This window comes from Bidens hawaiensis, unplaced genomic scaffold, assembly GCF_021521415.1.
Source record: "Bidens hawaiensis isolate Kalapana, Puna unplaced genomic scaffold, B.hawaiensis_p1.1 tig00008407_1, whole genome shotgun sequence".
Lineage (NCBI taxonomy): Eukaryota > Viridiplantae > Streptophyta > Magnoliopsida > Asterales > Asteraceae > Bidens > Bidens hawaiensis.
The window spans coordinates 465,615-532,644 of record NW_027491597.1 but is presented as its reverse complement, the minus strand read 5'-3'; the positions used below and the strand labels follow the sequence as shown (position 1 = coordinate 532,644).

Here is a 67,030-nt window from a genome sequence, read left to right as displayed (position 1 = left end):
CTTTTTTTTTAATGATTTTTAAGTTATGAAATTAGTAATCTTAACATTGATTATAATAGTATATTTATATGTTATGGAATTTTATATGAATGAGAGAAGATTATTAACTTTTCTAAAAAATGATTGATTTTACGTCAAATATAGTTAAAATATTTAATCATTGACCAACATTTTAATATGTAAATCTAAGACTTATAAATCAAGCATACCATCACTGTATGGGTATCTTTTTAGTAAAGCGAATAACTTTATTATTAAAAGGAAAAATGTCATAAAAAACCAACTTACTTTTTGTATTTACTTATAAAAGTTCCTCTACATTTTTTTTTGCATATTAAAGTCTCTATACTTGATATTTTTAAACAAAAATGTAAAATGACCTGCAATAGCCTGTTAATAATATATTTATATTAAAAGAAATTTATCTCTATCTCTGGTCATCCCCATCATACCTCAAGTCTCTCTACCTCACCACCGTACCCATTTCTCTAGTCATAGTGTTCTAGCCTTCCCTTTTGTCTTCAAATTGTCATTTTTTATAATTAATAGCAGAATCATTTGCTTGCCATTTTTATGTTTATATTTGATTCTTCGTTGGTGTGACTCAAATCACTGAAATAGGGTAAGTGTGAAGATTATGTTGATGCTATTTGGCAAAAGGATTCAAAGAATATATTTCTCTGGAAATTGAATGCATAAATAGCCAACTGTTTATACATATTAACTAGGGTTCTGAGTTGAATATGGTTGTTTGTGAAAAATTGGGGCTATTTAAAGAAAGTAAGAACAAATTAGGGAAAAAATGGTTTTCTTCGATTTGCAATCGTCAATCGTTGGGATTTCTGCAGGAGCTAGGCATCGACAACGAACGTTTTGGAAACCTAAACAGGTTTCACCGGAAATTTCACTTACGCCGGACGCGGCGGCTGACAGCGGAGGTGTTCAACCGTTGAAGAATCATAGAAACAAATTCTGTTTTTTGTCTATTGATGACGGAGGAATACGTATTTCTGACTATGCCTATAATTCCATTGTTGTTCAACCTCTTTACCCAACTCTTCCCACCCCTCTACCACTCAAATACATTTTTAGATTCCTTTATTCTCTATAATATAGAGCATTTAAATGTACAGAGATCTGGCATTCTAGTCAAGACTTTACATTCATTCCATTACTAACCTATCAAACGGAGCATCGTGGTTCATGGTGATGTGGTGTAGTTTACCGGAGATAGAGAGATAAATTAAAACCATAAATTTCTTTTAATATAAATATTATTAATAGGCTATGCATGTCATTTTACATTTTTATTCAAAAATATCAAGTATAGGGACTTTAATATGAAAAAAAATGTATAGGGACTTTTATGAGCAAATACAAAAAGTAGATTGGTTTTTTATGGTATTTGACTATTTTTCCTTATAAAAATTGTTAAAAAAATTATAGTTTGTAGTACAATCTACATAAAAAAAGTAATAACATCTAGAAAATAATAATTAATAATTAATCCATGTGGTGGATTTTATTCATGGATGGAAACACATGAGTGTGGTGAGTCGCCGGTTGTTGAGGAAGGAGAAGCACAAGCGTTTGATAGTTTGACTTTTCTCACCGTCGTCCACTTTTTGTATTTTATACCACCTTATAACTTATACCCCAATAATTGGTTATTTATATAACATTTTAGTTGTATACAAATTTGTTGTCTAAATTATATACAAACTATATACGCATTTAGAGTCAGGATGTCTTGACCTCGGATAAAGAAACACGATTATAAAATTGACGGAAAATAAAACTATAGTATTCTAAACAAATTTATAGTATTCTAAAAACCTGTATCGAACAAATAAAACTATAAAATTGACGGAATATGGAAAATTAAAGGGGGTAAAAATAATTGTAAGCTTATATTTATGTGTTTTGCCTATATATTTATATATTTGTTCATATATAATTATATATAAAATAAATTAAAAATATTCGAGCCGAACCGAACCGAGCATACCTTTGCTCGTTGCTTGGCTCATTTACAAACCGAACCGAGCAGAGCGGCTCGTTTTCAATGGAGCGAAAAACAAGCGAGCATTTTTCGAGCAATTTCCGAGCGAGCGACGAACGAGTTCGAGCGTCGAGCAGGTTGGACAGCCTAGGCTCAATCCATAATATGATTGGTTGGATAATGGTCGGAAATGGTACCTTGTGTTGAAAGATACACAAGTACTTCTCTGTGCTAGAGTACACACCATACTTCATGTATAAACCCGTAACTACAACTATTTAGACATATATATCTCATAATTTTTAAGGCCAGGCATGGCTCATTTAGTGACTAGCGTTCTAGTAACTACCTTGTAATCGTATCTGATCAGTTACCCAAGCAACATTTAGTTTTTGAAACAACAATGTGATTATAGATGAAACGTAATGAGTTTCTTTGAATAAAATCAAAGTTGACTTTGAAATGCCACCCCATTGTCATGTGAGATCATCAATGGGAAAAAAAAATAGTATTTTGCTAAATTGACTCATAAGATTCCTTTACACATGCAACTGGCACTCCATCATCCACATTGATAAGCTTTCATTTATTAACATTCATAACATATGATTCTCATATATATTTCTTTTTCACGTTGAGGGAAGTTTGGATCTACTTTTAGCATGAAACCCAATATTTAGGGGGTGTTTGGGATTTCTTATTTTTACCTCCTTGTCCCTTATACTTATTATCTTTTATAAGTTAAAAAAGTGTTTAGGTAATGTGATTTTTAAAACCTTTTAAAGAAAAAAAAAGGAGTTTTGATAAGTTAGGAGGTAATGACTTGCAAATAAGGAATCCCAACATGACCTTAAAGTTATGAAACTGATTTTTTTTCCCTAATATTTTGAGTGTTTTTTAATTAAAAAAATGTTATGAAAATAAAGGTTTAGGGATGTTCGTCAATCTTGTCTGACTGATTTAAAGGTAGACTCTGAGTATATTTATAAAATTTACTAGACTCCATGAACCATTAAAAGATGTTTTTTTAGTGAACAAATATCACATTTTACTTTTATTTTTCTCGGCAACTTTATTAGAAAATGTAAAAAAGTCGATAAAAATTGAGTAACACCCACCTGGCCCAAAGATTCCTAAAGCCAATTACAAGCTCTAGAGTCCAGCCTATAACTTAAAACGGGCCCATTTGTGACTTATATTTGTGACCCATTTGAGATGAAAACCCAAGACAATCATATACAGGCCTTCACGCCTCACGGCTTCACATATGGGCTATGGCTCAATTGAGATCAAAACCCAAAACAATCACATTCTATAATTCAAAGAATACAACACATTGCTTCTATTTATATAACACTCAAGTTGATCATCAATTATTTAATCAAGAAGATGGTCCATGATGATACCCATCCTTGAAACCAAAAAGGCAGTCTAATTGTTAATTAACTAATGGTTTGATTATTTACTTTTAAAAGTTAACACACCTTGAAAACTAACGGAGTTTACTAAATAGTTGGTCAATTATAAAATGGTGAAGACACAAGAAAAGATTCAACTTAAAATGACCATAAGTTGCTTTCATGGACGTCAAACCTAAACTCCATCTTCATCCATGATTTTGACTTCAAAATTGTTTTTTTTTCTTTTGGTATTTTGTTTCTTACTAATGAATACATGAGCTGCGGTTGTCATCAATTCACCATATCGTGTGTCATTGTGGTGCTAGCACACTTGGTAAAATCACATGTCTCAACTAAACTTGAACATGATAAGAGTATTTAAAACATATGACATTAGTTAACTTTGTATTAAGTTTTAGTAAAACAGCTACTATATCTTTCTTATATTAAAAAAAAAACACAAAGAAAGTGAAAATGTAACTAATTCAAACAAACCTTCCGTAGTTCCGTGGGCCAATATGTGTATTTAGTTAACTTATTTTTCTATCGAAGATGGGACCCAAAATTCATCAAAACAACCATTATTGTAGGGCCATCCAAACCGCTCGCCGCTCGCTCGGAAATTGCTCGAAAAATGCTCGCTCATTTTTACGCTCGATTGAAAATGAGCCGCTCTGCTCGGTTCGGTTTGTAAACGAGCCAAGCAACGAGCAAAGGTCTGCTCGGTTCGGTTCGGCTCGAATATTTTTAATATATTTTTTATATAACTATATATGAACAAATATATAAATATATAGACAAAACACATAAATATAAGCTTACAATTATTTTTACCCCCTTAAAATTTTTCACATTCTGTCAATTTTATAGTTTTATTTGTTCGATTCAAGTTTTTGGAATACTAGAAGTATGTTTAAATGATCATTATATCTCACTTCAAACTTATTTTTTAATAAAATTTAACAATATATTACATGTTTGTCTAGAAACTACTAATTTATTTATAAAATATATTATTTACAACATTCAAGTTTGTTTTTTATTGAAAATTTTAAAGTGAAAAAGAAATAAATAATGCTTGAAATCGCTCGACGTTTGTTCGAAAAATGCTCGATTCGATTTTGGCTCGTTTCGGTTTTCGCTCGGTTCGAATTTCAGCCGTTCGGTTCGGTTGTAAACGAGCCAAGCAACGAGCAATCCTTTGCTCGGTTTGGCTCGGCTCGTAAACAGCCCTACATGAATGATGATTGATGAGTGCTTGTAAACAATTTAAAAACGTAACCATATAATATTTATATAAAGATGAGTGTCAGATCGGTTATTTATATTAATAATAGACTCAAGCAGTTGCTAATGTTTTAATTATAATAAATTTGCTTACATGGCTTTCTTAAGTATTAATGTTCTATATGAACTTATCCCTAACCCGAATGTTCTACTTCTATCCATGTATTATTCTTTTTGATTTCTTGCTCTTTTTAATGTAAATCCACATAATACCTTATTGTATGGATCTATAATATAGTTGTATTAACTATACTTATAAGGATTATGCTAAACGTATGTTACTCTTAACTCATCTCTGATACATAATAGATGATGTAAGTGAATTAGTATGAGGAAAGAAGTATATCAACTATCTATCCTATATAATAAAGAAATCTATATTTTGTCATGTGTTAATATAATATTCCTTCATTTTTATTTGTTCTCACCCATAATAAAAGGTTAAAAACCTTTTACTTTAGGTTTTTAACCTAGTGTTCAATAAAAACAATACAAGACGGGGCACGCTTAAGCCAACCATATTTATAATTAGTTTCGTTAGTTATTATCTTGTCTACAAAGAGGGTGACAAACTTTAGTTCTTGTTTCTTTAAACCTTAATTTATAATATTCTAGTTACTTTTGTGTATCTCAATTCTTTCCAAAATATTCTATGAATCATTGAATCAGAGTGCCTGTATAGTTCCTTTCCCTCGATTCCTTTTGCATATTCCTATTCATCTTTTCCTTTTGTAGCTTTTATTTTGTTATTATAGTAACAGTTGTTTCTACTTATGCTATACTGTTACTAATATTATTATTATAACTACTATTTTAGTATACTAGCTAATTATTGTTGCTGTTCCTCCTCAAACAGCAATACTGTAGAGTGTAGACAACAATTCAGGAAATCAAATAACTCGTTTTGATCTTAGGAAAGTCGAAGGACTGAATTTGTCAATAGTGCAATGATATTTTCGGAAAGTCAAACGAATATGCGATAATGTGATCTGAATTTAGTAATATTCCCTTAGTAGTTGGTACCTTATAGTATATTAAAGTAGGGGCATCATTTTTACCTCAAACTCAACCAGAAAAAACCTGTATTCGAACTCGAACTAACCCAACCCGACAACCCGATCATGAGGAAAGACAAACCCGAACCAAAGTAATTCGGATTGGTTCTTGAGTCCAAATTCTGGGTTTCGTGTCAATCCAAAAAGGCCGAATAAACTTTTAGTTCTAAAACAAAATGATAATATGCCTATGTCCAATTGTCATTTCAACTATTATGGACAGACTGTTTTTTATCTATTAATGTTTTTGATTTATGAATAAAAGCAATCATAATCGAACACCCTAATCATGACATATTGAAGAATGAAGACGATTATATTAGTTTTGTTTATTGTGGATAGACTTTGTAAAATTTTACTCTTTTTTAGATTGTTTTACCATGTTACTTTTGTTTTGTTATTGGTTATTTATGTTACGAGTGAAAAAGAACATGTTATCTTTTGTTTTAGTGTTGTAGTTTTTTTAATCGTTGTTTGTTTTTTAAGATGCTCGAAACCCGATTAACCCATCCCGGAAAAACCCAAATCCGAACAACCCGAACCCGAAAAAACCGTGAGAGATCTGTGTTGGGTTACGGGTCTACAATCTGAACTTTGAAACCCGAATAACCTGACCCAAAAAACCCAAAACCCGAAAAACAAACCCTTAAAACACCCCTATATTAAAGGATGATGTCATTATGCATAATGGGAATTAATAGGGTTAAAGAAAGTCGAGGGGGGAAATATTTCAAAACTGAAAAGATCAAAATCTAGGGGATAAAATTGTCATCTTTGAGAAGATAGTCAATCAGGCCATATGGTAATCTAATCTATGATACGGTCCATACTGCGAGTTGTCAAGCACTCATAAAGACCGTTGAACTAGCCGTTGTATTACGTCCATGGTTTTGGTTATACGGACCGTATGGTATTGGTAACACGGCCTGCACAGTTGTCCGCCCAGCCCTATAAGTAGAAGGCATGGGCTCCACATTCGCTTGCTCACGCATATACGAGATATGAAACGAAATGAAGAAAAAAATAACGAGCAGAGGAATAGATACGAATTTGTTTAGAAGAAAAAGGAATCCATGTGACCTATTCCGATTTTAATCACCCTTGAATCTGTTTAAATTTCGTCTTTCATTACCTAATACCAAACAACCCTTGTAGTAATCAATAACTCTATATGTTCTGTAAATTTATTTTTGTTACTCTTTACCAAAAAAATCTAATTATATGTTTTGCCTAAAGTTCTATACACAATAGAACTATTGGGCGACATCATTGATAAACATAACAAGAACCAAGGTTATCATCAAAGATAAGTATCAACATATGCGATTTAAACCTTCAAATAAATGACAAAATATTAAAGAATAAGGTTAATTAACATCGAACTGAAATAACTTTTTCCCCCTAATATTAGGTCTCTCTATGTATCTTTTGAGTCTTAAAAAAAACATATAATGTGATAAAAAAAGTTAGCCATTCAATAATTGGCATAAGTCCTCACTTTTAAACACCTCAAAATGTTTGAAAATACATTCCAAATTCCAAATAAGTTAATAACTTATAAATGCTTCCTAATTGAAATTTTCAGTGTTTTAAAAACCGGTTCAAACCGGCCGGTTGAACCGGTTAAACCGGATTTTGCACGGCAGGCCGGTATTTTAAGTCCGGTATTTTTGACCGGTTAGCTAGAACATCGTACCGGCGGTTTTTGTCTAAAATACCGGTTTTTACCGGGAAACCGGTTTTAAATCCGAGAATTTATTGATATTTGCGGCCTACATTTTTTTAAATTACTTTTAACCCAACAACTAACATTCAAACGTGTAAACTTTATGACTATTTTTTTTTTAAAGTGAGTGCTTTTGCATTATTTTTCTTAATATGGACTAACTTTTGGATTATTTTTTGTTATCGAAATCATTTAGTTTTGGATTGTTTTTGGATTGAACTTACATTTATAGAAAATTATAAGGTAAACTATTCAATCGGTTGAACCTTCTGGTATAACCCGGTTCAACCGGTTGTACCATTTTTTTGTCTAATCCGGCACAAGTAAAATACCGGTTTTTATAACACTATAAATTTTTGTTCTCGGTAGAATGATTTGGGAAATCAAAAACTCAAATAACAGCCGACTTCTAAGAAGAGGTCATGTGACAACCAAAGTTACTTAATTTATTAGTATATGAAGATATAAGTTGTATGTATAATGCATACTAGGGCTGTTCAAAAATCTCGTGGCTCGCAACTCGCTCGAAAAAAGCTCGGCTCGAAAAATCTCGGTTCTAAATGAGCTCGACTCGACTCGGCTCGATTTCTAAACGAGCCGAGCTCGAGCCAGGGTCAGCTCGGCTCGTGGCTCGGTCTTGGCTCGACTCGTTAGCTCGGCTCGTTTAAATTAAACCCTAAATTTGATTATCTATATATAATAATATCATACCAAGAAATAAATAAATAAAAAATTGACATATATTATGTCACTCGATACCTAAAATCTTATAAAACAATAACGAAAATAAAAATATAAATTTATAAATTTTGTAGTTTATAAATTGTATATAATATGTATGCTAAAATTATATTTTTTGTATTTTATATATCAAAATTTGTAAAATATAAAATAAAAAAATAATAAACAAAAGATAAAAAAATTTAAAAAATTAAAGTAGCCCAGCTCGAGCTCGGCTCGAGTTTTATACGAGCCGAGCTCGAGCTCGATTTTCCAGCTCGATAAAGAAAACGAGCCGAGCTCAAGCCAGCTCGATTAAGTTCGAGCTCAAGCTCGAGCACACTCTGACTCGACTCGACTCGACTCGACTCGTCTCGTTTACAGCCCTAATGCACTAATGCATACCTATACGATTTTTCTTATGAAAATGGGGTCATGCCCATTCAGAAGACATGTGACATTGATGACCATATATGATGGCATTCAAAATAGCCCCTCCCTTTGTGTGTGATAAACACAGAGTTCTTTTATTTTTTTAATGCTAACACTCGTCTCAAAAGTTATTTTGGCTCGTTTAATTGTAGCTAGAAGCCTAGAATAATAACCTATTTCCCAAAACTTGGTTCACCGCACTCGATTAATATACGTACACCAGTTCTTAATATCTTTATGTTACAAAACTAAGCACAATACAACAATGGACGATGTATCCTCTTAATTAGGATTGATTGAATTTTAATTAGGTTGAATACAAAACATGTGATAATGTTGACATCCTTACCACATGTTAATAACATGTGTTGTCATGATATAATCAAAGATGAATTCAAATGTAATGTTAGATTCGAATCGGTCTTGTTCTTAAGTTAGTTTTGATCTTTTTATCGTCAATGTTGATTGTGGAGTTGCGATATTTATAGATATTTTTTCTCAGTATTTCACTTCTAATAAGTTCAACTTGACTGTAAAAAGAATTATTTATATAACTGCTAGCAAGCAAATAAATACGCAATGCTAAAGGAGATGGTTTTGATAATTATGAAACGCTATAAAGGTTATGAATAAAGATAAATACATTAAAGGGCTTTTGATAACTATGTTTTTTTTTTTCTTATTTTATTTTTATTTTATCATCTATAAGATACGTGATGATATCTTTTTCATTGATTGTATTGTTCTTAAGCAGGTCCCGGATGATTGTATTGTATTGATGCGCTGATTAATCCGTTATCTAGGGAAGAAATTAAGGAGGCAGTCTTTGACTGTGGTGCGGATAAGGCTCCGGGGCCTGACGGATTCAACTTCAGGTTTATTATGCATTTCTGGAGATACCTAGAAGATGACTTTATGAAGATTTTTGAAGAATTTTTTCACTCTGGGTCGATAAGTGCAGCTTACGGTACTTCTTTTATTACTTAAAGATTATAGACCTATTAACTTAATAGGTGTGATCAGTAAAGTTATCTCTAAGGTGCTGGTAGTTAGATTGAAGAAGGTTATCGGGTTGGTGATTTCGGATTCTCAATCGGCTTTTCTGAAGGATAGGTATATCTTGGATGGGCCTTTAGTGCTAAATGAGATTGTTGGGTGGGTTAAGAGGACCAAGCAACAGGTGTTTATGTTAAAGATTGATTTCGAAAAGGCCTATGATAATGTTAGTTGGAGTTTTCTGCTCTCTATTATGTCTCAAATGGGGTTCCCGATTAGATGGTGCAATTGGGTGAAAGGGATTCTTATGTCGGCTCGTTCAGCGGTGCTAGTTAATGGCTCTCCCACTTACGAATTTAGATGTCAAAAAGGTTTAAGGCAAGGAGACCCGATCTCTCATTTTCCTTTTTCTTATTGTCATGGAGGCATTGGCTTGTATGATTGTTAGAGCCGTTGATATTGGTATGTTGGAAGGGGTGAGCGTGGCTAGTGGGGGCCCGGTTGTTTCTCATATGCCCTACGCGGATGACGCCTGATCCTTGGGAAATGGAGTAAGGAGAATGTGGAAAATACTAATCGGCTTCTTCGTGTTTTTTACTTATGCTCGGGTATGAAAATTAATATCCATAAGTCTGTTTTATATGGCTTGGGAGTGGGGGACACGGAGGTTAATAGTATGTCGAATGTGTTGGGATGTAGAGTTGGGAAACTTCCTTTTGTTTACCTTGGGATAAAGGTCGGGGCTAATATGAATAGAGTTTCTAATTGGGAACCGGTTGTAGATTCGATTAGGAATAGATTAAAGTCTTGGAAAGCTAAACTTTTATCTATGGGAGGTCGCCTTACGTTAATTAAATCGGAGCTTTCGAGTCTTCCGGTTTACTACCTATCCCTTTTTAAAGTTCCTTTGGCGGTAGTGGAGGATATGGAGAAGATGATGAGAAAATTCTTGTGGACCGGGTGTTGGGATGGTAGAGCGCTTCATTGTGTTTCTTGGGAAAAGGTTACTAGACCTAAAAAGAATGGCAGGTTGGGTGTTTCCAAGATTGTCGATGTTAATACGACTCTACTTGCTAAATGGGCTTTCCGATTCAAAAGTGGCAAGGCTGGATTGTGGCGTTTGGTTATTCAAAGTATTCATGGGGGGAAAGGACGATGGTCGTTTCTTCCTTTAAAAAATATGTACACCGGGTGTTGGAAGAATATAGTGCGTCTGTTGGATAGTTTGGTGGTTAGCGACTCGTCTTTTAAGTATTGTATCAGGGGTAACTTAGGGAATGGGGCTGGTATAAAATTCTGGAAAGACTTGTGGTTCGGCAATATTCCGCTTATGCTTCGATGGCCAACTCTTTATGCGCAGGATAAGTTTAAAAATGCTGCAGTGAACGATCGGCTTCTGCAGGTTAGAAACCAAGCTGTTATTGCTGATTCCTGGACTCTGAAGACAGATTCAGTGGCGGCGATTTCTGAATTTCAAGACGTCTTGTTTGTCATCTCCCAAGTTCAGTTCAAAGAGGCTGCACATAGTTGGAGTGGACTCCGAATAAGGATGGTTTATTCTCAGTTGCGGAAGTTAAGAAATGGCTTATTAAAGATTGTTTTCCTCCTTCGATCCAGTGTATGAAGTGGGAGAGTTGGGTCCCTTTGAAGGTTAACATTTTTACTTGGAGATTAGAGTTACATCGCATTCCGACTCGAATGGCGCTTCTGAATAGGAAAGTAAATATTCCAGATCCCTTATGCCCTTTGTGTAATGCTATAGACGAAACAGGTACCCACCTTATGATCAATTGCGGATTCTCTTTTGGAGTGTGGAATAACATATGGAATTGGTGTAAACTGTATGGGTGGTGGCCGGGTTCGATATCCGAGTTGTTGGAACTGCAAGTCGTGGTTAATAATTCTAAATGGGAAAGGAAGATATTGCGAGGCATTATTATGATTACTTGTTGGATGATATGGAGGGAGCGAAACAAAAAGGTCTTCCAAAATTCGACACCTCAAGTGATGGAGATAGTCGCTAGTGTGAAGGCTTGTTCCTTTTTTTTGGTTGAAATATCGTTCTAGACTTAAGGATGTTGATTGGATTGAATGGGTTAAATACCCTATGTACATGTTGTAATTGGTGTGGCGGGTCTTGATTAGAGGCCTTGCCGTTTGTTAATGAAATTTTATGTTCAAAAAAAAATAAAAATAAAAAATTCTTTTTCATTGATTCATCCGGGTAGATAATAGGCATGATAACTTATCACTTCTATTTAAAGTTTTATAGAATGCTAAAAATATCAAGTTTCATGGATAAGATAGGTCTATCTAAAAATGAATTTAAAAATTATTATACCTTAGGGGTGTAAACACACTAGGGGAACACGAGCTCGTCTCATCTAACTTACAAGAGCTTAAGCTCGGCTTCTTTTGATATTCTTTCTAAAACTCGATTTTAGGCTCGAGCATGAGTCATTTAATAATTATTAATTTATACATTTATGAGGTGAGATCGAGAAATAACTCATCTTAAAGAGAGAATTATAAAATCGATAATGAAATATTTTTATATTTTCTTTTTTCACATTTTTATATGTTGATATTGTTTAAAAAAAAAGAAAAAGAAAGGTCGGTGTATTGCATATACTCAATAACGTGTATTCATATATGCATAGTGTTGTATTGCATACTAGGTTAGTGTCCCGTGTAACACACCGGTGAAAAATATAGAAAACGTAAAATATACATATATGAATTATTTAATGAACATTATATTTTTATAAATTATAAGGTATTACATAATAAATATTAATGGATGAGTAATTGCATATTTCCTAAAATACGTAGATTAGTAAAATAATTTGCATTTGTATTTTAAAAGAAATCAAAATGGAATGTTGTAAATTTACACATATTAAGGAAAACAGACGTTTAGCATCAAATCATCTTAGTTAAGTTGGCAAGCCACAAACATTTTAAAAGCAATGTATTGAGCTCAATTCTCGTCGGTGATATTTGTTAAATTGGAAATCTTGCCAATTGACATCCTATGTGGAGGACCTAGTTGAATGTCGTGTGGACAATATGTCTTTTCTAATAGTATGGTTAGATAATACACCACTATTGCACATATACAATACAAAATATTACATATATGTAAATACAAATGCGACTTTTTTATTATTTATTTTTTATACTTGTATATAATATAAAACTATTACAAAATAAAATTAAATAATCCCAATGCATGTTAATTTGGTCATTTACTACCCTATATGTACTTAAACAACATGAAACACTAATCTCAATTATCAGAAAACAATTTTTCTTTACAAAAGTAAATAAATTATAAAAGTGGGTGATGATTGGATATTTAAGATAGAGGAAACGAGCGCATGCGTAAAGTTATATGATACTACTACCTGAAAACATATACTCTAAAAATCCAACTTAAACAGATGGCGACAACGTAAACTATGTGATATCCTACTTGCAAACTGGGTACCCGAGGGTGCCCCTCTTCCTCTCCCTCTCCCTCTTCATGTAGTAATAGACGAACTAAGCTATATTAAACAAAGCAATCAGAGAACAATCAAAACACGGTCGTATTGTTGATAAAATAAAAATAATAATATTATACTATATATAATTGTAAACCTAAAGCTACAGTATATGTTTCATATGTCAATTTTAGTCCTTTATTTTATATATAGCAATAATACTCTTTTGACCCTCATGTGTTTTTACCAGCCATACTACCTATTTTTATTTCATGTTATACGGATTGCATCAAAAACATGAATACATCACATATATTATTACTATTATTATTATTATTATTATTATTATTATATAATTAAGAATTTCGGCAAAGCAACAACGTGATTGGTACATGTGATCGTATGTGGTTGGTCGACTTTTCAATTTGCTTTTAATTTGTTTTTCGTTTTTAAATTTGTGTCAGTTCGCTGTCATAGAATACCGGTTAAATAACTGTTGATACCGTCAAATGATACTGGTCAAATTCGTGTCGGATCGCAACTTAAGGTTGTTTTCCCTGCGAGTTTTTTTAGTCCATCAATTATGGAAGAATTTGCGTTAGGTCACGACCACAACGCACATATATTTTTTGTTGTCGCCACGATCTTTTTTATGTAAATATGTCAATTTGTTGTATTTTGAGTGTGGACGAATTAACTTATTGCTTTAGTTTCAGTGTCGTAACCTAATACCAACCAAATTCGTATCGGTTCACCAACACAACACATGGTTTTCTGTGCACGATTTAGTTCCGACAACATCGATTCCGAATGAATTCACGTTAGTTCGCAAATGCCATGGCGGGTTTTTTTTATCACTTTTTTTATCCCTCGATTCCATAATCAACGAATTCATATCAATTTACAACTATAACACACGTGTTTATATTTCACCACGTTTTTTTTATATTTTATTTATGTTAAATTGTTATATTTGGGTGTGGACGAATTTATGGTTTGCTTTATTTTTTGCGCATAACCAGATATCAACCGAAGTGTTACTGGTTCGTAACCACAACGCATGTTTTGCTATGTTAATTTGTTGTATTTTTGTGTTAACAAAGTTTTTTTGGGGGGGAGTTTATTACTGGATTCGTAACCCGGCACCGACTGAATTCACCTCGACTCGCATACACACTCCACGATTTGATAAGTTATACACTTGTACGAGTACGGCTATCAATAACATCAACCCAGCGCAACGCGCCGGGAATTTTCCTAGTTTTATTAATGTGAATTTGAAAATGTTGAAAAACAGATTTGGGACTTGAGAGTCGAGTCATCCAAATTCCAGCTCAGCACTGACATAATGGAGATCTGAGTCCTGCCACATGTAGTAATTTTATTGGGAATATGTGCCGGCACCACCACCCTTTTTCTATTTTTAAACTTCGTTAAAACCTTTTTCTCATATATGGTAAAAGATATAATATATTTAAAAACACTAAATAAATAGTTATTGCACCTGATTAATCATAAACGTTTCTAGTTTTGTTATTAATGAACAATAACTCGACAAAAACAAATTCAAAAACGTCAATTAATATATTTTCATTAAGATTTATCATATAATTTTTAAAAATTTATATTATATTTCAATCCCTTAACCCTTTCTTTAAATAACTATCTTCATTGATCAAAGTTAAATAAAAACATAAAAACTCTATTACCAATTATATGCAATTTTAGAAAATGCATCATAGTAAAAAACATAAAATTTTATCCACAAAATTCACATAGAAACTTTTCGTCTTAGAGTTTTCACTTTTCACATAAAAATCACTATTTCTGTCTATATAGTTTAACTAAAAACAGTTATCCATAAAATTTATTCATCTTTTAAAAAACCATATACCCTATATCCTATATTTTTTTCTATTCAATTAAATAATACCTATTTATTTTCGATCTATATATTTAAATGGTATTTTAGGGAATAAGATATAAAGTGTAGAAATTGATAAAATAATTTACAATATTTCTTAATTTATACAAAACATATTTATAAAATTTTATGGTTATTAATGGGTCAGGCTAAATGTGCACAAAAACCAACTTTAATATTACCCCTTGAAATAATATAATTACCAAATTAGCACAAAAACAAGGATATCATATTTTTTTTTACAAGTTGCGTTTTTTTTTATGATTTCGAGTTTCTGGTTTTGGGTTCGGGTTTAGGGTTTAGGTTTTCGGGTTTAGGGTTTAAGGTTTAGGTTTTCGGGTTTCGGGTTTAGAGTTTAGGGTTTAGGGTTCGGGTTTAGGGTTTTAGGTTTTCGAATTTCGGGTTTATTTTGTAAAAGATAAAGATGTAAAATAAGGATATTATAAATATATATACCAGTAAAATTAAAAAATATATATTATTAATATTTATAATATTAATACTAATATTAATACTAAAAAAATACGTAATCACCAAGATGACTAAAGGGGTTTTCAAATTTATATCAAGTTAAATGTATTATGGTGGATTGGTGGGATGATTTATAAAAAGTGGTTGTAGAAGGTGAAGATAACTAATATGGTATACAAATTATAAAAAGGAAAATAAGAGGTTTGAATTGTATTTCCTAAATACTATAAGGGAGGTATGTTTAGTAAAATTAGAGAAAGGGGGGTACGTTTAGCAACACCCTTATTAATTTAATACCTTTATATATATATATATGTGTATATATATATATATAAGAACAAAGGAAAGCCTTGTTTTTTACTCAAGATATAAATCAACCTCTCTCATGTCTTCTTAAGACTATTCTGGATGTACAATTCAATTTTAGTGGTCATATTTCATTTCAGTTGGAAAATGCAGTCAGATGTTTGGGGCAGTATAAGCGATCAAGGAGTAGTAACTCATATCACGGGAGGAAACTTTGCGAAGAGTTCTATTACTATCAATGGGTGGCTCCGCGATTTCTTATGGGCACAGGCATCCCAGGTAATTCAGTCTTATGGTTCTTCATTATCCACATATGGCCTTTTTTTACTAGGTGCCTGGTCCTTTATAGATACAATAGATACAGAGAAGATATAGCATAGATATTTTGAACTCATCATTTATCACTGGGGTAGGAACTATAGTATTTTATTGCTACAAGTATGGATTATTGAAAATAATAAGACATGTATTTGGATATTTCCCTTGAACTCCGCAATATTTTTGATTTGGCATCAATAGTTGAAGGGATTTTTCTGAAGATAAAATGGATTATGGGAGTGTGTGACTTGAACTATTGATTAGTCTGTGCAGATATGTGCCTTTTTTCTATTTATTTATCTGCCACGTTTGAATTCACAACCAAATGTGTCTTTGTTCCAACCATCACGTAAGCCCATACGGAGGATAAGCTGGTTCGCTTAAAGAAAATCTTTTCTATAAATATCATACCAAATCCCATCAATCGAATCATTTTTTCGAGAAATACGAGACATCTAAGTCATACAAGTAAAGAGATCTATTCATCGATAAGAAAAAGAAAAAACATAAACGGAGACCGGATTGATGATAAAATAGAATCCTGTTTACTTAAAATTCTAGTAACACCCAATCAAGAATTGAGTGGAAAATTTGTATAAACCCAAATTTCTTGAAATCATACAAGTGGGATAAACATAAACAAAACAATAAATAAACAAATCCCATTACAATTTCAATTACAATTTGAAATTGAACCAAGTTATCGAAATCTGTTTAATCATCGAAACAGAAACAGAGTATGAGCAATTCAAGACTCTGAAGGAACAAGATCCGCTCAAGTTCAGGCTTTTCAACAAAACCCATCATCATCATCATCATCATCATCATCATCACTCTTATGATCTCAAGATTTAAACTTTCATCCATCCGATTAAACCCCTGATTTCAATTTCAAGAAACCAGGTGCTGATTTCAATTTCATATTCAATTTCAATTTTTATAGTTATAGCTCAATTAGTTTGCTGGCTGCCACCATCTGCTTCATGATTACCCCTTCTTTTTATACAATTATTATTAATACTATACCCTTGATCCTTGTGCCCAGTTTGATTATTATTAATCGTCTTTATCTCTCTGTTTTCTTCTGATGTGTCAATTGTTTGAAGATTTTGATTTGGGGGTTGATCTTTTATGAGTTTGGGGATTTATTAAGCTAATTATTGCAAAAAAAGAATGATGATCAACGTGTCGGGTGGGTCAGTTGTTACGTGCACGCCAAGTGTTTGTTGTTATGCGTCAATGAAGATCAATTCTTGAGAATTACTTCCAACCAAAGATTAATAAAGTAGAAGCTATATTTTTTTTATTATATGTATTTGTTTAATTCACTTTCTTGGATTGAATTTGTTGATTTTTGTTTGATCTAGTTATCTCGGTGATAATTGGATTGTTGGATGAGTTATAATTTAATTGTTCTTACTTGGTTGCAGGATTTGGGCTACAAATCTTTTTTGTTGAGATTATCGGGCGTGGTTAATAGTGAGCCAAATTGATGTACAATGCAGAGATCACGTAAAGCTCTTCTTTCGAGAAGAGCTTTGGGAAAGCCTAGTCTTTGGATAAATAACTTTTATAAGGTTTCTCTGTCTCTTGCGGTTTCTATTTGGGGGCTTTTGTTCCTCTTGAATTTATGGATCGGTCATGGCGATAATTATAGAGGTTAGTTACGATCATACTTTTGTTAACCGTTTTTCGTAATCTCTAGGAAAATGAATAGTAAAGCTAATTCATATGCGGGTTGTCACTTATACTCCACTATGTCCCGTGTTACCTGTTCTAGGCTTGATTATATCACCTGAGTCCTGTCTATATTGTGTTAACTGTTAAGTATATGAAGTTTGTTATGATTACATTATTGCAATTTTGACCTATTTGCTTATGGATGAGTCAGTTTTGGCCGTGTTTGATCTCAAACGGCTAAAATGGGTCAAATAAGTTAGCTAAATGTGGAACAGGTCAAACAGATTGAAAGTTACAAAAGTTTTTTATGAGTACATACAACCTTCTAGATCTTTTAAATGTAACATGGGATTTAAGATTATTTAACTGCATATAAAGTTGTTCAATGTTTCACAGAAGAATGCAAGATTTTAAGAATTAATCAAATTTATGAGATTATAGTTTCAAACATTGGAGGTTACTATGCATGTAAATCTTCTAATATGAAGCTGTTTATCCTGTTTCGTAGATGGACCTGAATATCTTCCAAAAGGATTAAGAACTTGGGATGAGTTTAAACTTGAGTCTGAAAAAGGATCTTACTGCTCATTATCTCCAAATGAGTGTCCCGTAGAGCTCGAATTCGAAGCTCTTATCAGAAGTAACTTAATTTATCAAGCTGAAAACAAGGAAGAACTCACCAGTCAACATGTTGAAGTTGACCAAAAAGAACCAAGCCCTCTTTCTGCTTCTAAACCAGAGCCAAAAGGATCTTTAAAAACTGAAAGATCAAGATCCGTGCCTTTAGGTCTTGATGAGTTCAAGAACAAAGCGTTTAATGCAAAAACCCGACTTTCGAACGGTAATGTGGGGAGTATAATTCACAGACTCGAGCCCGGCGGTGAAGATTACAATTATGCCTCTGCTGCAAAAGGTGCAAAGGTTTTAGCTTGTAATAAAGAAGCAAAAGGTGCATCAAACATATTAACCGTAGATAAAGATAAGTATCTAAGAAACCCGTGTTCAGCTGAAGAAAAGTTTGTGGTTGTAAAACTTTCAGAAGAAACCCTAGTTGATACCATAACAATTGCTAATTTTGAACACCACTCATCAAATCTCAAAGATTTTAAACTGCTTGGAAGTTTGGTTTACCCTACTGAATCTTGGGTAAATCTTGGAAATTTTACAGCTGGAAACGTTAAACACGAACAAAAATTCGTTCTTCAGGAACCCAAATGGGTGAAATACATAAAGTTGAATCTTTTAAGTCATTATGGAACTGGGTTTTATTGTACGTTAAGTTTCGTGCAAGTTCATGGGGTTGATGTTGTTGAAATGATGCTAGAGGATTTGGTCTCTGTGCAAGATAAAAAGTTTGCATCTAAAGAAGTTGAAAGTGAAACAAAACGTGATCCATTAGATCAAAGTTCTGTTGATGATGTGGAACACGAGCCGAGATTTGATGAATCTGAGGGTGTTCGTGCGGTTACAGTGACTGATGTGCCGGACCCACTTGCGGAAGTGCGCCAACAACAGGTGGGAAGGTCACCCGGTGACAGTGTCATCAAAATTTTGATGCAAAAAGTTAGGCTTTTAGATGTTAATTTATCTTTGTTGGAGAGGTATCTTGATGAGTTGAACTCTAAATATGCATACATTTTTCAAGAAATCGATTCGGAAATTGGTGAAAGGGATGTTATTATGGAGGAAGTTAGAAGAGACTTGAGAAGTTTTCATGACAGCAGTGAGGCCTTGGTATGTCTTATTATTGTATTATTATTATTATCATCTTATTTGTATTCTATTGTTGTTGTTGTTGTTAGGAGGATGGGAAGGGCTAAGACGGTTGGCCCAGACAACATACCCATCGAGGTGTGGAAGTGTCTGGGTGAGGAAGGAGTCATGTGGTTAACTACTCTGTTCAACATTATCCTCAAATCTGGTAAGATGCCAGACCAATGGAGGAGCAGCGTTGTTGTTCCTATCTATAAGAACAAAGGAGACGCCCAATGTTGTGGTAACTACCGAGGAATCAAACTTCTAAGCCATACTATGAAGCTATGGGAAAGAGTGATTGAGGTTAGACTTAGACGGGAAACTCAGGTTACGGTGAACCAATTTGGCTTCATGCCGGGGCGTTCCACCACAGAGGCAATACACCTTTTAAGAAGATCAATGGAAAAGTTTAGGGAGAAGAAGCGTGACCTGCATATGGTGTTTATTGACCTAGAAAAGGCCTATGACAGTGTGCCACGACAGGTGCTTTGGGAGTGCTTGGAGGGTAGAGGAGTACCAAGGAAATACATAGAGATAATTATGGATATGTATACAAGGAGTGCAACAAGTGTCCGTGCGCCAGTAGGGGATACTGATTTCTTCCCAGTAGAGGTAGGTCTTCACCAGGGGTCAGCGCTGAGTCCGTTTCTTTTTGCAGTAGTCTTGGATGAGTTGTCAAAGTCGATTCAGGGGACGCTTCCGTGGTGCATGATGTTCGCAGACGATATTGTGTTACTTGCTGAGAGAAAACAAGATCTAAACATGAGGCTTGAGGAGTGGCGAACAACCTTAGAGACAAAAGGTTTAAGGATTAGTCGCTCTAAGACGGAGTACCTCCACTGTGATTTCGGCGGGGGGAATGACAACGAGGATGTACAGATCACCATTGAAGGGCAGGTGGTTCCGCAGGTAACGAAGTTCAAGTATCTAAGATCATTTGTTCAGAGCGATGGGGTATTAGACAATGATGTGACCCATCGAGTTCAGGTAGAATGGTGTAAATGGAAAGCAGCCACAGGTATACTGTGCGACAAGAGTTTCCCATCTAAACTAAAGGGAAAATTTTATAAGGTTGCGGTTAGACCTGCAATGTTATATGGATCAGATTGCTGGGCTATCAAGAAGGCACAAGTGCGGAAGATGGAGGTAGCAGAAATGAGAATGCTACGTTGGATGTGTGGGCACACAAGGTTAGACCGAATAAGAAACGTTGTGTTTCGAGAGAGATTAGGGGTGGCGAACATAGCAGAAAAGATAAGAGAGGGGAGATTGAGATGGTTTGGACATGTGAAGAGAAGACAGCCGACGAATCCTGTTAGAACCGTAGAAAACATTACTATAGAAGGGAGGAGGGGTAGAGGACGACCTAAACTGACGTGGGATGAGAGGATTAAGCATGATTTGATAGACTTAAACCTTTCTGAGGACATGGTTGAGGATAGGAATTCATGGAGAAGTAGAATTAAAGTTAAGGATTTTTAGTGAGAAAGGAATTCCTTAGGGCTTCTATTTACCTTATTTTGGTCACATTTATAGTATTAGTATTAGTATTACTATTAGTATTATTCTTCCCATATACATAGTATTAGTATATTCTTTTCATATATATTATTATTAGTATTATGATTATTACTATTATTATTATTATCATTAATATTATTATTATTACTGTTAAACTTTGATTTCCTTTGTATTGCTTCATACATATGGACTTTAGAGCTGAGGGTCTTTCTGGAAGCCACCTCTTTATCCCTTTGGATAGAGGTACGGTGTGCCTACATCCCACCCTCCCCAGACCCTACCTATAGCTTTGCTGTTGGTGGGACTTCACTGGGTATGATTGATTGATTGATTGTTGTTGTTGTTGTTGTTGTTATTATTATTATTATAAAATTTGCTTGTTTATCGTTCGCCGAGGGTATTGTAGACATGCAGCTAATGTTTAAACATTTTATCAGTGAGGCCTTGGTATAAGTTATTGTTACTATTATCTTATTTTTATTTTATTTTTATAATTATTATTTTAGAATTTCAACATTCGCTTGCTTTATCGTGGGTCAAAAACATTTTAGACATTTAGCTAATGTTTAAACATTTTATCAGACAATTTGATTAATCAAATGTTACACTGTTATAGGATTGGTATTTGGTAGTTTAAGCTCTGCCTGATAACTCTTCTAGAGTAACAACTAAAGGGTTGATGATCTAGAATCCTGGAAAACATTAGTTGGTCAAGCACGTTTTGTCATTTAGCTAATATATTGCATTATTGCAGACTAAACGGGTTGATGATCTAGAGTCATGGAAAACATTCGTGACTACTCAGCTGGACGATATCACAAACAGCAATGCTTTCCTCAGGTTAGATTCCTTAATCCATCATTGTTGTTCAAGGGTATTTTTGACATTTAACCATTATAGTATTTACTTTACAAATGGTCTGTTTTTGTGTTTTAAGTATGTGTAAATGTGGATGCAGATCCGAGGTGGCAAAAGTGAGGGAGAATCAAGTACATATGGAGAATAAAGGGATTGTTATATTTCTTGTTTCGTTAAGTTTGGGATTGCTAGCGGTTGCCAGATTATTTCTGGATAAAGTTTTGTTGGTTTTATATAGTAAACATACATCAGAACAGACAAGTAAGAGCGCGGATCGTTCTTGGATTTTCCTGCTTTTAAGTTGTACGATTATCATCGTTATACTCTCATTATAAAATCATGTTCTTATGTTTCTGTTTTTTGGTAAAAAACAAGAGAAATATCTGTGTATATGAACTTTTTCGGTAATAGTGAATTTGCGTTGAGGTTTTTAAAGTGTTTTTTCGGAAAATTTGAAGTTAAAGTGTGCATTTTTATGGTTAAAGTGTGTGAATTGTTGAAGAGATTTTGGAGGTCTTTTGGTTGCATAATTATTGATGATTCGTTTGAATTTGTTTTTCCGAATCATCAGTGTATTTGTTATGCCACTAAACTTGATAAATATGGTCTAAAAACTGGAAATTTTAGTGAAACATGTATTTTTTCTTTACTTATCTGGACACAACTAATATTGTTATTTGTTACTAATAAATGCAATATCAATGCTATAGTAAAGGGGAAATGTTATCATTATTATTATTACTTGGTAGATAAATGGAATATCAATGCTATAATTAATTATTATTTGTATAAATCATCTCAAAATCTTATAATTTATCACTAGGAAAAATAAATATTAATATTATTAATACACTTTTCACAGAGTTTTAACCTTGGTAACTACTAACTTGCTAACTAGCACTTGTGGGTCAATTGTTCCACATGATTCATAGTTTCATACTTTTTAAGCTTGCTATAAGATCAACCTCAAGAACTCCCTTTTATCAATTTAACTTATATTTCATCTTCAAATTAAAATTAGTCTTGTTTAAAAGAGAATAAGTTTTATTTATATATTTAAACAAAATAGCATACTGAAACAGTCGCAGTTGGTGTAAACGAGTTGGGGTAATTAGATGAATATTACCTAATATCATATTCATCCCAAATCCAAAAATTCTTTTGACTATTTTTATACTTGAATAACTCTCCCGAATACTTCATGTTTTGACTTTCAACTCTACCCATCAAGTTACCTTTATGAGATATTAAAAACATACTCTAAAATCCGGCCCTTTTATAACAAATATATTTTTACTTATGATGTTAACACGTTGGAATATGATTGAACATTTTTATACAATTATAGAAAATATAAAATCATACATAATAAAATTGGAGTGAGAATTAAACAAAGTTGATCCCTAAAAGACTAAGCACTTTATGATACTTTTCCGTATTTTTTAGATTACTCGACCAGATTAATTGAACAGATTAACTTACGCTTTTGATGCCATAAATAATATAAAGTAAGGTTTAAATAAGAATTTGAGCCAAATTGTGGAAACCCTTACAAGCTGCCAGAAGGCTCGAGGATTCGCTTCTGCGTCATCTTTCTTCTGTGACTGTTGTGCTCTTCATCTGGTCAGATTCAGCTAAAATCCACTCGTGATTCTTCATTTATAACCGGTTAATTGGCTCCATTCGCGTGTTTTTGTATAGGTTATGCTTAATGTTGTGTGTTTTATGTTCAATTAGCGATGAAACCCTAGAAACTTGTTAATTGTGTGCATATATCGATGAACTAGGAAACTCTAATATTTAGTGCTTATGTGAAATTAGAATGGAGGATGATGTATTTGAAAATATTTTTTGATTAGGGTTAGGATATGACATATGAATTGGCGTTCATGATTCATTTTGGAAGAACTACTGTTTAGGGATTTGCTTGTTATATGAGTTATGAGAGTTAGTTACTTAGGTTTACTTGCAAGTACGGGTGTGCACGATCCGGTTCAGTTAATCTACCTTTTAACCAATCGGTTTTCCGTTAATCGGTTCGGTTAATAACCAAAACCAAACTGGGCTAAATTTTTTGGTTAGAAATACATGAAATGGCAGTATAAATACATAAGTGGAGGTATAAATATTTGAAGGCATAATTACATGAAATGGAGGTTTAAAAGCTAGAATTACATGAACATATGAATGGTTCGGTTTGGTTAGTTTCAGTTAACCGAGGGTACAAAAAAAAAACGATAACTGATTTTTGGTTAATTTTGGTTCGGTTTCAGTTATTACTCAGTACTCACCTGTAGAAACAAACAATTTGTTTTTAAAGTTCATAACTCAAAGTGTCTGTTTGGACTTTATAGTTTGCAATTACTCTCAAAACAGGGGGGGGGAGCTGTTTTCGTTGGTTTCAGATAGCTAGATTCCTCCCTCGTTTGGATTCCTTTTTCTTAATGATAGTTTATAATTATATGTGATGCTTTTTTGGGCCAATTGATGGCATTTGCCATTAAAATTTTACTTTTGATGCAACAAACTTTAAAAGTTACTGTTTAATGTATCTGATAACGTGCCGTGGATAGGTAATGATGTGACATCGGTTTTTATCTGAGTATATCCAACCTTATACGTATCCAATTTCTAGTTTTAACTTCAGATTATTTTTAATTTTAGTTACTTCAAGATAACGTATAATGCTCTTTAGTTAATAACTTTAATAGCAATATTCACTTCCTTCTCTTCAACCGCAGATCAGTAATCTATTAAAAAGTTACCTAGTTTCAGTTGAAAGTTCTTAATTCTTGATTATCTTATTGGATTATTGATGAAAACACAAAGGCTTTTGTCTGTTATTATTTATACAGGTTGCAAAGATTAGGTATGATTTTGTAGAAAGACAGGACCTCTTGTATAACCGTAAATCAGTGAATGATAGGGTTTGATATGTTATAGATTGAATTTAGAGAAGATAATAGGGATAAAAAGGAAGAACGATTATATTATTGAAAACATAAAGAAAGATTACAAGATATTCCCGGGCCTAGCCCTATCTCACCTCATAAGCAGGAGCCATGGCAATGCCATCTTAAACATAAACATACTCTCCTCTCCCTATTGGCTATTGATACCTATTTATAGAAATATAATTACACTTAACCCCCTCCAAAATAGACAAATGACAATTAGGACTAAAACTAGAATATGATTCCTATCAGTGAATAACTAAATTTTGTTAATAAAGACAAGGGAAAACTCAGAAACCATAATCCAAGCTGAATTTTGGAAGTTTTATTGAGTTCCCACCGCTGTTAGCCCGCTACTATAAATTTATGTCAGTGGGTTGATTATTTTGTCTATTTTTTAATTAAAATAATAAATAGTTTATGCATTAATCATGATTACGACAATGACATGTTAGGTTATTACAATACATTCTAAATCTTTAGAATATGACTTTCAGGAGGTTGTAATCATTAGAAAGACTTCATACAACTTTTAACCCATTTGACCCGTTATTAACTAACCACCTCTTATTGATTGCAGGTTAGTTGTTGAAATCATGGCGAAACATCATCCTGATTTGATCATGTGCAGGAAACAGCCAGGAATCGCCATTGGTCGGCTGTGTGAAAAATGTGATGGCAAATGTGTAATTTGCGACTCTTATGTGCGACCGTGCACACTCGTGCGCGTGTGTGACGAGTGCAACTATGGCTCGTTTCAGGGTCGGTGTGTGATATGTGGAGGTGTTGGTATATCCGATGCGTATTACTGCAAAGAGTGCACACAACAGGAGAAAGATCGGGATGGGTGTCCCAAGATTGTTAATCTTGGAAGTGCTAAAACAGACCTGTTTTATGAACGGAAAAAATACGGTTTCAAGAAACGATGATAAGCAACTTCTTGATTTAATGATTGTAACATCTAGGCATGAGATGAAGTATCATCTCATTTATCGAAAATAATGATATTGTATTAGAGTGCTTTTGGTTGTGTTTTGGATTCATGAGACAGATTGAGGTCATAAAACACTTTTGAGTTAGAATTTGTGGATTTGATGATGTTTTATATTTGGTTTTTCAATATCTTGTTGTCTGATTGGTTGGTTGTTATGCTATATTTTATTGTTTGGGCATAAATTTTGTACCATTTATCCGGAATAGAGGTGCGCAAAAAGGTTGGGTCCAAACCCGACCCGGAATCGGTTTCTACCTGTACCCGACTCATGGTTAAGACCAGGTATAGGATTTCTCCCCGGAGCCGTACCCGGAACTGGAACCGGAAATACCCGGTCAAAACCCGACCCTACCTGAAACCCGAAAAAAACCCGGAGGAACGGGTCAAATACCCGACTATACCCGGAACCGGTTGCTATCCGAACCCGGTTAGACTTTTGTTGACCATATTCAAAACCGGTTCTAGGTTTAAAAAATACCCGATTTGTGCACGTCTAATCCGGAACATTAAAAGAAATTATTTGGATAATATTTGAAGTAAAGGGTTTTGGGTCATATGCTTTAGATTTAAGTTACTTGGGCGATATTTTATCTTCATACTAATAAATAAAAATAAGTTTGAAGACAATGTCATTCAACAAGGCCTCATGAACTCTCATTGTTTTATTACCTTTCCTCTTTATTGCAATTTTATTCTTGATTAATTGTTTTATTGAGTAAATTACATATTTTGTTCTTTAGGTTCACCTCAAATTACATGTTAGGTCCTTTAACTTAAGTTACAAATTTTATCATTTATATGAAAGTTATAACATATTATGTCATTTTCACTATCCGTTAAATTTTTATGTAAAAATAGGTTATGGAATGACCAAATTACCCTTTATAAAAAAAGAAACAAATTATAAGTCTTACTATTGTTCTTACTTTCTCTATAGTCTCTCTTCTTTATAAACTTCTTATTCAGTACTAGTCACTACCAGACATCAATAATACTATCGTTGCCGTCATCTCCCTTCCAGCCAATCATCTCCCCCTGCTATTGTGTGCTTCTTCCATTTTTTTTTCTCAATTTTTAGTTCGTGTAATTGGTGGATTGATGGGGATTTTGTCGTTCGATTGTGGGTGCTAGAGATTTTGTCAGACCGGAAAGGGACATAAGAAATGTACGAGGCAACTCTTTTTTTTTGGGGGGGGGTGGGGGTGGGGGTTGGTTGTGGGTTAGGTGTCTTCGATGGTCGTCACTACAAAGCAGCATGTAAACGAGCAAACCAAGCATGAGTTCAACTAGGCACGGGCTCCTCTCGTTTTGACTTACGAGGGTTCGAGTTGGAGCACGGGTCGATTCGAGCTCTTTATCTAAAGCTTGAGCTCGGCTTGTGAGTTGTTTTTTTCAAGCTGGGGCTCGACTTATGAGTTGTTTTTTTCAAACTCGGGCTCGGCTCATTTATTATTTATTAATAACCTTTTATACATATTTTTTATATATTTAAAGAAAAACCTTAAACGAGCCTAAGCTCGGCTCAAGCTCGTTTAGTGTCTTTAATGAGCCAAAGCCCGGCTTGAGCTCGGTTGCGAGTGATAACTAAACACATAAAAGTCCAAAATATGTAAAAATTAAAAATACTCAAGGCTTATTAACACTCGACTAGCCTAAACAAACTTCTAATACAAGGCTTGAACTCAAAAAATCTCAAACTTATTTCGAGCTTTTTTTCAACCCGAGTTCGTTTGCACCCCTTTTACAATTTTAATAAAGTTTACTAATTTTATACATTACTCGAATCGAAATCAAAATAATAATATTTGGATTCGTTCGGGTATAGTTATTAAAATGGTTGGATAACGGACAAGTGCAGAACTTGTGGTTTACAAACTACAGCAAACGAGAGCCACCACCACACCACCGGCGTGAGAATGGCGACGAACCTCAAACTATTCTTATCCTCGCAACCACCGCTGCACCACTCCACCAGAACTGCTACTGTTCTCCTCAGCCACCACAACCACCGCCTTCCAATTCCGGTTTCCAACACATCATTTTACACTCTACAAGCTTCCAGAAACAACACTTATTACAGTAGAAGTCGCCGGAGGAGGTATCGCGTGTGTTGTAAAGCCGTAGAAGTCCAATCGAAAGACGCTTCGGACTTCGAAGCAACCGCTATTGCCGGCCGAGATCGTCTGTTGAAGGTAGTATGCTTATTCCGATTGCTTCCTTTTCATTCATAACTTTAAATTAACTAAGTGCTAGTAATAATTTTAGAGATTCAATTGTATTATATTTAATTATATTGTATGAAGTAACTAATGTCCATTGAATTAATCTGTTTCAATCGTAGGCTCTGTGGTTTGACTGTTAGATGTCTCATAACTTGTTTGAACTTCAGAATTGATATGAATTTGGGATAAAAATGAGTAGCTAGCTACATGATATGAATATATAAACGCCTTGCTTAAGTTCTTAGTAACAAAGTCCTTGTAGATTTTTGAGATTGAAATGGATTCGATATGACATGACAAGTTAATATGCATATTTCTAAGAGTACAGTGTTATGTTGTTGATCACTTAGAGAGTCTTGTGGCGTGTTTCTATGTTAAAAGGATAACACAATTGAGACAGATAGAAACCTATGGTGTTAAATTTGTAGTATCTGTACTTAATATTTGAAGTTTTGAGGGGCATTCAACTGTATCCCAAAGGTCGAAATATATGATTATATCTAGTATGCTGCATAGTGAAAAACACCTTTTCCTGAACACGTTAACCAGTATATGTGAAGACTTTGTTATCATAGTCAAATAAAGCTTTCAAGCCCCAAGTTTGATGCGTAATGTTCTCATTTATGGCAAGATAACCATTTATATATTAATTTATGTATTTATTTTGAGTCACAGTCTCACAAGTTTTCTTTCTTAGATAAGGAATGAAGGAAGTTTTAGCACTTCTAACTACCTATTTGGGTAGAAGTATTGCGCTATTTAATTTGCTATTTGAACATGTGCTTTTTATTGAATTCCAGGTCCCTACAGAAAAAATTAGAAATTTCTCTATCATTGCACATATTGATCATGGGAAATCGACGTTAGCAGATAAGTTGCTGCAAGTGACGGGAACAGTGCAATCGCGTGAAATGAAGGAGCAGTTTTTGGATAACATGGATCTTGAAAGGGAAAGGGGAATCACCATCAAATTACAGGTGCATATTCTTAAGTCATACCCTTTTAGATGTTGTGCAGTCTACATGAAAATGAAGTTTAAAGGAACAAGGTTTTGTAAGGTTTCATCTCAGTATTCTGCTATTGGACATGCAACCTGGTTTGTTATTGTTGTGGGCAGGTTGATGCTCATTAGGTTATTGAAACTAGTTAAGGTTTTCCCCTGATGTACTCGTGTACCTACATGTTATGTCATTTGAGATGAACATCTATTCGAAGCAGATTGTCTGAATAAACTAAAATGAACTTACATAATCTACGACTGAAAGCCTGTGAGCATGACACCATGTAATATCTATACAAGTAAACATGATAATAAATAATTCATGAGTTCTATACAAGTAAACATGGTAATAAATAATTCATGAGTGCAATGTGTAAACACAGAAGCAACATGATACTACTTAATTAACGTATTGCCCTTTTTTTATTCGTGTATTTCCTACTAAATGATGTTTTTGCTAATTTTTCTTTCAGGCTGCTAGAATGCGTTTTGTGCATGAGGGTGAACCTTATTGTCTTAATCTTATTGACACTCCAGGACATGTTGATTTTTCTTATGAGGTATGACTAGATATTTAATGTACTGTAATTTGATAAGTTTCATATTACACTGTTGTATTAAACAGATTGCATGTTAGTATAAGGTTCATTTTGACTGGAATTCTGTTTGTCAAATTTCTGCTTTTTTTTAATTTTGCGTGGTACATGATTATTGGATAAGTCTTTTAATTGTATGCCCATTTTCGCAATTGCAGGTTTCGCGATCTCTTGCTGCATGCGAGGGGGCTCTCCTTGTTGTAGATGCCTCACAGGCATGTCTTTCACATATTTATAAAGCTGGAATTGTTATTGTTGATAATTGAGGTCTATTTCTCTTAGTCAAATAACCTACTAGCAGACATGTAGATGATGAGCACATATGAGAAGCCTAGTATAAGGACATTGTTTAAATAATTTTTTTCACTAAACCAATATATAAAGGCTTCCTTCTTCCTGATCCTTGCTGATCTGGAAAAGAAAACATGTTACCTAGAAATATTAAAAAATTTACTAACATGATATCATGCTATTCATGAAGAAACAAATATCTTAGAAAATTAATATAACCAGCTATGAGCTGTTTCTGATATCAGAATTTGCTACTAGAAGACTTGCCACATTATCCACTATCATCGTTATCATTCTCAAAACAAGTTTTGAGTTTTATTACATATGTTTAAGTTTAGTTCTTTTTCCACCTTTTGAATCTTGATAAAGGATTGGAAGCTATTAGTCAAATGATTTTATCTTGGTGGCAAATTGAATTTATTGTGAGCTTAGCCTTGTATTGCAGGGAGTTGAAGCTCAGACATTAGCTAATGTTTATTTGGCCTTGGAAAATAACCTTGAAGTGATTCCTGTAAGTTGATGAGAATGTATTTCTTGTTTGTCAATTTGTCATTATAAAAAAGTTTTGTTACGGTCATTGACCTTCTGGTCCAGTGGAATAGGGGTGATGGTTAAGACTTGGGATCTTATAGTCTCAAGTTCGAAACCTGACTCAAGGGGGTTTTCCACAATGGTGTGTTTCCTCCTTGATGATGCTTCTGAGTGTGTCAAGCATGGAGCGTCAAAATCAGTATGGGCAGTTGACATCCCGTCTTAGGAAAGCTTACTTGGGTATTGGGGGTAGTTCCAAACGCTATTAAAAAAAGTTTCATTAAGGCATCCTGAAAGTTTGGTCTTTTGGATGTAGCTAGTTGTTATCAATGCAATATACCATGATTTATACACCACTACATTTACTTTGTGTGACTTCATATTCAACATTAACGCCGCATGGCACAACACTAATGTTGGCATGCTTGGTGGAACAGTGGGGTACCAAGTAAATTTAATGTTGTACCCACCTGATGGGAGAACAAAAGAAGACAATATAAAATCAAATGGGGCCTAAAATTATATATGGGTGTTTTAACAGCCTTTTAATGCTGATATATATCATATTATCTGACACTTCTTTTACTGCCACAGGTGTTGAATAAAATAGATCTTCCAGGTGCAGAACCAAGCCGCGTTGTTCAAGAGATTGAAGAGGTTAGTTTGCAGGAGGCAATTTAGAGTATATCTTACGTTGTAACCCACCTTCTTTTAGTTGTTACTGTTGAACCGTTCATTGGAGCTTCTTCTGCCCCTTACTTTCTAATTCAATATATTACTTCAATAGGTTATCGGTTTGGATTGCAGTAATGCTATTTACTGCTCAGCAAAGGTTAGTATATATATCCTGTGTAATTCTTGACATCTTTTAAAAATGAATATAATCAATAGTAAAACAAGTTAAGCATGTTGTACAATATGCTCTTTTTTTATTATCAGAAGAAAACAAAGTTGTATAATTTTTTTTCCCAAAAAAGTCCTCTTGATGACCCTACAGGTCATCCATTTAAAGTCAAAAACTAAGTGATCATATGCATTCTACAAAACTAAGTGATCTTCGCTTTGTGAAATATTTTAAGATGTTAATAGGTGACATGTATGTTGTCTGTTTGTTACAGGAGGGAATCGGTATAAATGAAATACTGACTGCAATTGTTCAAAGGATTCCTCCACCACCTGATTCTGCTGGAAGACCTTTGAGAGCTCTTATATTTGATAGGTATCAAAGTATTAAACCCTTTAGCACATATATACAGGAATCTAGAGATTTATTTCTTCTTTCAATACATATAAACGCCATGCTTGCGGTGCGCGCATATAATGTATATATGTGTGTGAACCCTCGGGCTGGCAAAAGTGAAATTGCACTGATTTTGACGTTATTTTACTAATCTCGTGAAAATAACGTTAAGAGTGGCGGAAGGTTAATCAGGCATCATGTGGTGGCGTTGATAGCCGAAAGACAAGGGTACATGCACCAATCAGCCGGTGTCCCGATGATTGAGTGCTATGTGCCTCATGTCCAAGGCTTGATGCAAAACTACTGTCGAGCCGGGGGTCTCACCGGAAGCAGTCTCTCTATCCCTATGGGGTAGAGGTAAGGCTGTCTACATCTTACCCTCCTCAGACCCTACCATAGCTTTGCTATTGGTGGGATATACTGAGTACGATGATGATGATTTCAATGCATATTTCTTTTATCTTTTAAGAGATGGTATTTTTCTACTATCATAGTAACCGGTAATATGAATTTTGCAGTTACTATGATGCGTACAGGGGTGTTATTGTATATTTTCGTGTTATTGATGGAACTGTAAAGAAAGGTGACAGAATTCTTTTTATGGCTAGTGGGAAGGTAAACCCACATTCTTTAGCTTGTCAATTCTGTAAAGTTGTTTTATATTTACTATCCTATGTTCATTAAGATTTTGTTTTCAGGTTTAATTTTTCTTTATGATGCAGGATTATTTTGCTGATGAAATTGGGGTTCTATCTCCTAATCAACAGCAGGTTGATGAACTATATGCTGGTGAGGTAAGTATACATTTTACTGATATATTCATTTCTGTCTTGTGTTTCGATTATTTATATTCATAAACGTATTGCTTCAGGTGGGATACATGTCAGCTTCAATAAGGTCAGTAGCAGATGCTAGAGTGGGTGACACGATAACTCACCATGGTAGAAAAGCAGATCAATCTCTACCTGGATATAAAGAGGCAACTCCAATGGTGTTTTGTGGCTTGTTTCCTGTAGATGCTGACCAGTACAATCTTTTATTTCTTACATTCTCGTATCATCTTTTTAATTCTTTTTCACCTTCATTTTGATACTGATTGGCATCATTGGTTACAGATTTCCTGATTTGCGTGATGCACTTGAGAAACTACAGCTTAATGATGCTGCATTGAAGGTTAAGTTTCTTGACTTTTGTTGTATTGGTTGCAATGCTGTTTATACTTATTACTCATTCAGGAAAGTGTTTGGTTCTTTGTAATCAATGTTTTTCAGTTTGAGCCAGAGACATCAAGTGCTATGGGCTTTGGATTTAGATGTGGGTTTTTGGGTCTTCTTCATATGGAAATTGTTCAGGTATGTGATGCCATTCATCCATGATCTTGATTGTTTCATTATGATAGTTTTTATTGCACAGGAAAGACTTGAACGAGAATACAATCTAACTCTAATAACTACTGCTCCAAGTGTTGTATACAGAGTGCACTGTGACAATGGTGAAACTGTAAGTTCCAATATTGTTTTCTTTTTTCTCTTTTATGATGGTAATATGTTTTAACAAAATTTATATGAACTCTCTTTTCTCTCACTTGTTTAGGTTGAATGTTCAAACCCATCAGCACTTCCTGAACAAGGTAAGAGGAAGTCAATTGAAGAGCCGATGGTGAAGGTTTGTGACATCTTTTGATTTTTGCTCTTATGTTATTTTAATATAATGCACAAACTAGGGTCTTTTTAAATCTTGATGGTTTGTATCCATTTTGCAGATTGAAATGCTAACACCAAAAGACTATATTGGTTCACTTATGGAACTTTCTCAAGATAGACGAGGAGAGTTTAAAGGAATGAAGTTTATTACAGAGAATAGAGCTTCACTCACCTATGAGATGCCACTAGCTGAGGTTATTTCATGACATAAATTTAAACACCTTTTGTCCAAGAGATTAGATATTATGAGTTCTTTTTCAAAAAATAAAGTTTGATGGTGTGATGTATCCTTTTACAGATGGTAGGGGATTTCTTTGATCAGCTAAAATCAAGGAGCAAGGGATATGCTAGTATGGAGTATTCTTTTATCGGGTAAACTTTAATTAATCTATTTATGTTTTTAATTGTATGCACTTATCTATAAGGCAATGTCTTTTCAATGACTTAGATTTTTATTACCAATGCAGTGTTAATCTACTTAGATTTTTATTTTTTAACGCACACAGCTTTTAGAAAGTTGATACATATCCATCATGTAACAAAAAAGTTACATTTAGAAAATTATTTGGAAACAAGAAGATGTTAATGCTGTGAATTTGTTGATGAACTTGGATAACATACATCTATCTGATTGTGACTGCAGATACAAGGAAAGTGATTTGATAAAGCTAGATGTGTTGATAAACGGTGATGGTGTGGAGCCGTTAGCTACGATCGTACACAAAGATAAGGTATTTTTAGTAATTTTTCTTCAGAACGGATCTGGAGTATGAAATTGGTTAATTTCTTTTGTTTATCATGATTTAGAATATAAAATTCTTGATAATCGCTTAGAAAAATCATGTATATAGGGTAAGTGCCACGTTACAATCTGTAGATTGTTCTTATAATGAAATGGTTAAGGATAATTGTTCAAAAAAATCTGCACCTTGGTTATTAAAAGTTATATTATGTTTCTGTATTTGTAGGCGTATTCTGTAGGTAGAGCTTTGACTCAGAAGCTAAAGGAACTTATACCTAGGCAAATGTTCAAAGTGCCCATCCAAGTAAGCTTTACTATGTCTATTTTCATCATTAAACAGTTATCTAGGAGAGTTGACTATTTGTTGACATTGTCTTGTTTGTTATATGTTTAATCATTATTTGCTATTTTATGTAATTTACGACTGGCTTTCTGCATATTTTGTTTCTAGTCCTATCAATGTTGTCTTTCATATCTCAACCATGACCAACGTAAAAAATTCTTTTATGAACGTAACGTTTTTGTGCGTTGTGTACTTGTTAGGCATGCATAGGTACAAAGGTGATTGCTAGTGAAAGTTTGTCGGCAATTAGGAAAGACGTCCTTGCCAAATGCTATGGTACGCGTGCATTCTAGCCAATAATCGTTGCTGAACGTTTCACTAAACCTGGCAAACTGGGCGGGTTCGTGGACGGGTCAAAACGGGTTTGGGTAAATACGGGCTCTGAATAAAAATGAGTTCAGGTCAAAACAATTTATGTTTGCTCAAATCGACCCATTCTTTGAAGTATGGGTGTAAATGAGCCGAGCTGCTTCTGAGCGCTCGCTAAAAGCTGGAATCGAGACAAGCTTCAACAAGCTTGTTAGGCTGATAGGCTCTCAAGCCTAAACGAGTCTAATATTTATCTAGCTTTTATATAAACCAAATAACTCTACATTTATCATTATTATATATAAATTTATTATAAAAATTACCAAATAAGTAAATATATATGTAAAATTATAATTAAATATAGATATAAATTTAATTATAAACATATATAAATTAATTAAACGAGCTTGAAAACTACTTACAAGCCAATCTTGAGCTCTAGTAAATTTAATAAGCCAAGCTCAAGCCAGAAAGCTCAGGTTCAGTTTGGCTCGTTTACACCCTACTTTGAAGAATGGGTGCCACTTTTAGCTTCTTCGATTCTACTAACTTTATAGACTCGTTTTTCTTCATCTTGTTCCTGTGTATCCTCCTGATAACAAACTTCTTTCTTTATAGATTAATTTGTTTCTCTCGGTATAACGTTTTCTTAACATCTCTGTAGGTGGTGATATTTCGAGGAAGAAAAAATTGCTAAAGAAACAAGTAATTTTTTATTTTTTTTATTTTTGGCTTTCTGGGAAGGCCACGTTTGATTGTTCGGATCTGTTGGTTATTGTTGTTATAGGCTGCTGGAAAGAAGAGAATGAAGGCAATTGGAAAAGTCGACGTGCCTCAAGAAGCATTCATGGCAGTTTTGAAACTCGAGAAAGAGGTGTTATAGTCTGTCATATACACGAACGTGACAGCATGCTGCAACAATGTACATTGTATCTAAATCACATGTACAATATATCTACCAAGGTAGACACCAAAATGTCAAATGTACAATCATTTGTCCTTGATCAGGGATTTAGTGATTAGAGAATATCTGTATCAAGTCGATTTTTATGGGTTTTTTTTGTATCTAGGCATTCACGAGCCTGAGTTTTGTGGCACGCGTCGGGTTCATGCTAACATCCAATGCGGATAAGTGTTAAAAGTAGCTTTTGTTGCCATCTGTGTATCTGTTCATGTTGTGTGTTTTGATTTTTGGTTCATATTACAACATTAAACAAAGAGACAGTGAAGACTTGAGGCCCTTCCTAGACCATGTTATAATCTTAGGGTTGCTATAAATACCGTGACCGATGAAATTACTGAATCTTGAGACTAGCAAAAGTGATTAATCTGTCAAAGTCTAACTAAACGATTGATTTTTATAAACGTAATCATTAACCGCTCACTACAAATTCGAATAAGAATATCTTATAACTAAGTACACAATAGATCCAATCAAACACTGATATACAAAATTAAGCTACAGCATACAGATTGGATTGAACACGGGAGAGATTTCTAATCAAGATTATGATTAACAATAAACAAAACCAGATGACGAATACCAAGCTGTTCGAGAGTAAAACGTCTCGACGAGCTCGAATCACATCTTGTAGGCCCACAACGAGTTAATCCTATACCACAAGCGCGACCCTTGCTTCTAAGCCTAGCTTCAACTTTTAATCCAGCTAATGTTATAGCCCAGATTGATCTCTGCCCCATTCACCATAATATAAAAACAATTATAGTAGAACTTGATTATTGACAATTAACTCGACACAAAGTGTTAGATTGTGACACCAGTATTTAATCAATTAAGAAAGCATGTTTTATTTAAAATTTGTTAAATCATGCTCATGTATAAACTTGGAAATTAAGTTACATTGTTAAATAATTAAAATAAATTGAAAGTGGTTTTAATATCTAAATAACATTTGTAGGGCAAGAAATTTAAAAAATGTCTGAGCCCGGGTTCGAACCGGGGACCTCTAGTGTGTGAGACTAACATGATAACCGACTACACCACCCAAACAACTGGTAAACAATCGGTAATTGTCTAATACAAGTAGCAGATCTCATCGTTACATTGGTACATTGTTATTGAATTTGGACATTGGTATACAACTGATAACATGTTTTTGGTGCAACTTTAAGAGAAAAACCTAGTGTATAAGTTTTAAATTGTGCTAGGCGGATACGATCTATTTAGTTATATTATGTTTCGTACTAGTTCTATCGTATTGTTTGTTTAATTATTCGTTGTTATTCTTTTTATGTTTATCTACTTGATGAGCAATTAATTCTGTTTATTTTTTTTCTACGTGCATGACACTGTTCCTTAATTATCCAGACATGCGATTACAAGATCGGGAGCTTTTAGATGTCCATCTTAACAATGAATGTTCAAGTTTCGGGTTTTAAATAAACCAATTAATGATCACTATACATGATTAATAAAAATGTTACCAAATATTCATTTTTATAGACTAGTACTCCACATGCATGAACTACTCCGATTGTAAAATTCTCACTGCAATTATCATTTTTCTTTCAATTGCATTTCATAAAACATTTAAAAAAACCCCGGTCATAGTATTAAAAATATTTAACATGATTTGTACCAATCGTCTGGGTGGTGTAGTTGGTTATCACGCTAGTCTCACACACTAGAGGTCCCCGGTTCGAACCTGGGCTCAAGACATTTTTTTATTGCTTGGTTATATTATTAATTGTCAAAGTAGCCACTCTTCTTTACTTATTTTTGTTTTCAAAAACTCTAATTTGACCTTTTAGGGGCACGGCACATGATCTATTTAAACCGCATTAGGTATTACCTTTATTTTGATACAAAAACCACTTTTTAAAATCTTTCAATGATCAAGTTATTTAGTTATGGTAATTTAACTTAGCCTCAAAAGATATATTTGAGCACCGGTTTTCAAATTTTAAACAAAGCATGGTTTTAAAAATGATTAAGCATTCGACTTTCCAAACAGTACAATAATTTAATACTTCATTCAATCGTTATTTATCATGAACCATTGCCATCACTGGTCGTATATCACCATTAGCATCTCAACCACCAACACCCATGAGCATACTACCACCACATGTCATTAGAAAAAAAAACCATAATAAACCACTTAAACAAACAAAAATCTTAAATGAATATAACATTAACAAATTGGAAACTAAACTGTTTGAACTTTGAACCACTTAGACTAACCGTATATTTCTCATCTCTTATTTCTTACAGTTATTTGTGTAATTTTAATTGGTTTTGAAATCTAAATTGTACACTAATACTTCATAAAGCCATAACCAAACGAGTTTTTAATAAAAATTTTGGTTTCTTAATAAAGGTAAATAAACATAATAAATTATATTATAATATCTACAACTATATATTAGTTTTTTTTTTAAATTAAAAATGAGTATTCACTTACACTATCCTTGTCAAGAATGATAGGGAGAATGATGATGTGATAGTGGTGATGGTGGAATGAGCATCAAAGCCAAAAACAATGAATTGTCTATATTTTCTTTTCACATCCAACGGCCATCATTCCATATAGATGTCCCAATGATAAAGAATTGGTCCACCTTCCATTTTGTTATTTTTTAAAAAGTATTATAAGGTTTTAATATACTGCTCTGTTATTATATAATAATCAATTTATTAAAAATAACTTTAACCAATTTATTAGTTTTTGAAATGAAAAAGTATTTACAAAATTCATGAACTTTTGTATACAAGCCGAGCCTCGAGTTAGTTCGTTATCAAGCGTATAGCTTAGAGGGTGTTTGCCGGCCACAAACTTGCAAGAGTCATCTATTTGTTCACATTCAAGTCTTCGTTCCCCACGTTCGAGCTAGTCGAATCATTACTTATTGTTATACCGTTCATGCCCCTCAAAGTAACTTATCTCGCTTTCAAAAATCAAAATCATGCTTTCAATTAATAGACTGAAATGAAAACTTTTAAAGACATCGGTGCTGGAACCGCTACAATTGCTTTAGCTGGTGATGCAGTCGGAATTGGAAAGATATTCAGTTTGTTGATCCATTTGCCAAAGTTAAGGTCTAAGCCCAACCGACAGTCATCCTGATTCACTAACTTTAAAATTTACAACCTCAATTTTAATTCAAGTAAGATTCAATAAAACCGATTCAAAAAAGCTTATAGCTTATTAGTAGTGCTCGAGTCTATTTAAATAAACTGAATTAGGAAAAAAAAAACAGTTTATAAAAATAAATAAAAAATAATATGAAAAATACATACATATATTATTAATAATTTAGATCCCAGGTGCACCCTCGTGTGTCTGTGTCTGTGTCTGTGTCTGTGTCTGTGTCTGCAATCCACCAAATAAATCATTACAATACAATACAATATACAATACATTACATTACATTACATCCGCACTCACTCAAATCAGTCTCTCCGTGATCGGCGACCACCGACCTCCAATTCTGCCGCCGTGTCAACCGGCGGTACTACTATTACTCTGCTGCTGGTATTATCCTCTTCGATTTCCTTTTTAGTTAATATCATTTCGTTAACACTCACTACCTGCTTCTTTTACTTTAATTATGCCCTAATTTGCTTACACACACAATTTACGAAAACTTTAGGTTATATAATTCATAGCATTAATTGGCTTGTTAATGATGTCTATAGGAGATTCAACTTTTAGGTTTTAGAATGTATATTCTGGTTCTAGATAATTATAAACTTTATATTCCTTTTTAACTTATTGTTTAGATCTGAACCTATACTATACATACGTGTCTTGCTATGCTGGACTGGGGGGCTAGTGTTTACTTTGCTATAGTAATTGTAACAGTTTGTGTATATTAGTAGTTGATTTCAATCTGTTCTGTTTAGACGGCTGTTGCTCGTCATATTTGATGATGATTAATTTTTTATAATAACAAACATTCATTGTTGCTGTGTCGTTGATAATGCTGAAAAAGATGTGTTCTGGATGTAACTATATGATAAGTTCATATTGTTAATTATAGTTATGACTTTTTACTTTTTTAGTGTGTTATTAGAAGGTTTCATTAAGGTTTATTACTTGTATATATATTAAAGGTTCATTCCATTCCACACACATTATGCAGATATATTAAGTTATCGTGGATATGTAATAAGTGTTTTCTGACCTAATGCAGTGTACGATTGATTGTTTATGAAAAACTGGTTTCATGATTATAAAATTCTGAGCAATTAACTATCTGAGCATGGACAAATTGATCCCTGACTGCCCATACCCTGGATGCTTCTTTTGTGTTATGAAAGAAACGAATCCTAACAAGCGAAGAGCTAGCGTCATGAAGTTTTTCAGAGAGTTACCTTCGTAAGATGATGATGGTCAGGTTCTCCCAATAAGTGGTCTTTGGAATACAGCGATGGCTCATCCTAACGATCCAGAGTTCATTGAGTTAGGTATATTTGAATGCATGACATCACTCATTTGGAAGGGTTTAAAGAACCGCCGTTGGTTATCTCATGATCAAAATATCTACATACCTTATTATGCTGCACATATTATCGGATCTTATACCATGAACGTGGAAGATTTTGCTGAAACTGCAGTCAATGCTGGGGTGGTCCCACCCTTGGTTGAACTTTTAAGTGGTCGGTTGACTTGGGTTGAACAAAGAGTTGCTGTACGGGCGTTAGGACACTTAGCTACATATGCAAGCACGTTCTCTGCTGTAGCAAGTCACAAGGAGATTCTTGAACTTTGTATTCAATTAGCAATGAGTTCTTTAGAGATCGTGTACTCTCATTTTTATCAGTATGCTGATAGAAGACTTGGTTACCATTGTGATCTTCTGACACGTGGCATGGGTGGTGTAGAGATGGAATCAAGAATAGCTGAGGAATGGGCTAGTCAGTTACAATGCTGGTCTCTTCAACTTATAAACTGTTTTGCATTCAAACCCGAGTTTCTTTCTACAATATGCAAACCAGAGTTTCTTGTAAAACTTCCTGGATTGTGGGGTGGGCTTGTTAATGAAAATTCACCCGCGGGCATTGGTTTGTTGAGAACGATCTGTCATCATAAGTTTGGAAGAGGAGCTATTAGCAGCTGCCCTGGTGTAATTGATGCGTTATGTAATATTGCCAGGTCATCAGATGATTGGCAATATATGGCGATTGATTGTCTTCTATGGTTGCTTCAAGACCCTAATACCTGTCATAAGGTAATGTCTATTGTCTAATACACTGTAGAATGTTCTTTAAACTAATTGCACATCATGCAAAGCATTTTATGATTCTGGTTTACCACTTGCTTTGTACTGATAATGAAATGTGATGATGACAATTGAGAGGGAATGAAAGGAATATGCAAAACTTTAGAATAAAAGATTTGGGAAACACTCAATATATTTTGGAAAGCTATGTTTCTTTGTAGTAATATGCAAAAACTTTAGAATAAAAGACTTGGAAAACACTCAAATCTAAAGCCGCCCCCCGGGCTTTAGATTTAGAGCTCGAAAAGAGCCGAGCTCTTATAAGCTGAATGAGCCGAGCTCGAGCCTATACAAGCTTGGGCCCGGCTCAGCTCTTTTAAACCTGCTACACAGTACCCCACTACTCAGTCTGTTCTCAAAATGATGATTATCATTTTTTAAAATAGTTCTGTCTTATTGCTTTAGATCAACTATCTGTCAATCATGTCACTCTGAAGATTATTCTATCAGAATCACATCAGAAGAAAGTGAAGTATCTCATATTGAGACTAACATTATATTTGCACCATCAATAGTTCAGAGTCTAAATTTGCTTTTTATATATCCTTAGGATGAACGAAGCTTAAGCTTATAATAAAATATTCTTATGCAAAGTGTAATATTCTGTTAGGTTATAGAGAAAGCAGCACCTGCAGTTCTAGACCTAGCAGAGATCTCATCTCTCGGAGACCACAAAAAGCTTGGAGATTCCATTCTCAGCATTCTTCAAGAATGCATCCAGTCACACGCAACGGGTCGCAATTCTATCAGCAACCGAATAAAAAAAGACGTCGAAGAAATATTACATTCACGAGCCCGATTCAAATGGGAAAAAACTCTACCAAAAGACGATCTTCATATCAAACAAGCTGCAGCATTGGTAGTAAAACTAGAAGGTAATTCCCTATTTTCATCAGGAGATATATCAGGAGCTGCATCAAAATACTCAGAAGCACTCGCCTTATGTCCAGTAAGATCCAAAAAAGAACGAGTTGTGTTGTACAGTAATCGCGCTCAATGTTATTTGTTATTACAACAGCCGTTAGGTGCTATAAGTGATGCTACACGTGCACTTTGTCTTCATAATCCGGTTAACCGACATGCTAAAAGCTTATGGAGACGAGCACAGGCGTATGACATGTTGGGTTTGTGTAAGGAGAGTTTGTTGGACGCGATTTTGTTTATAAACGAGTGCTCTCAGTCAACAGATCCTGATTTGGGTTCTAGACAGAATAAAGTGCCGGATTATGCAGAGCGGTTGGTTAAGAAACAGATGCGCGCTGCTTGGTTGTTCAGGGAAGCTGCGGTTAAACATGGGGGGATCGATTGTGAGGTGGATGGTGGTGATGGTTATGGGCACGGGAGTGATGATTCGGAATGGGAAACCGCTAGTGAAAGTGAAAACGATGGTGGAAAAGAGATTAGTAATAATGATGGTGAATGGGAAGATGATGATGGGATTATAGATAAGAATGATAAACATTCTACAAGAGGTATGGCCTTTTGGAGTTTAATCTGTGCATAGCATAATTATTATTTAAATATATATAATTATGACTATATAATATAGCATATACTATTTAGTTATTTTTATCATAATTATATGATATCATCGTGCCTATACAAGGAATAAGCTCATTAAGGTGTATGAGTACGGTTGTAAACGAGACGATCCCGAACTCGACTAGGCTCGAGCTCGGATCGTTTAACTTACAAAAGCTGGAGCTTGGTTCGTATATTATATATTAATTGTTTTATAAACTAGTTTATATCCATATACTTTTATAATTGTTATATATATAATTTTAGTTTTTATAGATAACATAATATGTATTATTATTTTTATCATATCTTTATACAAAATCATAATTAATATATAAATATATGTGAAATATGTTAACTAAAAATTATATAAACAGTAGACTCATTTAGGCTCCAGAGCTGCTCGATAAGTGAAGCTCTAGCTCAAGTTTGTTTATTAAACAAGCTTGTTTTTAGGCTCGTTTAAGCCCGGCTTGATTCGAGCTTTTAGCAAGCCGATCCGAAGGTCACAAGCGGCTTGGCTTGTTTACACTCCTACGTGCGAGCCTAATCAAGATAGTTATATGAAGTTCAAGCTTGAGTTTGTTTTTAAATGAGCTCCAATTTAAGCTCGAACTCATTTTAGCTTGACTCGATTGAAGCTTTCGAGTAGCTTACGAGTGGGTTTGCTTGTTCAAACCCTGATTATTTGTGCACATGCGGATGAGTAGTTATGTTGACATATTGTTTGAAATACTGATTTATTGCAGAAATGAAACATTGATAAGATTTGCAAAGACGAAATGGGTCAAAATCGAGCTGTAGAAAGAACGAGTGTGGTGTTATCTTATTTGGCGCTAGTGCTAGTCTTTCAGGTTCCTGCAAAGGCAGATCCATTACTGCTCATATTGTAGTGTTTGTATTTTTTTTTCTTATTTGTTTCTCTTTTATCTTGAAATATGATTTGCAGGATTAGAAGGATTGTATATTATTTTTATTATTTTTTATTCCTGTAAATTTGGTGTGTATTTTTATTTCGAGTGCAAATATGTATAAACCCTCATGGGATTTTGGAGTATTAGTAGTTTATTATAGTTTGTGAGTAAGCTACGTAGGTGGATCACAAGGCGTGCACACTATTTATTAATTATAATCGAACCACTCACACGACCTGAAGGACCTTATATGACATCAAACATATTACTCAAACATCACTTCTTTTTGATACTTTCACTTTCAATCCATCCTTCATATGGAGCACTACAGAAGCACCTGGTAGTACCGGGTACCCTTCGACGAGCTCCACATGGTATCGGTGTATGATTGTAATAGCCACTATCTTCATCTGAGTGAAACTCATGTTCTTACCCAAACAAGTTCTTGGACCAGCATTAAATGAAGGGAACTTGTAAGACGGTTGGTGTTTGATCCCGCCTCCTGTTTCAAGCCACAAGCAATCCTTTCCCCATATCGATTCCATCCTTCCCATGCTATAAAAACTTAAAATGATTGTGTCATTAGGATCAACTTTATGGCCACTTGGAAGCATATCAGGCTGCACTGGAGATTTATGCTGAAACGGAACCGGAGGGTAAAGCCTTAAGGCTTCACACAATCCACCATGAAGATAAACCAGTTTCTCCAAATCTAATGCTTCAACACCACCCACATTTTTATCTAGTTGTTGGAAAAGCTCTTCTCGGGTCTTATCTTTCGCTATCGGGTTTTTGGCAAGAAGATAAAAGAACCAAGTGAGAGTGATGCTAGAGGTATCTCTTCCTGCAACTATAATATTCAGCACAGTGTCTCTCAGAAACCTATTCGGATCCTTAAATGTGCCACCTTGGTCTTTTAACTCCTTCATTAAAGCAGTTGAAAAATTAAAACTTTCATTATCTTGTTCATAGTTCATCTTACTTAACTCCTTTTGTTTTATTCCTAATTTTTCATATATGAACTTATCTATTATTTTACTTGCATCACTCAACTTTTTCTCATTTCCAAATCTAAGCAAACGTTGCATTTTCCATAACTTTGGTGGCATGATATGCCTCCAAAAGATGGCTTCTTCCGCACCCGATAATGGAATGCAAGGTAAATCAAGTGACACGCTTTGCGGGTCATGATCAAGAAGTAATTCACATATAATATCAAACCCGAACCTTTGAAATATATCCTGCAAATCCGTCTCCACCCCTTGTCTCGAAACATTGTCTAGTACCGGTAGTAACCCTTTTTCAACCTTGCTCCAGACAATCTTATTGTGGAGGCTATGAAAGCTAGGGTGGTTTAGGAGAAATATGAAAGTTCTCCGGTGGAACTCCCATAAGTCCCCATCGCTATTCGACACTCCATCTCCGAGGATATCAAAGATCTGTCGAAATTTGTGACCTTTCGGGTAATTATGGAAATTTTTGCTCATAATGTAATGGATGTCAGCAGGACTTGAGGTGAAAAGCATGTCCATTTTGGCTAACATAGGTCCTTTTAAAAAGAACGTACCACCTGTACATGCAAGAACATCAGTGGCGTATTCGTGGAGTCTGTGAATATTTGCGAAGACCGCCGGTGTTTCACCAAGAACTGGCCAGTTTGTTGGGATGATAGAGTTATGGCGTTGAGTTATATTTATATATAATAAGACAGAGACAATTAGAAAGAAAACTACAAATGAAAGGATTAGGCCAGCTTCAAGGAAAGCCATATGGTATGTAAAAGACGAATAAAACTGTAAAAGACACTGCCTACATGATCCTTTAAATAACTGTTAGGCTATCCATTATGGGTCTTTCTGCTTATTTTTTATCATTCGTCTCATTAGTTTTTACTCCATTTTTAATCAGTTTTTACTCCATCTTTTAATCCCACTTCTCAACCCATATTATTTATATCAAAAAGGCAAAAAAATAATAAGTAAATAACTGACTGGTTACCATGATATCATTTGCATCATGTCACTAGTGAGATGATGACCGGGGGTGCGGTGTTTCAATAAGCTAACGTATGATACTCGCATACCCATATTCCATAGGCATAATTATTATATATAATATCCGATATAGAAAATGGTGAGTAAAATCATTATGAAATTAGGAAACTTAGGCAAATCATTATTGAAGGCTTTTTTTTTTCTGTTTACTTATGTCTTGTTTTATTGTAAGTTCGATCACAAATTTCAAAAATACGAATACGTGTTTAAAGAATAAGATTAAACTGGCAGGTATGGTGGTGGTGGTTGTTCGAAAAGAAACCTCTATGTCGAATAGTGCCGGCTTTGAAGGAAGGTCGAGTGGTCGATGGACCCTAGCCCCATTTTTTTAAATTCGCATATGTTTAAACTCAATTACTTAACTCATTTAAATTTAATTGCATAAAAATTGCATAACACAAATCATAACCTAGTAAGCCATTCAAAAATTTAATTGTTTAAACCCAACAAAATTACTTAAAGCACAAAAAAAAATTCGTCTTTAGCCATTTTTTTTAACAATTCTCGGAGACGGCTTTGTTGTCAAAGCCCTAAACTCAACTGCTAACCAACTTTTCAAAACTTGCGGCTATTAGGGGTGTTCAACGAATTGAACTATTCGAATTTTAAAATTTTGAGGCTGGATTCGAATTCGATTCGAATTCTAAATAGATTCGACAAATACGATTCGATTCGAATTCGAAATTCGATTTGAGAATGAAGTTTGAATTCGAATCAATTCGAAATCAGTTAAAAAATGTATTTCAGTGTCAAAACCATTATAAATTTTAGTTTTTTAACAACAAAAAGTACAAACACATAAGATAAATGAATTCGAATCAATTCGAAATCAGTTAAAAAATCTATTTCATTTTCAAAACCATTACAAATTTTAGTTTTTTTACAACAAAAGGTACAAGCACATAAGATAAATAAATCATTTAAAGTTATCACATCATAAATATTCAAAATGGTAATGTCCAATTACATTTATTATTGACCAAAATGATAAAGTTTCAATTTTTAATCTCTATAACTCAAAAGATTTATGTGGTTTATCTTTTCATAAGTATGTATATATATAACAAATAACAAAATGTATAACTTGAATTCGAATTTCGAATCGAATCGAATTTAAATCAGAAATTCGTATTCGATTCGAAATTCGATATCTAAAATCAAATTCAAACCAAATCGAATTCGAATGATTGAAAATCGAATTCAAACAGACCTTCGAATTTGAATGCGATTCGAATCGAATTTCGAGTTCTTCGAGTCCGATTCGAATACTGAACACCCGTAGTGGCTATCACCAATGGCAGATCAAAACCAAAATCTCAGGAGTAACGTTCAAAAATGTATTTATTACTATATTTCATACAATTTAAACGAAATTTTTTTTTGTCGTATTTCATACAATAACCGGTTTTTTTTACCGTATTTCACACAAATTTTTTGAACTTGGTGTTTGACCGATATCATCATTTTCTTGGATTTTCGTTGAAAAATATTGTTAATGTGATTTTGTTGTTTCATCTTTAAGTTCCTCAATTTTAGATGAATCAAAATTTAAATCATAAGCCCATCAATTCCAATTACATATAAACCCTAAATCCATAATCAATTCCAATTTAGACATAAACCTTAAACCCCCTAATTAACTACAATTTTCAATTTACAATATCCAATAAACCATAATCAACCATTCAAATATTCAATTGCCGATAAACAATTCAAAATTAATAATAATTTATATAAACAAATTAGCAATTGCAGATTTAGATAAAAGCAGAATAATCCCTTAATTGAATATGTAAAAGTCAAATCGTGAAAGAAAGACCAAGGGAGCACCGATTGTTGGCTACTCGGTTGCGATCCGGTGACCAAAGGAACAATGAACATGGTTTTATTTGGTTGAACTTTTTTTAACCCATATATTTCGTATATTAAACAAAATGATCCAATTACAATATAGAGGTGGATAAGTGGGCAACAAGCTGCGTCGTCACTCCCTTTGGTTTGGTTTGGTTTGGCTTCAATTGGTTTTAGCTATTAACCTGGTTGGGCTTTAAACAAGTAAGGGTAATGTTATATATTCCAAATGTAGCGAAATACGAAAACGATCAAAATATATAAATTACACTATCAGAACAAAAAAAAAGGTAGACCAATTACTAACCATGGGCAATTTGCCCATGTCTATAATATTAGCCCGCCCTCATAAATGTTACCTATTTTCATTGTTCTTTGCGAGAGTGTGGACCTTGTTTAAAATTCATTTTACACTAACGACAAGTAGCATGATTGCTAACCAGGTTTGCCCATGTCTATCACATTAGCCCGCCCTTGTAAATGTAACCAAGATTTAACTTTTTAAAAGAAATTGCAATTTAATACCATTCACGTTGCTCCGGCTGGCTTCTTTTTATTCAATATATAACAGTATATTAATATTATGATTATCAACTCCTAATATAGATTAGCTTCTTCTCCAAGTTTTTCTATCTTATATATACATCTCTTTATACCTCTTTGTAATACACACCAAATTAATAAAATCTCTCTCTTTCTCCCTACATGTCTTCTCTTATTCTTTAGCTATTAGGCTTGTTTCACAACACGTTATCAGCACGAGTTGCTTTTGAAGACGGGTTGCATAATCATAAGGTTGATCGGAGTTTGTAAAACTAAATACTGTACAAGTAAGTTTTATTTCAATCATGATAATAATATAGCATGGTATATATCTTATACATGTGTGTATATGCTAGTATCTTGTTTGTTTTTGGCTTTAGCATAGGAATTTGTAAACGAAATTGGATGCATAAGAACTAGTAATTTAATTCCCTATGTTATATTGAATTCTTAAATTCTTAAGAAAAGAAAATAGGAACTTGATGGTTTTGTTACAGATTATAGTTACGAAAATATTTATATACTTCTAAATTTTATTAATGTTTTATTCATAAATATCAATATACTTATAGAACGAGATTTCTTTACAAATTAAATAGATTCATAGTGATTTTTTTCTATAAGCCCTTCTGATTCCTAAAAGGGAAATATAATTTATTTTAAAATCTTCTAAACAAACTATTTCATAATAAACAAGGGCATTGATTAAATATTATTATCTCACATCACTCAGATTAAGAGCATTATGTTTTGAGTGAGGTTTACAATTGGTTACAATTTGTTTGAATATATGTTTATTTTGCATTAAAATGTGTTGTTAGGATTTTTTTATTTTTTGGCATATATAATTTAACTATATTTATTAAAAGCAGACAAAATTTATTTGATTCTTTTGATGATTCACCTGTATAAATAAATGAAGTTATACAGTATATAAGGTTATAACTTTTGAGTAATAGTTTTATAATTAATATATGAGATGTATAAGATTTAATATCATGATTGCCTATATCATCATATGAAGCTGTTTTCATCTGTTTTCATGTCTGCAACTGAAGATGTGGTCTGAAGATCTGCAATCTGAAAATATAAGTCTGTTTGTTTTTATAAGTTGATACTGTCTGCATAAACGAAAACTATGTAACTGTCAAACTTATCTTACTAGAGAGAAGTCATTTAACATTAAAATTACATAAAAAAATATAATAATAAAACCAAGAACCTAAGAACTGGAGCTTTGTGATATTTTACATTTAGACCAAGAACATAATCAAGCAAACTCAAATCAAAACAAATATAACAATATATCAACATCAGATTCACCAACAGTCAATCACCAGCAAACCCAGATCTAAAACCACATCAAATCAAATACCCATCAACCAATTTGATCAAAACACAATAATCAATAGCAAACCCAGATCTAAAACCACAGATCTGAACCAGAGTTGAGTGAGGTTCTCTTTTTTCCGCCGATGCGATCACCGACGCGGCGGCGTTGACGGTGGCCGTAGGATGATTCATGTTGAAGGAATCAAATCAAACACGTTGGTTATTTGATCTGAAATTGATGGGTTTGTGCTATAATAATAGAGGAGTAGAGGAGTATGTGCTGCAGATGTTTGAAGCAAGTGTTCCTTGCTTTTTTTTTTTTTTTTAAGGTGATTGAAGATAACTTCATATCTGTTTTAAGAAAAAAAAAACAAACAGTCTTTGAGGGATGTCGGTCCGCCTGCAGACATTAGCTCCCTTGAAGATCTTTAAAGAAAAAACAAACACCCCCTTAATTAAATTAGGTTCTAATTCTGTCAAAATAAGTAAATTAGATTCTTATTCTGGTACAACTTAAATAAAACAAAAGTTCTAATATATATCTCAAGTTGTTATATAGACTTGCATTCAGTTATCCTTTTGGATTTTAAACTGAATTATCTTGAGATATATTTCTAAGTTATCTTTTAAGGTTAATCACTCAATATTCTATTTGTTGTTATAAAACCAATATAATACGTTTTAAGTATTCGTTATATAAATATTCAAAGAACTATAGGTTGTGTTTTTCTGTTGTTATGATTTGGATATATATATTCAATCATAATTTTGTGTAGATAAATTATAATTTTAAGTTTATCTTCTCGATTCTTGAAAAGTAAATTTGAAAATGCCAAGATAGTATTACACGAATTTGGATATATATTTTTTTAATGACATTATATTAACTTGAGTAGTCATAGTACGAGATACCATGAAGTTGTGGAATGTATAAATAAATCATTTATGGTTTAACGAAATTAAGACTGAGGGGTGTTGGGGCTTTAGTGGGAGCAAGAATCAATAATATTATGACGTGTGGCAGAGAGAGAAACTGAATAGAGGGGTGTTGGAGCCCCTGGTGGAGGCCCTGGCTCCTGGTGTGGAGGGGCTCCAGCGAATTTTTTTTTTATTTTTTATAAATATATTCAAACAACGTATTATTAAAAAAACTCATAAATTATTAAAAAAAACACACATTAATAAAAAAACACATTAATATCTAAAAATAAAATAAAAATTAAAGTTAGGAGACGGTTGTGTGTTGGATGGTTGAAAGCCGGATGATTCTTGCGGCTCCGAATAAAACATCGGTTGGTGCGGTGACGACCATAAATCGTCGTCAAGATAATCTGAATCAAGGTTTGGGAACCAATTTCCAGCCATTTTTTTTTTAAAAAGTTGAGAAGATGAATTGATTTTGGGTGAAGGTTTGAAGTTTTGGTATAAAAATGGGTGAAATGGAGTATAATTATATAGAAAATATATTTTTTTTGTTTTTTCCGGCTCCCCAACGGTCCAAAAAACATCAAAAGGTGTGCCTCCTCTCTCTCTTCTCCCGCTAACCAGCTCACGCCTGCCTTGTTTTTCCCGCTAGCGCCCCTAGTGGTGTGGTGTTAGCGCCTGGGGGCACGAGCGGAGGGGCTCTAGCGCCCCCGTTGAAGCCCCACACCCCTCAGTCTAATAAAAACATGATAACTATAGTTTTAATAATGTTATCATTATTAGTCTGCAATTTTCTAATTTATAAATGGCAGTAGAGTGAACAGTTTTACATGAACTTACTACTATATTTTTCGTTTGAATAAGTTATTTTATAACTGCTTTGACTTTATTTAATAATTGGGTTGACTTTATATGTGCATTGTATTCTATACGCTATTATTTGTTTGTATAGATAGTATTGAAGTGAATAACATGAGCACAATTGTATTTTATTATATCTTTAGTGATAAAGTATAAATATGCTTAGATATGACACTTGAAATGTCATATTCCATAAATCTCATTATTGTTTACAAAGGGTCGTAAGATTTAAGACCCACATAATTTACATGACTTGGTCATGTCATTATTTCTCAATTAATATTATGTGAGGAGAAGATTATATAAAAGGAAAATCGGGTAAAACATAGCTCCTGAAAGATCAATATCAGTAGAAGAGTTTGAAGTGATTTATATTAGCATGTCCACTAAATTATTGGGAAACTATGAAAGTTGTATGTTTCAACTCCATTCTATGAAGTGAATGTGACTAAATATTGATCGTTGCGATCATGGACATAGTTTAAAAATGTAATGATGATTATATTAATAATGAGATCGACCACCACATGTGGCAAAGAGATTAATCATATATGAGAACAAAATCTAGAAATACAAAAGTGAAATCACATGATCGTTTGAAACGATAATACAATGTTCACTCATATTTACAATCTTGTACTAAAGAAGCATGATACATATACGATCATAAACATGATGTTTATGGATCATGATTATCTTATGGCGTGACCGGTTAAACCACACCGAGTCAATGATGTGAAATTTATTGAGGAACCAAAAGATTCTTCATAATAATTATACATATAAAATTGCTCTCAAGGGAAATTATTTATTTACCAACTGAAGGATGGTGTGAATCCCTAGATGTTATGGAATTGAGAAAAGGGTACACTTATCCTAACATGATACCATTTAGTGTTTTGAAAATCGATGCATTGTCTAAATGGTTATCAAGATCGCAACTTCATGTTTGCATGATCTATGGCTTAGCTAATAAGATTGCAAGCATATTATTCCAGATTGGTATATTTACATTCGGTTATAATAATGAATTTTGATTCCCAAGTTAATAATGATCATTGGAATAAGTGTTGAACTTCATAACAGATTATGTTCTTACGTAAATTGTATTGTTAAAGACAATTACTCAACGTCTATAATTCGTTGCAAAGGCAATCATCACGAGAGCAAATGTTCATGTTTGTATATGAATACATATGATTTTACATGTCTTATAATTAATTCACATCAAGCCAACATGTTATAACATTTACTCCCCATTAAAGTTGGTTTTGGTCAAAACCATATACCTCTCGTCAAATATATTGGTTGTGTGATATGTAATGAAATTAATCCACCACAACACACAATGATGAAACCTTAAAGGAGGTTGAGAATTTATGTTGGGAATGAAACATTGATATACTATTAAATACAAAGAGCCATTAATGAAAATATGTTTATGACTCATTGGTTTTCACTATAAGTGAATTATAATTCCCAACAATAGGGGAAGATATAAAGCAGTTGAAAAAAGAAATGAGCTAGAATGAATTATCACTAATCCTCAAATAAATGATGTGAATTAAATGTTCAAAGGATAATTCATTTGAAAAGATTGTCGAATCAATTACCAGACAAGTTTACTGACCTAAATAGAGTGACTAATTAAGTCAAATAAATCAACTGCTTATGCTCCAATTAATATTATTGTCCAAGAAGATTAATAAGAGTCTAACGTACGCATGAAGCGTGGTAGACTAATTGGTTCCAAAGATAAAATTTCCTCGAAAATTGGAGCAAGTGATGAAGATGGTCAAGTCGAGGTGCAGTAAAAGGTCTCTTGAAAGAGATTAGACATGATGGTTCTTGAAGAACCTTAGGTACCTGAAAACAAAGAGCTCTCAATAAATTATATTGTATCATGTCTACAAAGATACATGGAATCGAAATAAAGTCGACGTCGTTATAATTTTATTTATATACATAATTAGCGCTTGAAATGATGATGAGGATCAAGATTCTAAATCTGCCTATAAAAAAATGATTGGCCAAAGTGGAAAAACACAAACAGGGCAGAGTTGAATTATCTAAATAACGGAAAGTTTGTTGGACCAGCAGTCCGTACAACTAAAGTTGTAAAATGTGTTAGATACAAACGGGTCTTGTATATGAGTTATGAAAATTCATCAAGTGATATAAAGCAAAATTGATGGCACAAAACATTTTTGCAAAGACCCATGATTAAATACGAGGATTGAGGAGACACATTCTCCAATGGTGGAAGCAATGACTTTCCGATAACTAAAAAGTCTGGTAATATAAAGAGAGAATTGATATGCGTCCAATAAATATTGTGATTCAGTATAAGTTGATACTGAAAGTTTACAAGAAAGTTTTGAAGGATTGAATTAACAAATTATGTAAAGTAAGTTCTCGAGAACACAATGATTTTTGTGTATAAAGTCATATTTGAATATGTTGCGCTTATTGAATATGTTGAGCATAAATGGGACTCCTGAAGAGTTTTCTAAGGTTGTTGAATATTTGAAAGGTTAATTGATGCATCTTAACTATGGAATTCTTGTGCATCAATAAGCATACACATAGAATAAAATGTACATGATGAGTACAATATCTCAATAAACAAAGAAATTGTACAATATGGATTTTTGATATATGATACAAAATGATGTGTTAATAAGCAAGTTTATGCAACAAAAATCTTGAAAAAGTGAATGCGTATGCATAATTTGTCAAGTTGAAAAGAAGTCCATGATGGATTGGAAAATGCATGGATTTATGCTTATTACGTATGGACTAAACTATTTGAATTGAGCTTGGCACAAATTAAGAGATATTTTGATAAAGAGTGTGATAAGTTGAATATAATTAGTCATGCTTTTATCAAAATTTCACTCTTAAAAGGCCATTATAATCACAGTTTACAATGATGTACATATCATCAAGAGAAACTTATGGCTTTTAAAGAGAAAATTCTTTTTGAAAGACCTTGACATAGTGTGATTATTGTTCAACTTATATTTCGAGTAGATGTGCAATTATATGCTTATAAATCCATCAAAGTGCATCTAGAAAATGTTGAGACATTTTACCATGGACAAGTTTAATCATATTTATTTAGCATGTTAAAGGATGTCTAACAATAACTTTATATCATTGCCTATCTGAATATGTATATTATTGGTTCAGAAATACCATAATTAAATGCATATGTGCATTACGTCGTACTGTTAGCTATATATGGTTATTATTTTCTTTATTTATATTTATCAGCACATGTCCAGCTAGGAGACATCAGAATGGGTTAATACATATATTGCAGGTATGAAATATATGAGTTTATATTTTACTAACCCATCAAAACAAGTTTGGCTAGTATTGTCGATGCAGAAAAACACAACAGGGTTATCAATACAGTGGCATATGCTTACGAGATGATGCAATAGGTTTTCAAATGAAGATCATGAAACGTTATTCAACCTAAGGATTCGCACGTCAATGGCTGAAGATGCAAATGATTGACTACAAAAGTTTTGGACAACTTTCACAGAAGATCAATATTTACCATTTTAACGGATATATAAATCAGGGGGAGATAATACGCGTTGCACTCTTTTTCCCTTTGCTATGGTTTTGTCCAACTGGGTTTTCCTAGCAAGGTTTTTAATGAGGCAACATCTCCAAATGTATTAAGTTGATAACCAAGGGGGAGTGTTATAAGTATATTAATATTATGGTTATCAACTCCTAATATAGATTAGCTTCTTCTCCAAGTTTTCCTATCTTATATATACATCTCTTTATACCTCTTTGTAATACACACCGAATTAATAAAATCTCTCCCTTTCTCCCTACATGTGTTCTCTTATTCTTTAGTTATTAGGCTTGTTTCACAACACATATATGTAGTATTTAAGTAAATATACTTAATAAGGTAAAGTTAGCGTACAAATGAAATTAATGTACTAATTGTGAGAATCAAACAGAGTAATTACATATACAAGTAACAATGTAATTATATCATAAAAATTAATAATTACTCTATGATATAATTACATAGTTAATCTACTTGTATATATAATAATTATACTTGATTATCACAATTACGTTAATTTCATTTTTATTTGATCCAAACCCATCTTTAATAACTAATATATATGAAAAAAATAATAAAATACTAATAATAAATACATATTGTTTATTTTAAGTTTTTGGTATCAGGTTTAGTAAAATTACTTCATTTTAGCCCTTTATCTTTTAAAACCGCAATATATAAATACTAGGTTAGTAACTCATGTATGACACAACCTAAAAAATGATATAATGTCAATAAAAAAATGTTTGCATATTCGGTACAAGTTATATATGAAATCAAACATGAAGTATATGTTATAGCATATGAAACAATTATAATTATTTAGAAAAAATCTGTAATACCAAATAATTTAGTAAGGTATAACAATTTTTCTTAAGTGAAATTATATATTACACTAATTATAATAATGACAAAGGATTATAACATAAATTATAACATAAATTGTTCATAAGATAAAAGAAATAATTCAATGGAAAAAAGTTTCCACTGGATTTGAAAATACCTGTTGTTTCAATAAACTTGTTTTGAACCAAATATGAACCCGAACCGCTTGTTCAAATTAATATAAAACTTAAAATACATGAATAATGAATTTGAGTTTTAAGTTAAGAAATACTATCCTTTAGAATAACTTGTTTCGACTCAAATACATTCAGATCATAACTCTTATCCGCTCGTTTTGACTCAAACTAATTTAATCCACTTTTAAAACAACGTGTTTTGACGCTGGTTTATTTTAATCAAAAACACACATTAACCTAAACTTGTTTTAAATCAAACACGAACCCGACCCGTCTGTTTAAATTAATATAAAACTATGATACATAATAATGAATTTTATTTTTAAATTAAAAAAATCCTGTGATCAGTTAACCATCAGTAATGGTTCGATTATTTATAATATTTTTTTCTAGCTGGTTTTTTATTTGTGATGGAAACCCATTCCCAACTCCCACATACTGACATTTGTGATGGAAACCCATCCAAACCTGTAATCTTGATTCTCAGTCTCACTATTAATCATCCATATATATTATTTTAATAATTTTTTTTGGATGAATGTAAAAGAAATTAAGAAAAGCAAAAAATAATAATAAGAAGAAGAATAAAATATTATTTTATTTAATTAAATAGGTATAAACATCATGAAAAAATGAAATGATATGCCGAAACCTTTTTTAAAGTGGTAAACAAATTTAAGAAAATATAACTTTTAATTAAATTATAGAGTTTATACATGAACGAATTTTATTCATATACCCTTAACCAAATTCTACTCTATAACTTAATTAAAAATCATATATTTATTTTTAATTTAACCTTTATTTTAAACAATCCATCACATCTCATTCTAAATTTTCTTACATGTATTTATTAACAATTGTTTATTTTATTATTTATCACCACGCTAAAATTGAAACGAGTTATTCCTGAAAGCTAACAAAAAGATATGTTATTTTAGGAATCTCTCAAGGGTCACCTTTCGTTTATAATTATCAGTAAGATTAAGGACTGTTTAAAAAACTCGAATAAAACCAACTAAAAGAAATTGATTTAAAACAGGCTTCTCTTTTTTATAACCGAGCCAAACTCGACCCAAACTTAACTCAGATCATGCTCCGCCCGTTGGCTCAATTTATTGATGGTACTCTTGGCTTTGGTGAGGGGAGACTAGACTGGACTAGCGAATGGAGACACGGGAGGATCTCAACTCCATTCTGGAGTTTTTGCCGTTGGTTCTCCGGTCATCGGCACTCTTCTGGCCGTCTGCAGTCGTTGAAGCGCTGAAAGCAGTTACCAAAGGCCCCGAGCACAGTAAGGTTGACTCCGGCGAAGTCCTCTTCCTTGCAATTTCCGACCTCCGTCAGTCTCTTAGTTTATCCGCCGGTTCACTCGCCTTCTCAACCGCCGATGGTTACTCACTCTGTTTCGATGATGTAAGTTAAGTAACCGTTATTTAAATAACCTAATAGATACTTCATTGTGTTATCTGTTATTATTATTATTGTTATTATGCACGCTAGGTGTTTGATCAATTGCTTCTAATCGAATTGTTCGGATTTGAAGAATTAGGGCAAGTAGTACAATCAATACATCCTGAATCATTCAAATTTGAAGAAATGTTGCAATTAGTACAACAATATATATATATATATATATATAGGGTTTGGATCAAATACAAATGAAATTAACGTGCTAAACGTGAGAATCAAGTAGAGTAATTATGTAATTATATCATAGAGTAATTACATATGATATAATTACATAATCACTCTACTTGTATATATAATTGCTTTACTTGATTCTCATGTCTAGCACGTTAATTTCATTTGTACGTTAACTTTTCCCTATATATATATATGTATGTATGTATCCTGAATCATTCAAAATTTGTAATGCAATCATTCAAGTTTGAAGAAATATTGCAATTGATACATAACAATGGAATCATCCACATGTGATGAAATTTTGCAGTTCATATATAACAATACATCTGAATTATTTGAACATGTAATAATCATTCAAACTTGAAGATATATTGCAATTAATACATAGCACTATAGCAGTACATCCTGAACCATTCAAATTCGTAAGCTAATTATTCAAATTTGAAGACATATTGCAATTAATACAAAAGAATACATCCTGGATCGTTCAAATTTGTAACGAAATATTCAAATTTGAAGAAATTGTTACTTGACGTTTAAGAGTGTGTACTGTTCTTGAACAGTTGATGTCGCGAGCTGAAGCTAATAAATGGTTTGGAGAGGTGCTTCCAGCTATGGCAGATTTACTGTTACGGCTTCCATTGATGCTAGAAGCTCACTATAAGAATGCAGACTCTGTTACTTGTGTTGGTGCCAGAGATGGGATCAAAACTGGTCTTCGCCTATTGAAGTCACAAGAGGCTGGAGTAGTTTTACTTAGTCAGGTAAGAAATCATACCACTCAAGTCCGATTACAAATAAAACACTTCGTGCGTATTGCATATTTGCATAAGCTTTTAGGATTTAGCCCTCTTTACAGACAAGTATTAGGAAGTGAACCATTTAATAGTGATACGAATTGAGAAGATACTTGAGTGCATGAAATAGACGTGAAAAGCAAAAATAAGTCCCTGATTGTGAAAATGTTAAGACCGGGATGTTCAAGGAAAGTTCATTCACCATTTACCTTAATTTTATACTCATCACCTGTTTAAGAATGATGGCTCGTTTTTACTGATTATGTTGCATCCCTATATTAAGCAGTTTTTTTTGTAATAAAAAACATTGTAGCTGCATATTTCAGAATTCTTTTCTTTTTTCTTGTTTCTGAATTTTCTTATGAGCATTAATACCTTTTAAAGTTATAAACACTTTGTGTTATATAAGCATGTCTTATATGATTATTTAATTACAATTTTATGATCCAGGAACTGATTGGGGCTCTTCTTGCTTGCTCTTTCTTTTGTCTGTTTCCAAACAGTACTAGAGGTGCCAACCATCTTCAAGCGATCAACTTTGATCATTTATTTGCGTATGTTTTCTTTTATAATTTTATCTTGTATGGGCCTATCAAATACGAAGTAGTTGACACTTATATTACTTCTATGATCAAGAATTTGTGTTTGCCTAACGTCTGTTGATGCTTTCTCATTTATGATTCATTATTTTGTTTCACACATCTAATCTGCATTTCATCAGGAGCCTATATGACAACTACAATGAAAAACAGGAGAACAAAATAAAATGCATCATTCATTATTTTGAGATAATTTGTTCAAGTGTACCAGTAGGCAATGTCTCATTTGAGAGGAAAGTGCTTTCAACTGATCAAACTCATAACTACATTCCTCATCCAAAGGATGAATCTTGGAGTAAACCTGCGCCCCCCCTATGTCTGTTTGAGGTACTATCCAATATCTCAGCTATATGAAGTCCTTAACTTACAAGTTTTCTTCTATCATGAAACTCATTAGCTAGTTTATCTGAAGGCATTTTATATTAGTCCGATACAGTTGTGTACAATGTACATATTTTTTCTCCCGAAGAGTCTGCATTTGACAGGAGGATTTGAAGAGAGTCTTATGATTGTTATAGATTTAGCAATTTAGGTGGCAAATTTGACCCATTTACTTATTAATGAGCCAAATGCTTTATTTTTAATGGATTAAGTTAAAAAAAAGGTGCTTTAGAAGGAAGCAGGTCAAATGATTTGAAAATTGCTCCTAGTGTATTTTAATGCATAAATCCTCTTAAACCATTTAATTCAGAAGATTAGATTATTATTGAAATAATATAGCCTCTACAATCATATTTCACATTGTTTATTTAGAAACAAAATGTATTAAATCAGGACACAAAGTGTTTTGGCTGTCAACCTGTTACTCGTTTCAACCTGAAATCAGTTTCACCCATTTACCAAACCCTGCCATGTTGTAGTCGCTAGTTACACACTTTTTCTAGTACTTTACTTATTAGTTAGTCCTTCATTTAAGTGTGCTTAAGTTTATTATTATTATTTCAGTATTAATTATTATGTGGGAGCATTCTGCATTGGTCATGCATGTTGTGTTATTTTGGGATTCTTTGTAATAGAAGGGTAAGATAGTAGTTAATAATTAAAATCTTTCTTTTCATCTTTAAAGGTTTGCAGTTCAGGTTTAATAGAAGATCACTCCAAGGAAGCTCTTGAAGTAGATTTTGCAAATATGTACTTTGGTGGTGGTGCTCTAACTAGAGGCTGTGTTCAGGTTTGTCAATTGTAATTATCACTAATTATTAGGGCTGTGTATTAGTTTATGGCTCGTAGGCCCAAGTTAGGTTTCTCTAGGGTTTTTGGTTTCTTTCCTGTATATACTTAGGGCCCCCCTCCATTCTAATTACAACATTCAGATATAAATTGCAATTTCTTAAAAAAGTTAAATCTTGGTTACTTATTAGTTAGTCCTTCATCGAACATCTTTAGTGATGTTTTGAAATTTGTTCTTACTGGTATACCATTTGTCAATGTCTTTGATCTAGTGTAAACTTATTTTACTAGTTATAGTCTTTTAAACACTTGATTTAAATTTTATATTCTTATATTCTTGTAATAATATTTCTTAGGAAGAGATTCGTTTCATGATCAATCCAGAATTAATAGCCGGAATGCTTTTCTTGCCTTGTATGGCAGATAATGAGGCTATAGAAGTTGTTGGTGCTGAAAGATTCTCTCAATATACAGGGTCAGTATCATTTCTTTGATGTTGTTCAAACATTACGATATGTTTCAGATATCTGTATATTAATGCTTATATTTTTTTAGTTATGCTTCTTCTTTTCGGTTTTGTGGTGACTTTGTGGATAAAAAAGATATTGATATCATGGGAAGACGTAAAACCAGAATAATTGCAATCGATGCTTTAGTCAATCCTGGAAGGAGACAATTTAGACATGAATTTCTTGTGAGGTATACTTCTTTTAACTTTGCCATCTAAATGTATAATCAACAAATATAATAAATTATTCTGAATATTGTTTAGACTTAATAACCGCAAATGAACCGAACAAACATGATTGGGGCATGCTTGTGTTCATTCGTTAACTTTAACTGAACACACGATCAAAAACAAATAATTAAGTGAATGGTATTTTCGTTCGTGTTCTTTCGTTAAGAAAATGAACATGTTCGTGTTCGTGTATGTTCGTTAATAGTATGAGATTCTATGAATGAATGGTTGACCATAACTTACATAAATGAAAAGACATAACTGAGGTAACAGTGATAACACCAGTTAAAAGTAGTTGTGAACAACAATTTGAGTTGTAATTTGCCTTATAGTTTAAATGGATATATTAACGAATATAAACTAACGAACATAAGTGCACGCAAACAAATTAACATAAAGACCTAAACATGAAAGGATTCAAATGAACGAACGTTCACGGACATAAATGTACGAGTGAGACATGTGTTCACGTTCGATCGTTTAACTAAATGAACAAAATTTTTTGTTCGTGTTCATTCGTTTATTAAATAAATGCACATGAAAGGTTCACGAACAGTTCACTGCACGTTTGGTTCCTTTAACAGTGCCTAACCATGAACCATGGAAATGGTTTTTCAATATCATCTTTCTAATATTCATTTTATAACATAAACTCACATTGGAAAGATGGTTTTTCTATAAGGTATCATCTTTCGGGTTTGAACCATGTATTATTGTTGATTTCTGCTAAAAGATTAATGTGAATTATGTTAAATAGGGAAGTTAACAAGGCATTTTGTGGCTTTTCCGACCCTTGCAAGTCTCATCGATATCAGATGCTGTTCAAAGATGATCACTCTTCAGAGGCTGAGCTTCATCATGATCCTAAAAACCTTGAAAGCAATTCAGATAATTTGGTGTGAGATTTTTCTACCTTTAACTGATATCTAATTGTTTTGATTAGAGGTGACAATTTCGACCCATTTACATATAAATGGGTTGATTTGGGTTCTAATGAGTTGACCCCTGAACAGGGAATTTGTCAGCCTGCAAACGTTGAAGATGAAGTAGGGATTGCTACAGGAAATTGGGGTTGTGGTGCATTTGGGGGAGACCCTGAACTTAAGGCTATGATACAATGGCTTGCTGCTTCTCAGGTAACATCTCTCTTTCAAATAATGCAATTTAATATTCATATTTTTATAAATGTTTGAAAAAATAAAGTTGAGAATTTATTTTGGGATTAATCATCATTGCATGGACACTGATTGAGTATTCTCTTGTTAGTATGGTCGCTCACTTTCGGGTTTGGCCGGTTTTGGCAGTTCAATTGTTCGGTATTGGCGGTTTGAACTTCTTTAAATTATGAATTTGTATACAAATTTGATAATGTAAAGATGGTTCATAAGCTGATACCAATTTTCGAACTGTTAAAACCGCGAAAACTGAACCGTTTGGATATCAAACCGGCCAACTTGCTTTGATTTGGACGGTTCAGTCAGTTTCAATGGGTTTTTAACACCCCTGCTTGTTATTACTTCTTTCATATTTATGTACTTATAATAGTATCATACACTTCTATCCAGGCGTTAAGACCTTTTGTGGTATATTATACATTTGGCTTGGAGGCATTACAAACTCTGGACAAGGTAATTCCTTCAATATAACATTGTTAAATCATCCTTACACCTGATAGCATGATATGAAATATAGTCAATTTTCATTTCTGTATTGAAGATGTCAATTTTGACCCATTTACATGGAAATGTTAAATTTGGATTAGCATTATTAGTCTAATGGGCCAATAGGGTAACCTTTGTGAATTTAGTGAAAAGCAAAACAAGTCAAAACGGGTAGGTCGAAAACCAACTGTAAAGTAGTATGTCTTTAAATGCTTACAACCTCTAAAATCTCATTATTTAAAGAAATTAGATTAATAATATCTTTATAATATATTTGTTTACTCATATCTAATACTGTAATTATTTTTTAAGTTTTATAGAAAGGAACAATAATATGTTGACCAAAAGCCTATTTTGACCCGTTACCCAACCCACCTGTTTTTCTGCTGTAGCAATGGAAAAGTTTTATTGCTTATGTGCAGGTAACAGAGTGGATTACTTCCCATAGATGGAGTGTGGGTGACCTTTGGAATATGATAGTTGAATACTCATCACAGAGATCTAAAAAAGAAACACAAGCTGGCTTTTTCAACTGGCTTCTTCCATCATTATCTTCTGATGACCCCATGATATTGGATCCTTAGTGATCTCGAGTAGTATTGTTGTATGATTAGTTTTATATTATCGGGTCAAAACACGAGCCTCTGCTAGACTTTTTCAGTCATAATGTTAGTTTCAGAGTTATGATTTCATGGAATTGAATTTGTTAGTTTTTATAACCTTTATCATCGATCCTGTTGTGTACCAATCCTGAAACTGAACATTTTTTAAAATCGAAAAACTGAAATTTTGGTTTGGTTCGAGCACAAAACCCATCGTATATAGAACCATTTAGATGACACTTGTCGACAATCAGATGGCCGGTCACACAAACATGTAGCAAGTCTCCTCTACTACCTTATAAAGTTCAATCTTTTATTATATGTTATCTTTCTTAGTATTCTAGTGGGTGGGAATCCTTGATTAGGAGTTTTTAGAAAAGTAGATACTTATACAAGTTGTTGGATGGTATCATTCTACCTTTTCCAAATACTGTTATGGTCAATTCTGCAGGATGAGTCATAGGCATGTACTTGTTCAATATCTATTTAGAATATATACTTCATGAAAAAGGTTCCGCGTTAGAAAAACCAGTGTTTGACTTTGAATAGTCAACTTGATGACTTGTAAATTTCAAAGGTTGGGTGTGATGATATCTATTTCTATACCTAGTAACACTTGCAGATCATTAGTGATTTTGTATCTACCTGAACCACCTTTACCTTTACCTTTACCTTTACCTTTACCTTTACCTAACCACTTTTGTATCTTTTATTAATAACCCATAGGAAAATAAAATCACATTTCTTTAATTATAATCTAGGTTCGGAATAAAAAGATTTAGAACGTTTTATTCTTCATAAATAATATCGGGAAGACTTTTAACCCGTTTGTCTTCATAAAGAATATTGTGTACCAAAACCGTCCAATCAAGATGATTTTAAGTAAATGTATTGAAATTGTTACAAATAGTTTGTGTAGAACATTATTTAATAGTTAATGTTTGTAGTAGGATGAAGATCACTCAAATAAAAATGGGCGGGCATAATAAAGGGAGCACCCATGCTAGAGGCAAGGGACAATATAAGGCCCCGTTACCGGTAGCCCTACTTTGGTGTTGGATATACTCATAAACACAGTTCTATAAATCAGAGTTAATTAAAACTTTCGCGGAATAATATAAAACATCAATCATTCGTTACATATATCCATAATTTGTCTTTCAAAACATAACATAAATCATAACATTCAAAACATCATGACAATCTTCGGATGCCAGCCTCTTCAATCCTGCCATGTGTTCATCTCAAACTAGCTGTCTCAATCTGTTAACCTGCGTACATACTAAAAGTCAACTACGCTGAGTGAGTTCTAGTTAATCACATCACTTACTTTACATACACATATACGTGCCCGAGGGTACGCATTACATACTTAACCTGTCCATCAATCATCATACGCAATCATAACTAACCTTACGTTATAAAGAGCATTCGCCTACATACCTCGGATATTATTAGGGTCCGGTACCCTCTATCCTCGGATATTATTAGGGTCCGGTACCCTTCATCCTCGGATATTATTAGGGTCCGGTACCCTCTCTTTCATACCTCCTTAACATACTTTCTATATACATAATCGTAAGTTTGGCACATACATACATCATTCATTCTTCATATTACAACTTTCATATAACATCAACCATTTCATGGCAGTACATGCAATTCCGAAGATCGTTCATGTACCGGTAAGAAACCATTCATACATTTCACATAATACATATATGGCGTACACTTATCACTTAGGATAAGTGTATTAATTAATCACATCGAGTATGCACACAGCCCCGAAAACGTAACAAGGAATGGGGCTAGAGACTCACCTGAAGTCGGTTACGTTCACCGTTAATAGTTATTCATTTCTTCAGTTGGGCACGGCTAACTGTATAATAATTACATGCATCAATTAACTATCACTACTCATCTCGCGTTTCTAATGTAATTATTACCCTCAACAAACGGGGGTCCGGGGGCAGCGCCCCTAGCAGCGGGGTCTAGGGGCGAGCAGCCCCTAGCAGGATCCAAGGGGCAGAGCCCCTGGCTGGGGTCGAGCTGCCAGGTCAGCTTGGAAAAATTTTATTTCCATTAACCGTCGTAACACATTTTCCATTACAATTTTGAATCATTAATTAATTTGCTAACTTAAAAGTCCAAGGGCTTCTTTGTAATTAAATCGATCTTTTCTAAGTCCAGGGACTGTTCTTGTCATTTATCAAACTTCTAATTCGTTACTGGTTCTTAACGAACTGGCTTATCCTAGCAAGCTAATTCTTATAACGAATTGAACCCTTTAATGAACTGGACTCCTTAACGAATCAGTCCATAGCGAACCAGTCCATATAACGAATTAGCCCATCTAATTCGTTATCTCTTCTAACGAACTGGCTATAACGAATCCAGGGTGATTCGTCATCCTTTCCCCTTAACGAATTGAACACGAACTGTAGCTAGTTCGTTAAGTTCCCATAGATGAATCAGCTAGCGAATCACCTTTAATTCGTTAAATTTTCGTTAGCGAACTAGGGTTAGGTCAGGGAATGTCAAAACATTCTCTGACATTCCTTAACCTCGTACCACTTTTCCGGCGCCGCCATTGCCGGAAAGTCGGGATTTCGCCGGAAAAACGAGTTTTAAGTCATTTTTCACCGTTTTTCGCCCCGTTCGATCCAGATCTGAGCTAGGGTGATCCCTAAGCCCATCTTATGTTCGGTTTATACCCGATTCCATCCGGATCTCATGACTTAAACGGTTTAACGGTGCCGGCTCATCGTTTCGTGACTATATCTAACGGGTTAAGCTCATACAATATTAAACTATCATTACCTCGGGTCGGTGCTCGGTTTCCTTCTTGGTTTCGGCTAGAGAAAAGGGAAGAACTAGAGAGAGATCTTAAGTGTGTGTTTTGGGTGGTGTATGGAATATGCGTGAATGAGGATTAAATGGGTGATTAATGGTTTATATATTTAAGGATCATTGGCTCAAGCCCATGGACTCTCCTTCTTTCTTTCATAACCCAAGTCCATAACCCATACCCATTTACCCAACACTAGCCCAACTCATATTCTATTTATCTAAACCGATAACGACCCACTATAAAATAGACGAAATTTATTTTATTAAATATAACCGAAAGTAGGATGTTACAGACAAGCCGCCTTAGTACAACCATCAAAAGAATGGGGTGATACTAGGGATGAGTAAATTCGGTACCAGTACTGATTTGGTACTGTCGGTACCGAATCGGTACCAAAGTTTTGAGTTTAGGATCTGTACGGTACCGATATTTCCCGAGTTTTTACCTTCGTTACCAGTACTATCCCGGTACTGGTACCAAACAGAATATTTCAGTACCGGTACCAATAATTTGCGATTTTTGAGATCGGTATTTACGGTACCGATACCAGTACGGTACCGAGCTCATCCCAAGTGAGACCCACGTGGTCGCACCACCTTTAGCTAATTCCACTAACATTGAGCATTCGGTTATAGGGAAATAACTTTTTTTTAAAAAATTTACAAGATGGTTAACTAATTCTATTAATATAGTATGTTTTCAATGCTAGCTTAGAGCATCCACAACAATGAGTTTGTGGTGTGGTCTGTATCTAGTTGGCATCAAGCGGGTGGGGAAGTGGCAAACTTTAGTGATACGAGAGTGATTTGTAGGGGAAGTCGGGTGTGGTGCAGCAAATTTGTCTACACTTCAAGGGTGGTACCCCTCTTTTAATAGATTCGGAAATGTTGTTGCATTAGAAACCAGTGTTTTTAATCAAAGTTTGAAATATGACGTGGCAGTTTTTAATTTATTATTGCTGACAGGTTATTATAGTTTGTTTTTGAGTGGTTTCCCATTTTATATTTCTGTTAATAAAAAATATTAAAGTAGTCAAAGTTTGAAAAATTGATTATTATATTAAAATAAGTAACATGTTAATATATTATATTTAAGTTAATGATTAATTAATAATAGATTTTATGATAAAAAGGTGATTTTATTTAGAAAGGGTACAAAAAGGACAGACACCCTTTTTGATTTCTCTTCAAAACTCCAAACTCCTCTATTTCTCTTTCACACAGACCTGAAGATAATA

General features: G+C 33.5%; 5 protein-coding genes, 2 non-coding genes and 1 pseudogene across 9 annotated transcripts; 6 read left to right on the top strand and 2 right to left on the bottom strand.

The window, feature by feature from the left end:
- The first annotated feature begins 16,677 nt into the window (after positions 1-16,677).
- On the top strand, positions 16,678-22,313 carry LOC143637735 (SUN domain-containing protein 4-like). The gene is made up of 5 exons (XM_077105053.1): positions 16,678-17,025; positions 17,553-17,781; positions 18,311-19,536; positions 21,833-21,918; positions 22,037-22,313. Exons 2-5 carry the CDS (start codon positions 17,622-17,624, stop codon positions 22,269-22,271), a joined length of 1,707 nt encoding a protein of 568 aa, XP_076961168.1. The 5' UTR covers positions 16,678-17,025; positions 17,553-17,621; the 3' UTR covers positions 22,272-22,313.
- Positions 22,314-23,458: 1,145 nt separating this feature from the next.
- Positions 23,459-26,010, top strand: LOC143637733 (PHD finger-like domain-containing protein 5A). The gene is made up of 2 exons (XM_077105052.1): positions 23,459-23,559; positions 25,471-26,010. Exon 2 carries the CDS (start codon positions 25,487-25,489, stop codon positions 25,817-25,819), a length of 333 nt encoding a protein of 110 aa, XP_076961167.1. The 5' UTR covers positions 23,459-23,559; positions 25,471-25,486; the 3' UTR covers positions 25,820-26,010.
- Positions 26,011-27,715: 1,705 nt separating this feature from the next.
- Positions 27,716-36,134, top strand: LOC143529002 (translation factor GUF1 homolog, chloroplastic-like). Of its 3 annotated transcripts, XR_013134578.1 has the most exons (23): positions 27,716-28,076; positions 28,907-29,083; positions 29,580-29,666; positions 29,861-29,917; positions 30,439-30,504; positions 31,119-31,181; positions 31,312-31,356; positions 31,643-31,743; positions 32,283-32,379; positions 32,487-32,558; positions 32,636-32,790; positions 32,880-32,937; positions 33,036-33,116; positions 33,178-33,264; positions 33,358-33,429; positions 33,527-33,661; positions 33,766-33,839; positions 34,111-34,198; positions 34,436-34,513; positions 34,753-34,828; positions 35,526-35,566; positions 35,649-35,824; positions 35,932-36,134. XR_013134578.1 is itself a non-coding variant. In XM_077024892.1 (22 exons), exons 1-22 carry the CDS (start codon positions 27,801-27,803, stop codon positions 35,742-35,744), a joined length of 2,082 nt encoding a protein of 693 aa, XP_076881007.1. In that variant the 5' UTR covers positions 27,716-27,800; the 3' UTR covers positions 35,745-35,911. The 3 variants fall into 3 exon arrangements, 2 of the variants coding, with proteins under 2 accessions (XP_076881007.1, XP_076881008.1); XM_077024892.1 differs by lacking the exon at positions 35,932-36,134 and having other exon boundaries at positions 35,649-35,911; XM_077024893.1 differs by lacking the exon at positions 35,932-36,134 and having other exon boundaries at positions 29,861-29,921; positions 30,443-30,504; positions 35,649-35,911.
- Positions 36,135-36,798: 664 nt separating this feature from the next.
- Positions 36,799-36,872, bottom strand: TRNAV-CAC (transfer RNA valine (anticodon CAC)). Its single transcript has one exon. It is a non-coding gene; the product is annotated as a tRNA-Val (tRNA).
- Positions 36,873-37,466: 594 nt separating this feature from the next.
- On the top strand, positions 37,467-37,541 carry TRNAV-CAC (transfer RNA valine (anticodon CAC)). Its single transcript has one exon. It is a non-coding gene; the product is annotated as a tRNA-Val (tRNA).
- A 1,696-nt stretch (positions 37,542-39,237) lies between these two features.
- LOC143529001 (uncharacterized) lies at positions 39,238-43,713 on the top strand. Its single transcript, XM_077024891.1, has 4 exons — positions 39,238-39,357; positions 40,019-41,056; positions 41,718-42,579; positions 43,378-43,713. Exons 2-4 carry the CDS (start codon positions 40,256-40,258, stop codon positions 43,389-43,391), a joined length of 1,677 nt encoding a protein of 558 aa, XP_076881006.1. The 5' UTR covers positions 39,238-39,357; positions 40,019-40,255; the 3' UTR covers positions 43,392-43,713.
- A 65-nt stretch (positions 43,714-43,778) lies between these two features.
- LOC143529025 (alkane hydroxylase MAH1 pseudogene) lies at positions 43,779-45,311 on the bottom strand (annotated as a pseudogene).
- Positions 45,312-56,885: 11,574 nt separating this feature from the next.
- On the top strand, positions 56,886-63,029 carry LOC143529000 (poly(ADP-ribose) glycohydrolase 1-like). The gene is made up of 11 exons (XM_077024890.1): positions 56,886-57,143; positions 57,938-58,138; positions 58,622-58,725; positions 58,893-59,097; positions 59,837-59,941; positions 60,297-60,415; positions 60,496-60,639; positions 61,437-61,575; positions 61,693-61,815; positions 62,245-62,307; positions 62,763-63,029. Exons 1-11 carry the CDS (start codon positions 56,895-56,897, stop codon positions 62,922-62,924), a joined length of 1,614 nt encoding a protein of 537 aa, XP_076881005.1. The 5' UTR covers positions 56,886-56,894; the 3' UTR covers positions 62,925-63,029.
- The last annotated feature ends 4,001 nt before the right edge of the window (positions 63,030-67,030 follow it).

What these genes read in the sequence shown, in the direction of transcription:
- LOC143529000 (XM_077024890.1), top strand. Translation starts at nt 56,895, where the DNA reads ATGGAGACACGGGAGGATCTCAACTCCATTCTGGAGTTTTTGCCGTTG. An exon ending in ACTCACTCTGTTTCGATGAT is followed by an intron (nt 57,144 to 57,937) that starts GTAAGTTAAGTA and finishes GTTCTTGAACAG; the next exon opens with TTGATGTCGCGAGCTGAAGC. An exon ending in AATGGCTTGCTGCTTCTCAG is followed by an intron (nt 61,816 to 62,244) that starts GTAACATCTCTC and finishes ACTTCTATCCAG; the next exon opens with GCGTTAAGACCTTTTGTGGT.
- LOC143637735 (XM_077105053.1), top strand. Translation starts at nt 17,622, where the DNA reads ATGCAGAGATCACGTAAAGCTCTTCTTTCGAGAAGAGCTTTGGGAAAG. An exon ending in TCATGGCGATAATTATAGAG is followed by an intron (nt 17,782 to 18,310) that starts GTTAGTTACGAT and finishes CCTGTTTCGTAG; the next exon opens with ATGGACCTGAATATCTTCCA. An exon ending in AACAGCAATGCTTTCCTCAG is followed by an intron (nt 21,919 to 22,036) that starts GTTAGATTCCTT and finishes ATGTGGATGCAG; the next exon opens with ATCCGAGGTGGCAAAAGTGA.
- LOC143529001 (XM_077024891.1), top strand. Translation starts at nt 40,256, where the DNA reads ATGGCTCATCCTAACGATCCAGAGTTCATTGAGTTAGGTATATTTGAA. An exon ending in ACCCTAATACCTGTCATAAG is followed by an intron (nt 41,057 to 41,717) that starts GTAATGTCTATT and finishes ATATTCTGTTAG; the next exon opens with GTTATAGAGAAAGCAGCACC.
- LOC143637733 (XM_077105052.1), top strand. Translation starts at nt 25,487, where the DNA reads ATGGCGAAACATCATCCTGATTTGATCATGTGCAGGAAACAGCCAGGA.
- LOC143529002 (XM_077024892.1), top strand. Translation starts at nt 27,801, where the DNA reads ATGGCGACGAACCTCAAACTATTCTTATCCTCGCAACCACCGCTGCAC. An exon ending in TTGTTCAAGAGATTGAAGAG is followed by an intron (nt 31,182 to 31,311) that starts GTTAGTTTGCAG and finishes TTACTTCAATAG; the next exon opens with GTTATCGGTTTGGATTGCAG. An exon ending in ACTGTGACAATGGTGAAACT is followed by an intron (nt 33,265 to 33,357) that starts GTAAGTTCCAAT and finishes TCACTTGTTTAG; the next exon opens with GTTGAATGTTCAAACCCATC.